The sequence below is a fragment of the Danio rerio genome, chromosome 24 (assembly GCF_049306965.1).
Source record: "Danio rerio strain Tuebingen ecotype United States chromosome 24, GRCz12tu, whole genome shotgun sequence".
Taxonomy (NCBI): domain Eukaryota; kingdom Metazoa; phylum Chordata; class Actinopteri; order Cypriniformes; family Danionidae; genus Danio; species Danio rerio.
The window spans coordinates 34952615-35024703 of record NC_133199.1 but is presented as its reverse complement, the minus strand read 5'-3'; the positions used below and the strand labels follow the sequence as shown (position 1 = coordinate 35024703).

General features: G+C 34.9%; 1 protein-coding gene and 1 long non-coding RNA gene across 12 annotated transcripts; both read left to right on the top strand.

Annotated features, from left to right (window-relative positions):
* Positions 1-1565: 1565 nt before the first annotated feature.
* On the top strand, positions 1566-4788 carry LOC141380739 (uncharacterized). Its single transcript, XR_012399475.1, has 3 exons — positions 1566-3730; positions 3857-4048; positions 4373-4788. It is a non-coding gene; the product is annotated as an uncharacterized lncRNA (long non-coding RNA).
* Positions 4789-12825: 8037 nt separating this feature from the next.
* Positions 12826-45906, top strand: ptbp2a (polypyrimidine tract binding protein 2a). 11 transcript variants are annotated; one of them, XM_073940358.1, is made up of 15 exons: positions 12826-12891; positions 17585-17627; positions 19107-19134; positions 22119-22188; positions 24399-24583; positions 24702-24842; positions 27088-27210; positions 27354-27464; positions 27593-27797; positions 34156-34271; positions 36815-36848; positions 39927-40019; positions 42241-42457; positions 42541-42618; positions 43772-45906. In XM_073940358.1, exons 4-15 carry the CDS (start codon positions 22149-22151, stop codon positions 43899-43901), a joined length of 1473 nt encoding a protein of 490 aa, XP_073796459.1. In that variant the 5' UTR covers positions 12826-12891; positions 17585-17627; positions 19107-19134; positions 22119-22148; the 3' UTR covers positions 43902-45906. The 11 variants fall into 11 exon arrangements, 8 of the variants coding, with proteins under 8 accessions (XP_073796459.1, XP_073796464.1, XP_073796460.1 ...); XM_073940363.1 differs by having other exon boundaries at positions 27320-27464; XM_073940359.1 differs by having other exon boundaries at positions 12826-12933.
* The last annotated feature ends 26183 nt before the right edge of the window (positions 45907-72089 follow it).

Genomic DNA, 72089 nt, shown 5'->3' with positions numbered 1-72089 from the left:
TGTCTGTCACTGTGTTGTTTATCTGACGCAGCCGAGGCAGTGATTGAGGCACACTCTGACAAGCATGTGAGAACGGTGCGCTGGGAGAACTAGCATTAAAGGCAACAAAAACAGCTACAGTGTGTTTAAAGCAGAAAATCCAAATATTCTTAAATGTATAATAAAAAATCTGATGAGTGTTTTGAGCTGAAACTTTACAGACACATTCTGGAGACAAAGGCATCTCTTAAGTCTTGAAAAAAGGGGTAAAATAGTTGCCAGATAAATATTATTTAGTTTTTTTCTTTATGAATATTATAACCGGAAATATTGCATGTGATATTATTAGTCAATCTTTGCTTGTAGTAAGCCTCAATTTGTTATAAATTTCTACATAATTTAAATACAATTATAAATACAGATTTGAAATTATTTAATTGGTTTTATTACATACATTATTTAACAGCGACGCAGTGGGTAGGTAGTGCTCACGCCCCACAGCAAGGTCACTGGGTCACTGGTTCGAACCTTGGCTCAGTTGGTGTTTTTGTGTGCAGTCCCCCACAGTCCAAAGACATGCGGTACAGGTGAATTGGGTGGGCTAAATTATCTGTAATGTGTGTGTGTGTGTGTATGTATGTGAATGTTTCCCAGAGATGGGTTGCGGCTGGAAGGACATCCGCTGCGTAAAAACGTGCTGGACAAGTTGGTGGTTCATTCCGCTGTGGCAACCCCGGATTTATAAGCCGACAAGAAAATGAATGACATTATTTAACACTAGAACCACCGGAGTTATACCTAAAATCGCCACTTTTTGATCTATTTTTATCTAAACAATTTTTAATATCTAGGAATTGTAAACAAAGCAATTTTAAGAAAAGTCAATGACTGAGAGGCTTAAATGTTTTATTGAAGGTCTGTTGTGTACATTTGAATAACAGTGATGGGTAAAATTTAACCCATGGCGGTTCTAGTGTTAATGTACTATTCTGCATTTTAGAATATATATATTTTATTTTTTTTATAAAGTCTTAGTAAATAATAGTAAACAATATTTAAGTAAAAGTTGGCAGGTGTTTTTTCTTTATTTATACATGTTTTCAATTGACATTATAAGGATTTTAACATACTAAAAATGCAACCCAGGCTCATTCTGAAAATGTACCCCATGTACAATTTTGGAGAGCTCCAAATACGGGCCAGGAGGTAAATTTTTTTGCAGTTTTTGTTTTTGCGAATCCACCAGAGTCCACTGTGCATGCTTTTTGAGATCTCAAATTGCTCTCGAGTGCCATTCGCGCCTGCTGTTTGCGCATAAATTCACCAGAGGTCATTGTCAACTGACTGACTGACTAACTGACCGATGGACTGACCCACCCACTTCTTCCCTAAACCCAACCAATAGTGTTTTCAAAAGCACCGATTGACCAGCGCCCACTCACTTTCCTAAACCCAGCCAAGAGTTTAAAAAGCAATCCAGTACAAGAAAAGCCCTCGCCTGGTTTTTACCACGTTTTCAGATTTTACCACATTCTTACCCTGTTATTTACTTGTTTGTTTTATTTTTTGCCTTCTGTTTTTTTTTTCTTACCTGTTGTCTGGAACTGTTCTTCGCCGGACTTGAACTCTGTTGTTGTTCTCTCTGCATCGCAAGGCTGCCAACGTACATGGCGAGCTGCTGGTCAAGCTGGTAACAGCGGGAAAGCCATCCATATAGAGGTAAGCGGTCAGCTGGTAAGCACGAAAAGTCGCCCCATATTGTTCCTTTTAAAGATGAAATGCAGCCATATGTTCTTCTAGCTACATAATTTACGATCTCCAGAAATGTATATTAGGCTACATTTTCCGAATGAGCCATGTTGTAAAAATGTCAATAAGAGTCACTGCAGAGCAATTTTTTAAATATAAGAGAATCTCTGGTTCCCTCAATGCAATTCAAGAATCTAAAAAAAATAAAGAAAAAATAAAAACTTTTTAATCATCATCTCTACATTTTTATTGCAAGCAATTTGTAATTCTTTAATGTGTAATCCTTTCCCTTTTTCTGTCATTCAAACTCATCATGTGACCAAATCGGTTTAGGTCAGTTGGACTCCTTTTGTTAGAGTTAAAAAAAGATGTCAATTTATAAATTCAGATAAAATGCTGCAACCTGTTGGACTGAAATTAGTGCTGTGAAGGCTCCTGGTAACGGTGACGAGAGCTTTTGTAGCCCTGGTTCATCTTTGATTGCTGAGTTTAGTGAGGTCTTGACGGGTCACTGGCCTCATCTATCGTCCCCGTTGTTTGGATCCACTCGCTGGGTTTTCTGTCTCTCTGCTGGGCTTCGGCCGTACGTGCCTTGGATGCGTTTAATTTCCTGCCTGTGACATGTCAGCTTCACATGCGATGTGCTGCTACTGTGTTTTCCATCTGTTTCTATTCATCTAAATGGCAATATTGACTGGCACATGCAGCGCTGGAAGAACATTATGTTGATTTCACACTTTTAAGAGCCCTCTAAAACCAGCCAGGGCTGGTAAAACATCTAAAACAGTCTTTTGTATTTGTGTGTTTTTGGTTCTTCAGAATGGTACTGCATAATCATCGTTCAGCACTTGACTCGAATCGTTCATTAAAAGAATCATTTGTGAATCAGACTACATTGTTTACACCGATTTTTTTTATTACGGATGATGAGCAGCTCATAACAGTCATTTGTGTGTGAATTAGAATCCATTGGTTGTGGTGATCATTTTTATTAAATAAAAAAAAATTAAGGGGTGTTTATGATACCTTTATTATTAAGGAGGTTTTGTGTAGGCTATTTGACAAATGTAATTAATTCTGTTTGATCATTGTTATTTCAAATGCAAAGATTAAATCGTTTTGAGAACTTTTCTTCGTCACAAGAACTTACATTTACGTTTATATTCAGTTAGCAGAAGAGGTCTAAATTAATTATTCAAGAAGCATGAGATGCTTATAAGAAGGTGTCAGGTACATACGAAGAGAAAAAAAAGTGTGTCCTGCAGGTGGTTTGTCAAGCCCACTCACTTGAAGTACACTCAGAATTGAACAATGTTTTCCAAAAATCATGAGATGCTTATAAGACGGTGTCTGGTGCATATGTAGAGGAAAAGAGGGTATCCTACAAGGAGGTTGTCAAACCCACTCACCTGTGTGAAGCACACTCAGAATTGCACAATGTTTTCCAAGAAACAATGAGAGCTTATAAGAAGGTGTCTGGTGCATAAAGAGAGGTAAAGAGTGTGTCCTACAGGTGGTTTGTCAGGCCCACTCACCTGTATGAAGCACACTCAGAATTGCACAATGTTTCCCAAAAAGCATAGGGTGCTTATAAGAAGGTGTCTGGTGCATATGAAAAGGAAAATAGTGTATCCTACAGGTGGTTTGTCAAGCCCACTCACTTGAAGTACACCGAATTGAACAATGTTTTCTAAAAAGCATGAGGTGCTTATAAGAAGGTGTCTGGTGCATACAAAGAGGAAAAGAGTGTGTGCTACAGGTGGTTTGTCAAGCCCACTCACCTACACACAGAATTGAACAATGTTTTCCAAGAAAAATGGAAAGCTTATAACAAAGTGGCTGGTGCACATGGAGAGAGAAAGAGTTTGTCCTACAGCACATGTGGTTTGTCAAGCCAACTGTGTGAAGCACTCTCAGAAATGTACAATGCTTTCAAAGGAACATTGAGAGCTTATAAGAAGCTGTCTGGTGCATATGGAGAGGAAAAGAGTGTGTCCTACAGGTGGAATGTCAAGCTTAGTCACATTTGTGAAGCACACTCAGAATTTCACAATATTTTCCAAGAAGCATGGGCTGCTTATAAGAAGGTGTCTGGTGTATATGGAGAGGAAAACAGTGTATTCAACAGGTGGTTTGTCAAGCTCACTCACCTGTGTGAAGCACACTCAGAATTGCACTCTTTTTCCAAGACAATTTGCATCGGCTGTGTAAATATGCTGGAATAGTTGTTGGTTCATTTGTTTTGGCAATCCCTGATAAACCAGGGACTAAGCCGAAGGAAAATAAATTAATGAATGAATAAGCTCAATAAGTATTTTTGGTAACACTTTACAATAAGGTTCATTAGTTAATGCATTTACTAACATGAACTAATAATGAACAACACATGTACAGAATTTATTAATTATAATTGAACATTTACTAATTCATTATTAACATCCAAGTCCGTGCTTGTTAACATTAGTTGCACCATGAATTAACATGAACTAACAATGAACAACTGTATTTTCATTAACTAAGGTTAACTAACATGAACAACTACAGTAGTAGATGTATTGTTCATTGTTTGTTCATGTTAGTAAATGCATTAACTAACATTAACTAATGAACCTTATTGTAAAGTGTGACCATATTATTTATGCAGAAGTCATGAACATTTTAAGTAAATCTTAAACAGTTTATAAAAGCTTTCCGTACTATATGTGAATCAAACCAAATTGATTGTACGGTATGCTATTGTAATTTTACTGATTGGTTAATAAGAATCAAATAATAAGAATAATTTATCCAGCAATCAGACCCAATTCTGCGGTATGTGTCTTATTTGTTGAAATAAATCAGCTCATAAGAGTCGGTTTGTTTTTGCAATCAGCCTGTGAGGAAAAAACCCAACGGAAAGATGCATTTTCTTGCTGTTATTTCATTATAAACATTCATTTTAATTTCATGGCACTCAAATTGGACTGTAAACTTAAGTAAAAGGTTTTTTTTTCTTTGCTGCAGGGGATGCAAATAAAAAAATGTGCTCTAGAAAACATTTGTGATTTAAAGAATCACTATTGCAATATTTTCCATGTGGATTTATGTTAACATGTATGTACAATGTGTTTTATTTATTTATTTTATATTATAATATTCAGAGTTGGGTTGCGTCTGAAAGGGCATCTGCTGGGTAAAAACATGCTGGATAAGTTGGCGGTTCATTCCGCTGTGGCAACCCCGGATTAATAAAGGGACTAAGCCGACAAGAAAATGAATGAATGAATGAATAAATGAATATTATAAAATTAATTTTATTATTTATTTAATATTATATTTATTTTACAGGGTAATTTGACAGGGACAAGGCCAATTAATAATACAGAAATGTACTATGAGTCAGAATTAACCATATAATAGTCTATCTAAAAAAAATAATATAAAAGTAATCTATAAATAAATGTTAATGTAATAAATACACGTTTCAAAATAAATATAAAATTTACTACATTTCTAAGTAAATCAGACCTGTCCGCTAAGAAATTATTCTATTAAGCTAAAAGAACACCACACACATCTCATTCAAACACATACACAACTGTTAAGAAAAAATTACTAATAAATATCAACATCCAGGCAAAGTCTATATAAGGAGAGAAGTAACAGTGGCATGAATCAAAAACATGTCTGTTTTACACAATTACCGTATGAAATGTTCAAAATAAAACATCCACAGAATGTGGATATAAATGTAATTATATATATATATATATATATATATATATATATATATATATATATATATATATATATATATATATATATATATATATATATATATATATATATATATATATATAAATTATTTGTATGTTTGCAGTTTGGGCTATAACTACCAGCCACACCAGCTCTGAACCACGCCGGATCACCGACTAGATCTGTTTATTACCCCTCTAACCCAAACCCATCAACACTCTGCTCTGTTAGCCGTCAAAAGGCAAAGCGTGAGTTAACAGCGGCAACTTGTTCATCTCATCGCAAGACTCATCATCTGTGAAATCCACACATGCTGTTCTACTCACTGGGCTTTTCACCACAGGCAAATGGCTTATGAAGACAATAAAAGGCAACATGGAGGGTAAGGTAATGGTTGAGAACAATAACACTAGGAAGCACGGGGCCGGATTTAGTGTCTGGTGCCGGTCTCCGCCATGAAGGTGATAGAGCGCGAGAGACACGAGGCAGCTTGCTGTTTTCAGATTCATCCCATTTTCATAATCATAAGGCATCCTAGAGCTACAGCTGCGCCAATATTATGCGGCCCACATTGGGAGAAAACATGATTATATTACAGAGGAAGTGTCCAGGTCTGGGCTCCGCATGGCACTGAATGAGCGTCTAAAAGGGAGACTTGAGGATCGTCGAAATTGGATCAAATTTAGAAAAATGGGCTCAATTCTATTTCCCTCCACCATTCTAACTTTCCCTTGTCTGAGATTCAGGGTAATAAAAAAGGGGAAGGTACACACTTTGCAACAGTCAACCACTTTAAAGTCTCTGTGAAACCAGAATAAAGGTTTTAGTAAAAAAATAAAAATGTTTGAGCATGTTCGTTTAAAATATCTGTTTAATATCTGTGGACATTTTTTCTTATTAATAAATTAATTTAAAAAGTCTTACTTACTTACTTACTTATTATTAATTATATGATTTGCATTAGTCTTTCCATCCCGAAATATAATATCTTCAAATAAAGATGAAAATGTTTTACTTTTATTATTATTGTTATTATTATTATTATTTTATAAATATACAGTTGAAATCAGAACTATTATCCCCCCCCCCCTTAATTATTACCAGCCGTGTTTAATTTTTTCCCCAATTTCTGTTTAACAGAAAGCAGATTTTTTTCATCACATTTCAAATCATAATAGTTAAGAACTCATTTCCAATAACTTTATTATTTTTTATTTTAATAAAAATATTAAATATTTTTATTTTTTATATTTTTATTATTATTTTTATTTTATCTTTGCCATGATGATCGTAAATAATATTTTACTAGATATTTTTTAAGACACTTCTATACAGCTTAAAGTAACATTTAACGGCTTAACTAGGTTAATTAGGTTAACTAGGCTGGTTAGGATAATTAGGTAATTAGGATAATAAGTCATTGTATAACAATGTTTTGTTCTATAGACTGTACATCTGTAGACACAAATGTAGCTTAAAGGGGCTAATAATTTTGACCTTAAATTTGTGCTTAAAAAACTAAAAACTGCTTTTATTCTAGCCTATATATATATATATATATATATATATATATATATATATATATATATATATATATATATATATATATATATATATATATATATATATATTAGTCCCCCATCAACCCCCCTTAATATATATCATCAAATAAAGAGGAAAATATTGTGTTAGATGTTACTAGTCTATTTACTCTACCGGTCAAAGGTTTGGGGTCAGTTTTTTTTTTTTTTTTTAAGAAAATTATTCATTAAACTGTTCATCAAGGCAGCATTTATTAAATGTAAATAAAAATATTTATTAACATTTTAAATAACTGCTTTTTTATTTTTATTTTTATTTTTTATTCTTATTGTAGTTTTAAATGAAATAATTAATTAATAATTACTCCAATGATTACTGCTCTTACTACTACTACTATTATTATCATTATTAATAATTTGATTATTTCTGAAGGATCATGTGACTCTGAAGACTGGAGCAATGATGCAAAAAAATTCATCTTTAATGATACAAATAAATCATTTAATTGAATTAAAAACTACGTTTAAACATTTATTTTATCTTGCAATGACATTTCACAATTTTACAAAGTGTATTGTATTTTTGATTAAATAAATGTAGCCTTGGTGAGCAGAAGCTTATTTAAAACATTTTAGAAAATGTACTTACCCCAAACTTTTGATCGGTAGTGTGTTTATATTAGATTTCGAGAGTAATGTAGCTAAAAACCTAATAAAAACTATTTAAGGAATAACTTTTTATTTAAGCTTTTACAATGCAAATCCAATTAGAATCACTTGTTTGGTAAACAAAGCAAGTCTCTAAAATATCTAAAAAACATAAAATAGTACTTTACAAGCTATATTGTACATAAACCATATAAACATGCATATTATTCAATAATATTACTGAAATTATTATAAAAGCTGGACAAATGTATATTCACACATATTTACATAAGTAAGTAGACTCAGTGATGGGCTAAATAATCTGTGGATTTCTGCGAAAGGATGGCTCATAACTCATCCTGCACTACACTGATTTATATCCAATCAGATACTCTCTAGAATGATAATGCTCCTCCCCTTCTTTCCACTCACAATCAATTGCAGATTCATATAGAAAAGAAACAAGGTGGCATTGTGGCTTTATAAGCAATGTTTTTTATTTGCAGATCTGAGCAAAAACACATAATAATATATTATAGAATATTAACTTCTTTTATGAACAGTTCTTTAAAATCAGTCATATCTCAACTCATGCTATTCAGGACAAAAGAGCCTTTGTGTAAAAATAAAATCACTGATTGTGCAATATCTCTGAACTATATCATATAAGATAAAAATGTGTGAGAATACCAATATCTTGTATTTTAGTGGCTTATAACCGCATTTTACAAGCTCCATCACAAAGTGAGTTGTTTTCGTGCATCATATTTGTCACCAAAGAAAAAGTAAGATGGCTTGCATAGATCTGGGGGCAGAATGAGTGGTTTACTGTGCTAAAATGAAAGTATATTTTTCCCCTTAACTAATGAATTAAATCAACAACCATAATAAACATACAGTTATGGCACTGCCGTCAGTTAAATCTGTTTTGTCGCTAAAACATAAATGAGATCAGTGAGACCAAAGATTGCTCTTAGACAAACACAAAGCAATATAATAATAAAAATATAACAAGACAATAAGGTATAAATTCAGATAATCAGGGTAATTGTTAATTACTAATGTTTTTGCCATCTCTCTGATGGGTTTGTTTTGTTTTTTTAGCCTAATGATGGCTTGCTTGACTGATAGTGACAGCTCTTTGGATCTCATCTTGAGAATTGACAGTAGAAGCTGGCCATGGAACAGCTTAGAAGCCAATTGTCCAATTACTTTTAGACCCTTAACAAGTGGGAGGCACATATGCAAACTGTTGTAAAGCTGGGGTCACACTGGACTTTTCTCCCCATAGACTTCCATTCATACGCAAACGAATGTGTCAGAAAATGGAAGCTCATGCGACATGTTTCACAGTTTGCTGCTTTGCAAAGTTCAAGCTTGGTGAACCTGCAAAATCACATCACTTGACTGCGTGAGACCAATCAAGGATCAAAACATGACTTCTCTGGACAGAAATTTAAAATATGGACCAAAACTCGCTTTTTTTAAATGTGAAATCATCTAGTTTAACCCCGCCCCGTTTCACAGCGCCGTACTACAGAAATTTTGCATACTCAGACTCGAATGTGACTGCAGTTTAGTTCCTACAACGTTTACCTGATTTAGATGTAAATACCCTCAAGTTAAAGCTGACAGTGTGCAGTTAAGGCACATCTTGTTCGTTTCATTTCAAATCAATTGTGTTGGTGTAAAGAGCCAAAAATGTTATAATTATGTCAATGTTCAAATATTTATGGACCTAACAGTATTTTTGTTATTCAGATATTTTACAATTTTCAGCTATGGAAGATTTTTTTGTGCACATGCTAAAGAAACAATTAAATATGTTATAATGTTTGTTTATGGTGTCATCGATTATCAAACCGTTGTGCTTTCATACATAGATTGAAACAAAAGTGAAAGTTATTGTTTCATTCAAATTTAAAGAAGTAAAAGTTTAATTTCTTTTTTGCATTGAGGTTGATATGGGATTTTAGTACTCAGTCAGGTAATTAAATTACTTTTTGAGTACCTAAGTTGCTTTTTTTTAACTAACTTATCAAACACTGCCATAAGCCAGCAGTAGATTCCATAATAAGTTTCTGAGGTAAGATTGTTCGCTATAGAATATGTGTACACTGATTTTAATACTTTAAAATATGCTCTAACGTTATAAATAAATCACATACTTGATGTTTAAATAAATCTTAAATATATTTTGTGACACAACAACAGTCATATTATAAATTTGCTCTCCTGTTGTGACACTCGACATGAAAAATGCTACAAACTGAGAATCTGTTCCTGTGATAAAGCTGTTTAGAATAACATCTCAACCAGTCACATTAGAGGGCCTGTTGTTATTTGCAAATATTAATTGATCAGCGAGGTTTAAAAACCTTCAAGCCAACACAAAAGTCTTATTCTGGAACACTGGCGCATCAATACTTAATCATAAAGACCTTGTGATCAAATCTGACTATTTATTTCTCTTCAGCGAATGTTAAATTCCCTCTGATAAGCTCGCCACTCCTGAAATAATGGAATAGTTTAGGAAATATGTTGTGTTGGATCTTTAATGCTGTTTGTTTTCCTCTATGCAACATTTCTGTTTACTCAATTTATGTTCAGACATGCTGCTGCTTTTATTACAAAGCAGCATCTTGGCTAAAAGAGGAAGGTATTTATATAAGGTCATTTCATCAATATTGCAAAGCCGCAGTAAACATTATGATGAAAGCGTGCATATTTTTGGACTCTGATTATGGATTATGAATTGGACCATCAGCTAGCTCGCTATACGTTCTGTTTTTGTGGATATCAACATGCATGTTGCTTAATAGCCCATGTTAGCCGTGCTGTGCGTCTCCCACACAGCTTGAAAACTGGCGAGATTAAATTCAGCAAACAGCAAGGCTGCCAGGTCTCTCTGACTGAACTGACTCAACAGTCAATAATTAAATGGCTCTGAAAGTCTTTGAGCAAAACATGTTGTGTTTTGTCGCACATATTTTCATGGCTGTGTTCATGCAGAACATTTTTCACTTTTGATTTTGTGCTAAAATCTGCTTGTTTTGTTTGATTATTCATATGACCTTTTAAAAATGTCCCCTGTAAAATACTAGTCTGAATGGAGTGCATTTTTATAACTGATACAAACACAGACAAAAAAAAATTTATTCAGCATTATATTATATTATATTATATTATATTATATTATATTATATTATATTATATTATATTATATTATATTATATTATATTATATATTATATTATATTATTCATTTTCTTGTCAGCTTAGTCCCTTTATTAATCCGGGGTCGCCACAGCGGAATGAACCGCCAACTTATCCAGCACGTTTTTACGCACCGGATGCCCTTACAGCCTCAACCCCTCTATGGGAAACATCCACACACACACACACACAAACTACGGACAATTTCGTCAACCCAGTTCACCTGTACCGCATGTCTTTGGACTGTGGGATATTATATTATATTATATGGATTGCCACAGCAGAATGAACTGCGAACTCATCTAGCATATGTTTTACACAGCTGATGCCCTTCCAGCCGCAAGCCAATAGTGGGAAACGCATACAGCCTTACATTCACACATGTACACTACGGCCAATTTAGCTTATTAAATTCACCTATAGCGCATGTCTCTGGACTGTGGGAAAAACCGGAGCATCTGGAGGAAACCCATGCGAACGCCAGAGAACATACAGATCAGTTTTTTAGTAAATGGTTTAAATATATATATATATAAATATTTAAATTGTGTGCTTTTATTTATTTATTTTTTATATTCTTTTTTGTAAGTTTGTTGTTTCATATTATTGTTATAATTTTTATTTATTTTGAAAGATTTAAAATAATTTTTAAAGTTGTTGTTTTAGCTAATACCCATAATAGTTTTAGTTATTTAAAACACGTATTTAATGAAAAGACAGGTGTACAAATAGACTAAATCAGGTTTTCTCTGACTAAAACTAGTTGAAATTTGGTTCTCTTTGTCTAAAACTAGACTAAATTAAGTAATTTAGTTTAATTTAGTTTAATTCTTTATTAAAAACACTTTAAAATTTACAAACCCAGTCATTGTCTTTGTCAGCCCAATTGAACCTGTTTGAAATAGTTTTGATATGCTTAAAAGTGTTATTTAGAGACAAAAAAAAAAAAAAAAAACTTTAAAAATTGCAAGTTTAAGGTGTTCTCATTCACATCAATTGATTAAATACATGATAGGTAATGAGTAAATTCTACAAATGTGTAATACAAATTAATCATCCTCATGTTTCGGTCAGTCCTGTCACATTTGCATTAAATTTCGCATAAAATGCGTGCAATACACGTTTAAGGTTATGACTTGGAAGTGACATCATTTGACAGAGAAGAAGCTGAATTGTATGATTTGATGCTCAGGTCCTGTGTAGTCAGGCGCATTTTGAAAGTGAAAGTGAAATTGTACATTTCTGGTTGAATACTTTATGCCACATAAATTATGCTTCATAATGAATTATATATATATATACACACACACACACACACACACACTTACACTTATATATATATATACACACACACACACACACACACACACTTACACACACACACACACACTTACACACACACACACACACACACACACATAATTCATTATGCAACACAATGTATGTACCAACATTATTTTAATTATTTAAAGTAATGAAATATTAAACAATATAACAAATAAGCAATAAAAAAATTATAGAAACTAAAGTCCTCACAATTTCTTTTTTCACTTATTTTGATTTATTAAAATGTCTTTAAGGTTTACTATTTTCAAAATTAAAATCTTTATAAACATCTAATTAAACTTAGTCTATGAATATCAAACCCAAATTTTAAAAACATGACACATTCTACATTTTTCTAACACAAACACTCCATCAGTACGTACGTACACACACACACACACGCACACAAACACACACACACACAATAGAAAATCGATGGAAAATACCGGTCTCAAGTATTGGTAGACTACTGCATGATGTTCAGCTTCATAATGCACTCAAAACCGTTTTCATCAGAGAAACACACAATGTGATTGAACACACAAACAGAGTGGGGAAGTATTTGGCCTTTCCAAAAGACGGCTCTGAGATTTCCAATAGTTTTCTAAATTGGAACTTTAGCAGGTTTCTGAAGCCATCGAGACATTGATTGATTGGACACAGCTGGACCAAAATGGCGGAACTGCGAGCTGAAGCAGGTGAGACGCAAAAACACGCATGTAGAAAAATGGAAATCAATGGTAGGTTTTAATATTGCAGAAGCGGTGCTGCTTTGGTAATTAAAGAAAATGGCAGGCAACACGCTGCTATTAATGCCCAGCGCTAGTCATGTGGAGAAAAGTCGAAAAGATCTATTAAATCTATGAACCTGTCAGTTATTATGTTCTATAGGTTGCTCATGATTGACGGTTCATACTTATGCTTGTTGATCTAACTATTGCTTTCGGAACACCGTATGAAGTCGGTTTATAGTACATTATTAAGGCACTTCAACATTTTTTCCACGGTTTTTACTGCAAAAAAAAAAAAAAACATTAGTAACATTCGTAATAGGAGCTATTTTGTTTTGTCTGGATATTTTAGTTTTCACTTTGTACCCACGTTAAAAATACTGTAGAAGTTTATAGTAAATCCTATAGTGTTTTTGAACCAGTAAAGAGTATTGTACATTGCGCAGCACAATTGAGTAGGCTACACCTCATTTTGCAAATTAATCTTTTATTCATTTTTCAATTAATATAGGCAATGTATTTTGATGCATTTACACAAAACTGATTTATTAAACAGATCTATTTATTAAAATAATATGTTTAGTCACTAAACATATTTAAAATTTGAAAGATAATACAATTAAATTTAAGCTAAATATTGCAAAAACAAAAAAATGTAACTCAATTTTTCATTTTTTTTATTTCTCTTGATTTTTCCTCTTTTTTTTTTTTTTTTTAATTATTCAATATTTTTTCAATTACATATAACTTTGGGTGTACAGTTTTTAGACCATTATTGTAAGTTATTTTGTTAGATAAGCTCCAGTACATACAATTCAACATCCAGATTTATTTTTTTTTTGACTAACTGCATCTCTGATTAATAGTTTATCATTTTTCTTTTTTCCATATTTATTTTGTGTTGTCACTTGTTACTTTATGTACACTGGAAGCTTCTGTAGCCAAAACAAATTCCTTGTGTGTGTGAAGCACACTTGGCAATAAAACTGATTCTGATTCTAATTTGGCTTCTGATTTGACTAATCTAATGTGTATGCACATATTTATTCATTCATTCATTTTTTTGTCGGCTTAGTCCTTTTTACTAATCTGGGGTCGCCACAGCGGAATGTACCGCCAACTTATCCAGCAAGTTTTTACGCAGTGGATTCCCTTACAGCCGCAACCCATCTCTGGGAAACATACACACACTCATACACTACGGACAATTTAGCCTACCCAATTCACCTGTAGCGCATGTCTTTGGACTTGTGGGGGAAACCGGAGCACCCAGAGGAAACCCACGCGAACGCAAGGAGAACATGCAAACTCCACACAGAAACGCCAACTGAGCCGAGGATCGACCCAGCGACCTTCTTGCTGTGAGGTGAAAGTGCTACCCACTGCGCCACTGCGTCGCCCTGCACAAATTTAATAGCTTATAGTATTAAGTTAACTTAAATTAACTGCAGTAGTAGGCAGGCTATACTTTTGTTTTTACTACAGCAAACAGTGGTGTATTGTTTGAATTCACAGTACAGTTAATCTAGTATGACCAAATTATTATTAGTTTATTGTAGTATATTATAATTAGTATAGGTCATAAAACTATGCTTTTTTTTTTAATTTTACACATGACAGTGGAACTTTTCATCCATATTAATTAGTTTGAAACATTAAAGTAGACACTTCACTTTCAAATACATCTTTGGATTAAAAAAAGTATAGTATATAAGTAGATAAATGTTAAAATTACTCTGATAACTAAAAAAAGTGAACTGAGATTACTGTACCCTGCTGAAAAAACAAGCTTTAACAAGCCTAAGCTGGTTAGCTGGTTTTAGCTGGTCAACCAGCCTGGTTTTAGAGGGGTTTTATCCTTTTTTTAGGCTGGTTTCAGCCATTTCCAGCCACATCCTAGCTGGTTAAGCTGGGAGATGACCAGCTAAAACCAGCTTCATCTACCTAGTCAGGCAGTGGAGCTCAGTCAAAACCTATGTCCATCTTAAACCAGCCTAGTCAAGCTGGTTTTAGCTGGTCATTGTCCAGCCTGGCCAGTTAAGACAAGGCTAGAAATGGCCAAAACCCCTCTAAAACCAGACTGATAGACTTGCTCAAACCAGTCAACCAACTTAGTTTAAGCTAGATTTTTCAGCTGGGTAACCTATTTATTAAAATAGAAATAATGTATCCTAAAACAAGCATAACATATATGAAATACAATATAAGAGCCAGTATTATAATCCACGTTGAGTAAGCGCAAATGTAATTTTTATGACTTTGTTATTATTTATTGTCATACTGTTGTTGTCATCAAACAACATTAAGCTTAAAATCTAGAAAGAATTACTGAGCTTAATTAAAGCGATCAAGCGTAACGCTATTAACATTCAACAAGTCAGTCAAAACCCACTGTAGCAGGCTGGTTAGATATCATTGACTGTGACAAGACTTACATAATGGTATTTTGGCTCTATGCTTGATGCCACAGGTGAAATTAAAGTCTAACGGCTTATCTTAAAGAACCTGGGATTTAATTAAAAATGACATTTCCCCAAACACTTGGGTCTGGTTTTGCTTCTGAGGCTGCCATGTTGGAATTAGATTCCAGGATCCCTCTGAGCAAAGGGGAAATAAGAAAACTGTCAGCTGATCACCAAATCTCAAACGTTTATCATTTGTTCTTGGCGCACAACTGCCAGACGCTTTTTGACACCAAATCCCAGCTGCCATAAAACAAGAAACATTCCTTTTAGCGGAATCAATATGGGACATTACTCCCAGCACATTGATACGTGTCGGAAACTTTAAAGTGCTTGGTAGTAATTTAGATGAATGCATAAGAAAAAGCACATGCTACATTTTAGATGCTGAAACATTCTATTGTTTTTATTTATTTACATATATTGTATTTACAATGTACTTTACCATGTGAAACTTTACTTGCGTGATGTGACAAATAATTGTTTTTATACTGTGCAAATTAAATATATAGTTAAATAATAACATAAACTATTGCTCTCACTTGGTAACCATTCAAAACAGAATATCTGCAATTACTTGTGATTTCAACATGAATTCTTGCATTTCTCGCTAGGTTTGTCTAGAAAACAGCATACGATTTTCTAAATTGTGTAGCAGAATATGATTATATACAGCATGTTTTATTTTGTTTCTTAAAATAGGAGCAATTACACATGAAGAAAAGCTTCATCAATCCTAAGATTTATGAAAACTAATGATCAAAACAAACTCAAAAATCGCACAATTTTTATTTTTTATTATTATTATTATTATTATTTGTATGGTCAGTCCATGGTAACCACAAATTAACTGGTTTTAATCACTCCTTGCTGAAAGCCTAGGCTGGTTGGCTGGTTTTAGCTGGTCAACCAGCCTGGTTTTAGAGGGATTTTGGCCATTTCCAAGCTGGTTTCAGACATTTTTAGCCTGGTCTTAGCTGGCAGGGAGGGAGATGTCCCGCTAAAATCAGCTTGACTAGACTTTCCAGACTGTAAGCCCAGCCAAGACAAGATAGAGGTAAAGTTGGTTTTATATTCACATATTCATTCGTTCAGTGACAACTTGTGACACGGTCCTTACATTGTTTTTCCATGGTACTTTGAATATTCAGCCTAAAATATTAACACTGTTTATTTGACTGTGAACAATGTTGTACTTTTATAGTCATTGGCTGCTAATATGATTTCACTATTTAGAGTTTGATAATAATACTTTAATGAAATCATATTATTAAGGGGAAAGTGTGGATGTGCGAATATAAAACCAACTTTACTTCTATCAAAACCAGCTATGTCCAGCTTAAACCATGCTGGTCAAGCTGTTTTAGCTAATCATTTCCCAGCCTGGAAATGACTAAAACCAGGGACAAAACCAAGTTGGTTTTATATTTACACATTCTGACTTTCTCCTTAATAATATAATTTCATAAAAATATTCTTAGCAAATTCTGAATAGTGAAATCATATTAAGAGATGATGACTATCAAAGCACAACATTGTTCAGTCAATTAAATAGTGCTATTGTTGTTTTGAAGTCATACTTGCACACCATTTCAGACCCAATATCCAAATTGGTAAACAATATACAGACCATTAAAATAAAAAAATGTGCAAATATAAACCAACTTTACCTCAATAAGTCAGTCAACCAATGCTGGATTAAGCAGTTTTTTTTCTTCAGCAGAAATAACTATAGATTTTGTACTAATCCAGTTTTTGTATGCAAAACTTAAAGGCAATTATTGTAATCAGACATATGCTAATAATAATAGTAATAACTATAAATTACATTACATCATTTAAAATAATAAGACACCAAAAATAAAATATGGTTAGGCCTACTACTGTTACATTTTTATGAACAAATACTCTAAAGACAATGTATTTTGAATTTGAACTAGTTATATAATAAATAAATAAATAAATAATAGCACAGAAAAATTGACAAGACTTTGCCTTTACAAATATCCACGTTAACACAAGTATTAAGAGATTCTTTTAGAGATATCTCACAAATGTTTTAATTTTTTAATACTAATCTGCAATTAAATGAAAATGATTTCAGTATGAACTGTTTCTGACCAGATTTATACGGGAACAATATCCAAATTTTGCATAAACTGTAACTGTTATCTAACTGAACATTTTCTCATTCTTAGAATGTATTTGGGAGGAATGCTCCAAGAAATAATTGAGGAAAAGGTACACTGAAGTCTTTTTAATTAATTATCCTGAGATTTTAGTAGGTCTTATTTCTTTTCCTTTTTTATTATTATTATTTTTTTTTTCCATTTTTGCCTATGTTCTAGTGTGATAGTGTTTATTCTGAATGTTGTATTGACTACAGGCTTGCAGTAAATATTCTTTGAGTTTACAGTTGGCGTGTGTATGTGAGTTTCACAGGTATAGTCAGTGTGTTTACAGTAGGTGTGTTTTATGCTTCAGTTTCCGCCTCCATTTTATCACTGATGTGTGTGTGCGCGTGTTTGTATGTGTTTCTGAGCTAAAGACAGTGAGGAGGAATAACACACACATTTACTCATCGGCGGGTTTATTTTTTTAAAACACAGATCACCAGTAATGGACGGGTGAGCATTTAAAACACTCTTCGTTTACATGAATATAAATGAATAATTTCACCGTGTGTTAGAAGAGTTTATGCACACTTGTCGAAATGCTAATGTTGCTAACATGCTAGCGTTATGCTTACCTTCCGAAACCACTTGAGGTTCATGTTATCGCTTTTATTGTTGTATTGTCTTAAATAACATGCCAACTGACGAAAGCACAGGAACTGAAATTAGTAAACAAAAGAAAAATCAGCCAAAACAACAACAGACATGCGTTAGCAGGTTAGCCTCACTAACGTTAGCTGTTTGTTTCCTCACGTTGTCCACACACAATTCAACAGGGTTTTAAATAACAAGCGTTTTGTTTTACTACGTTTGATTTAGGTATAATTTGAGGTGCTACACTGAGGTGTGTTCATTAAAGGTTTATTCATGTGTTTCTTTTGTTAGCCTATTGCTAGCCTTTATAACTGCAAACAGTACTTCTGTATACTGAAAAACGAATAAGTCTCTTAGGTAACGTTAGTTATTACATTTCTTTAGTTGGATGTAGAGAGAAAGAGTGGAAAAAACAGACATTTTATCTATAAAGAAGACCAGTTATGGTTAACCAATTGTGCTCTGAGGCTGTCAAATCTTATTAGTGAGCTGGCTTGTTACCTAGGTAGCATTCTAAACAGTATAGTCCCAAACCTAGTACGTTAACCTGCCTATCTAGACTGCGATTTGAAGATCATACTAGCATTTAGCTATCTCTTTATGCATTTTGAGCATCAAATGTCCTGCTAATATTGAATGTATTTTATCTTAAAATCAACAATGCTTTATCAAAACAGCCCTTTTCATACCCGAGACTTAAAGGGCAGACACTGTGAGCATTATATGTGAATTTATTTATTACCTGTTGGTAAATGAGGGGAATAAAGCGGTGATGAAATGGTGAAATATTCATCAGCTTAATTTGTTGTCTCATTGAATAATGGAAGGGATTTGAAAAGATTCAGATTAAGGGATTTCCAGCCCTCCCTTTCTATTTTTATGCCTTAACTTGCATTCAAATTCCTGGTATTTGGAATCTGCCTGATCAAATCTCACTTTTTGTGTTCAACAGCATTGGTGACGTCGCAGTTGGTGTAAAGGTAAATACGTTTTTTCAATTTCCTTTGTTTATTCTCATGCATAATGCTGCAGTGCAGTGGCTACCTGTCAAACACAATACAGTGTGAATGATCATGAATGATTAAAATGTTGTCTGAACATCGCTTTTAATAGACATCTGTTTGTTACAGTGTTGAGAAACCACAACAGAAATTTGACCCCATAGATACCTGAAGAGTGCTTGGGCCCTATCATACACCCGGCGCAATGCAATTGTTTTTTGCTAGTTTCAGCTTGGCGCAAGAGTTGTTTTGACGTTTTGCGCCACACTGTTTAAATAGCAAATACATTTGTGCTCATATGTGCGCCCATAGAAGTTCTGGTCTAAAAAAGAAGATGTATTGAGGTGCATTGCTGGCGCATTGCTATTTGGAGGAACTTAAATAGAAGGTTCAAATAAATCAGATCAAAGCTGGTCTACTGTCCAGTGCAGAGCGCGTTAGTTGTGCGCCTGGCTTACACTTTGCTTAATACAGACAGGGTGTACAGCAAAACGCAAATATCTTTACAAATGAAAAATAATTCAAATATTAAGGATATATATAGGATATAATAAGGATATATAGCCCATAGGATATAAATATAAAAGATTAAAATATTATAAAACATATTATTTTCTAGCCTACATAAATATAAAAAACAAACTTTCCTGCCTTCTTCATCTCGGGGGTGGGGGGCTTTTTCAATTTATTCATAACAATTTGCTTTTGTATAATGTTGTTATGTATATTTGTTTTATTAAAAACAAGCTTAGATTTGCCCACCTGTCAGGTTGTAGACCATGTGGGGCACAGCATGTGTATTTGGATATAACTCAGTTGTTTGATCACAATTCGTTATTATTGTTCTTTTTTTTTTTTGCTGGAAATTAGAAATTAATTTAGATATAGTTTTGAAACAAATCTTTGTACAATCTCTTTACAAACTAAATGAATTATTTATAGGCTAATTGATGTCTGTGCATACAAAGTTTTCCTATCCATGAGAGCGAAAGTGAAAGTAGATAATGAGAAGGCCTTATCTCTCATTCTCGCGCTGCAGATGCTCTGTTTAACTGTTTTCTTGCTAGTGAAGTGCTTAGTTTTTCCACTTACAAAGTCCGTCGTGTAAATAGCAAATGCGCTATGGTAACGCAACTGTCTCTTAAAGGGGATGGGAGATGAGACTCTGTTTACTCTCAAAACACACCTATAACTCATTGAGAAAATAAGCTCAACCCTTTTAGACCATGCGCCGCGGCGCAAAACGGATTTTTCCATCCTTAAATTAGCAAAAGTGGATTCCGACACGCCCTAATTGCTTTTGCGCTTTGCACTTTGCTCATGGATCATCAAAATAGAGCCCCTAGGGTTTCCTGTTCTGCTGGCACATGGGCATTTTTTAAATAGTAAAACGATTAATAATTGCTCTGAGATTGGACTGTCCTGATTGTGGAACTGTCATGCAATTAGTTATCGCTGATTTAAAATTATGAATACAATGAGGAACGCTATTATGATGAATAAATATTGGATAAACAATACATATGTCATTTTTTTAGTAGATTAAATAAAAAGCATAGATTCTGTTACAAACACAAGACAATTAAATAATCACACCAGCATTATCATGACAGCATAGTTTTGCTTTTGCTAGCAGCAGGAGCAAGTACAAAAATATTTTCTCTGTTGGCTTAAAAACAAAAATAACATTTCGGCCAATAATTTTAGACAGCCAAAATGTGGTGCATCTCTTATGTTAGTGTTATGATTTATGCACGTTTACCTTTAATTGTTGCCATCCTGTCTGACTTGCCTACCAATTCCACCATCACCTCATTCAAAAAGGTAATGCAAGCTTTTTTATTATTGCTGTCAGGAACATAATTTGTCTTCATGGGACTTAGCATTTATTTCCCTTCTATTTTTTTATTATTTTTACTTATTTGTGTATTGTGTGGCGTCAAACCCAAAATAGAAAAAGAGACAAAGAAGCCTAGGGTGATGCAAACGTAATTTGTTTTTGAATGGACAAAGAATTGCCAAGCCATTTAAGTGCATTATTGGATATTACGTGTCTGATTCTGTCGCTAAAAGAAAAGTGTTGTGCGGAAATGTAGAATTGTCCCTTATATATTAGATACAGGCCTGTTACAGGTCTCCATCTCTGCTTTTCATACAATTAGGCTGGCTGTAATTGAATGGGGGCAGTTTGTGTCCAAGATTGTTAGAGAAGAACTTGTTCTTTTTCCGAGATGCCTTCTGAACACAGACCTTTTAACTCGGTTTCTTTACCAACAACAGAATTTTCCTCTTCGGAAAACAATGTTAAGCGGTCTTTCTGGGAAAGCAGGTAGAAAAAGAAGCTTTGATCTTATTGCTTTAAAGTTATATTTTTTTTCCGTTCCTTCCGTTCTAATCAGTTTTGATGCTGAAGCTCGCCTGTTAAGACCTTGCCATCCCTTAATGCATTCTTCTGCTTTCAGTCATTTCGATGTGAAATTTCACCATTCCCTTGATTGTTTGTAGTGTCGATGCCTAGAAGGCAGGCTCGGCGGCGAGTTTATTAGGGGCCGTAAAAAGCCACGTCCATAAAGAACAATTCAGTGGAACTTTTTGGAACGCAACACAAACCTGAGATGATCCTATTAGGAAGTTTGGTTTGCGCCGGTTCACCGTTTGCCAGCCGTCCCATCAGTCACTTTTAGCTGCACTTCAGACGGGCGACCCGATCGTGCCGAGGCCCTTCGGGAACGTGGGCAGCTCAGGATGAGATGACAGCGTCTGACATCTTAGACTCAACAAGATTAAAGCAACAATCCAGAAAAATAAGGCAGGAGCTCGTGGACGTGTGTTTTATGTGCCGTGATTCTTTAAGCTGTCCGCAGAGAGCTGTATTTCATTGTTTGGTTGAGGGGATTGTGAAGGGAGAATGTCTTTATTGGAAAGCTGGATTTTTATCTTTCTCTTTGTTTGTGTCTCCGCAGAGAGGATCAGATGAGCTGCTGTCCGGCGGCATGTATAACAGCCCTAGTTCTGGGTTGAGCAGTATCAGTGGTAAGTGTCCCTGAAATGTGCCGTTTTCTTGACCGTGAATGACATTAAAACAATCAGATTATAACAGATGTTTCAGTGGGATAGCTGATCTGAGAAGATCCTATCTGGGAATAACCTAAGGCTCTCCTGTAGGTGGACACCCACGCTTTTGAGCATGCAACTGGAATTGTGATTGTGCTCTCTGCATCTTATTAGAGAAGCAAAAGTTTTCTATATTTACTGGGTAGAAAAGAGACTTTACTTAATTAAGTGAATATTCGTTTCTCGGGTTTCTTCTGCGGCGGATTGATGTTGTATGAAATGTAATAGAAGAGAAATTTAAATACAGTTTAGACATATTAATGTTCGGTTCTAATAGAGGTTGAGTGTTTAATCAGCATTTTACTGTTTTATCCTGATGTTGGCTTTATGGTTGGAAGCGTTAGTTCATCACAAAATTAAATGGCATCATTATTTAATCGTCCTTGTGTCTTTCTAGGCCATTAAGAGTTTTTTTTTTCCTTGGAACACAAATGAAGACGCATTTAATCAGATCTCAGAGATTTATGTCCTATAATTAAAAGTCTGGTCACTCAAAACTAAAACATCAAAATGTTGGTAAATAGTAAATCATTCAATGATGCATTTAAACATACTTGGTTTTTAACTATTTATGTTGGCAAAATGAGGTGAAAATATCAACATTGTCTGTCTTGTATGTAATGTCATTTTGTTTTTTAAAAACAAATCTGTTGTGATGTTTTTGCAGACATAAATGTTAACTTAGTGTTAGTTGATATCAGAACTGCTACGTATACAGTAGGACTTCTGGTATCCTATTATTGATAATACAGACCCCAGAGTTTTTCGTAATTCAGTGTTCGTTTAATCCAACGCAAAATTACCAAAAAGTCGCAAATTTTCTTAATTAAAACAAAATAATCACAAAAAAATTATTATTTTCATAAAACACCAAATTCCAAACCATAAAATCAAATTACATTTGTTACAGTTTGCAATGAATTGTTTTACATAACTTGAGTGTCTCTTGAAAAACGACATCTCATCTGCGCCCTCACAATCATTACATTACATGGAATGGGGGGCAAGGGAGTTTTTAGCTTGTGCACTGAGCAGACGCAGATGAAGGGCGAGTGATTTGCATGTGAAGTCAGCATAGATGAGATATAGACATCTTGTGGTGCGTTTTGTGCTTTTGACACGCTTCAGGCTGCAAAAGAAAGTTGGAGGAATGGAACAGACAGGTGGAGATGAGATTGGTTCAAGGGTGACGGGCACTAGACGTGACCGAATTAAAGGACATTATTATATGCTTTTCATGTATGGCTGGTATTATGATGTGCGTCAAATCAATAAATTATTTCATTTCCTGCGGTTAACGAGAGAAAACGCTTGCCATTGACAAGTTTTATGGCAGTCCGTTTCATATCTTGCCTCGACAAGAGACCAAAATAAAGAACTCCACACAGAAACTCCAACTGACCCAGCCCTATAAAATCTTTCAGATGGGGAACCAAAAAGCCACTTTGGCGACCTTCTTGCTTTGCTCCTGATTTGCACGTGCAAGCCATGCACCTTGATTGGAAAAACCCTAAGCTTACTGGCATTCCTTAAAAGGCGCTTACTTAGGAGACACATTTTAATAAATCTATTGTGCTTCATACAGAATTTTTTTAAAAAAAATTTTTCTAACCGTTATTGACCATGGTGGTCAGTCAATAAATACTAATACCGTTTTATCGGCCCAGCCCTATGTTCAGCTGTTGAGCATGTGAATACAATGGCCAATTCGCATTGTTTAGGAACGTGCTCAGAATGCATTTAAATATTAGCGGGAAATGGATGTTTTAAAAATATCAGTAAATATTGGTACCTAATTCGATACTTTTGAAGCCGTATTAAACATCAATAAACCATGCTAGATTTAATTTAGGTTTTATTCACATATAAACATTGATTTAGTGAAATGAACAGAAGTTCCACCATACCATCTTTACATATACCAACAAACCTCTTTAATTCATGTGAAAGATCAAAATTTACACATGCATGAAGTTTGAATAGCGGGTGAATGGCCTTTCAGTGGAGAAACAGAAATATTACATCGTTTTATTTGTGTTCTAGATGTAATGTTTTCTTTTTTCCCTGTATAGCGATAAATGTTCTCTCTATTCCCTGTATAATGTCCTCTTTCTGACCACTTTTGACAGATACAACATCCAATGGCAGTGACAGCAAAAAACTCAGAGTTGAAGAGAGAGTCGGCGACGCCCCGCCATCCCGTGTTCTCCACATCAGAAAGTTACCTAACGATGTGTCTGAAGCAGAGATCATTGCTCTGGGGCTTCCTTTCGGAAAGGTCACCAATATTCTCACACTGAAAGGCAAAAACCAGGTGCGTGGGCCAGCTGAAACCTTTTTGCTTTTACTTTAGTGAGAGATGATGAGTCTTTAGAAGGAGATGCTATTTCTGGATGGACTAACAGCTTTGAGTTGATCGTCTTTGTCTTCAGGCGTTTCTGGAGCTCAGCACGGAGGAAGCTGCTATGACAATGGTCAATTATTACTCCGCTGTGACGCCTCATGTCCGTAGTGTGCCTGTCTACATACAGTATTCCAATCACAAAGAACTCAAGACTGACAATTCAAGCCAGGTAACAAATGACCTAATTGGTCCAGTTTAAAACATGTTTGATTTTTCAAATCTGACTGTGATTTTTAGACCAGTGAAATTTTGCTGTAGCCAGACTTGTCAATAGTCATTTTCCGCTATTTATTGTGTGCCCGGAGACTATTGCTCTGCTGTTGAATTTTACAAGACTCGTCAAATGTTTATTATAGTTAAGAGGTTTTTGAAGGAATCTTTTAATCTCTATTTATTTGAATTTGTATAAAATACTGTCAAATAAGAAATCTGCTTTCTATTTAAACATTTTTAAATGTTATTTATTCTTGCCAAAATTGGTCGTCAGCCATTTCTGTAGTCAGCAGTGTTGTGATCATTCAAAAAAAATTCTAATATGTAGGGATGCATGATATATCAAATGCCATATTATTATTGGCTGATCAATGCTATTTTTGATGTTATCATTATCGGTTCGATGTGAAAATTAGGCTAATATCTTTAAGCCGATAGATTATGTTATAATACAGAACTGCCTGCCCTCTGCTTGCAAGGGTTGAACTTGTTCAGACTTGTCCAGTGCAATATGCCTCACATTGTTTCTTTCTTCAAAGTCTTTTCTTTTTGTGGTATTGCTGTACGTTAATAAATCAGTAAGAAACAATTTTTTTTTATCATTGTAGGTATGTTTGATAGTGTCATTGTGTATTTTGGTTTAAATCACCTAAGGAAAAATATTACATGTGTATACATATAGCAGCGATGCACACATGCATAATTTATAATGATTATATATATGAGTACATAGCCCTCAGAGCCTTCACCTCAGGATCATTTTTTTCCGCAATTGACAGCAGGTACGCACATAAAGCGTTGTCTGATTGACAAGCAGCAGCTACGTGTGTTCAAAAGAATCTAGAGTAAAGCATACTATCTGTATTTAGCTTTTCTCTTGTACGGTGGCTCTGAACTGTGAAATCATCTTTTAAAGCACTTTTTCGGACATTACATATTTCTACATTTGTACATTACTGTAACGTCATTATACTTCAAATGTTTTTTTTTAACTTGTTTAATTTTATGTCAATTTGCTATGCGAAAAAAGGTTTTTTTTTTGCCAGTCTAATTTATGGAAAATCGTAAATATATTTATATAATCACCTTGCAATTTTGAAATTATTTTTTGCTTTGAATAGGCTATTCAGTTCATAAGATCAGTTCAAACTTTCATGAAGTTTAAAAAAAAAATCAGTTGTTCACTGTAAAAAAAGAAAACATTTTAAAATATTTTTATTTATCGGCCTCTAAATCTTAAGAGTTTACAGTTATCGATATCGGCCTAAAAATCCATATGGGTGCATCCCATAGTATAGTAGTATGATATGTGTTTCTCAATATTTCATGATAATATCAATATCGAAAACATTTGTTAGGAGCTGTTTATACAGAATGTGTTTTTCCTCTCCAATGTGCTACTTATCTATTGTTTTTGGACAAAAGTAGTGGGAAGAGCTCAGAAGCGGGGCAATCATTGTGAGCTACTGATTACAGCAGAAAGTTGGCTTGACAACTGTTTCATTTAAAGTTATATCGTGACAGATGAGGCGCTCATTGTGCCTTTGTCCAGAATATTCTGACTTATATGATGTATCTTCATGTGTTTATCATAACATTGTTTTTCTATTTCTAACGGGTCCGTTAATGTCGTGATTACTTCATATTCATCATATTGCATTATATGGACTGCACTTTTTTTTTTTAAAACCCATTCCTAAGCAGCGCATCATGTTTTTAGAAGCAAAGGTGCATTCGGTGTGAATGAGCACCTATAGCTAACACAGTATGTTCAAAGTTTAGTGTGTCGAACATATGCTACAGTAACATCACAAGTGCATTCTGTGGTAAAATTTGGTTCATCCTTTTCACCGTCGATCAGAATACTGATGGTTTCTATATATGTTTTGTTTCTAAAGTATTAAATAAGTTTGAAACAAGTTATTTCAGATGGAACATTATAAATAACTTTTGCTATTGCATTTAATCGACAGTTTGATTGCTTTTTTCCAGCATCCATGATGAATAAAATTATTAGTTTCTTTAAAAAAAAATCTTTTGAACATTAATGTTTTTTGTTGTTTTTGGGTGCTTTACATTCCATTTAGTGAGTTTCTTCTTGCCTAAATGAACATTTTGTGGCCAGAATGAGCTGCTGTGAGGCCCAAACACTGTGTTTACTTGGTCTGCATGGTTAAATTATGTTCATGTCTGATTTCCAGTCAGGTGGGACTTCCACATCAGGGTCCAACTCTAGTGACGGTAGCGGTTCGGCCTCCAGTCCAGTGCTAAGGATAATCATAGATAACATGTTTTACCCTGTCACCCTGGATGTGCTGCAGCAGGTAGGGCACGTGTTCAGCCTCTTACTGACCGTTTATATTAATGACAATGTTGATGCCCTGTGTGTTAATCTTGTTTTTTTGTAATGTTTTTTTCCCCCTCTGTTGATAGCTCCCCCTCAATGCTCTGCTTTCTCTGTCAATAGATTTTCTCAAAGTTTGGCACCGTCATGAAAATCATCACATTCACCAAGAACAATCAGTTTCAAGCCCTGTTGCAGTACAACGATCCAGCTTGTGCGCAGCAAGCTAAAGTGGTGGGTTTGCTCTCAGCGGAAGCTCATGTGAAAGCACGTTTATAGTGCCCTGCGAAGACGACGCATTTTTTTTTCTCTCTGTCTCTCCTCCTTGCTCTTTTTTTCTATCTTTTTCTCTTTTGTTCTAGGCTCTAGATGGTCAGAACATTTACAACGCCTGCTGTACTCTTCGTATAGACTACTCAAAGCTTGTCAATCTGAATGTGAAATACAATAACGATAAGAGCAGGGATTATACCAGACCGGAGCTTCCAGCTGGAGATGGGCAGCCCGCTTTGGATGTTGCTGCTGCCTTGAGTAAAGACTCCAGTTCCCTGCTTGGGAAGATCCCTGGTAAGTCTGTTTTTATTTTTTATCAATATTATTTGCTGTTTTTTTTGGTGCCAGTGTCTTATTGTTCCTGTTTACTTTTTTATTAAAGGGATAGTTTACTCGGAATTGAATATTTCCTTAATATTTATATTTAATTTCAGATGACTTCAAACTTTTACGAATTTCTTTCTTCTGTTGAACCCAAAACTAAGTATTCTGAAGAATATTGAGGGGGGAAAAGCAGCCATTGACATTCATAGTAGAAACAAAAAATAACATGGAAGTCTGTTTTTTTTTCCTGCATTTTTCTGTGATTCTGATTTGCTTTGTGTTCAACAGAAGAAATAAACTAAAACAAGTGCAGGATGAGTAAATTCTGATAATTTTACATTTTGGGTGATAATGACCAATGGCATCCTTTTGATGGGTGTGCTGTATGACAGAAAGTTTCAGTCGATGTCATTCTCGCTTGAGGAAATGTCAAAGTAAAGCTGTACAGGTTGTTCACATATCATATGAGAAGAACTTCTCATGAAGCAGATGCTTTATACACAAATACTTGTGTATAAATGTTCAATACAAATTTTTCTATGAACATAATTTGATTATAACTGCAGATCAATGATTGTGCAAAATAGCCGACTGTAACGTCTGCAATTATATAAGATAAATAAATAAATGCAATATACATGAACACATACAGACCCTTAAAGTCTCCGATAAGTTACCGATACAGAAAAACTACAAACAGCATACATTTAGTCTTAATTTGGGTTCAAAAATAAGTCAGTGCAAACCTCTCATCTGTATCTTACATTTTCACCAGCACATGTAACCTCTTGTTAAAGAGTCATGCCGAGTTCATAATAGTCCAAAGGTGATGATAATAGTTAAACATGGCAGTTTGTTTGTTTAAAGTTGCTGAAAGAATCTTTTACTCCTTTGTTTTTTTCTGACCTTACCTTTTTTTTTTGCGCTTCACTTTCGCGTTTGTCCGTTTCTGAAAGGATTGGATTTCAGAGCGCTTCAATGATCACGCGCACATTATTATCATCAGCTCAAGAAGTTTGTTATTTCAAATATAGACGTGCAGCGAGCTCTCTGGAGAAAGTAAAACCGCTCGCACTTTTAGACGGCCTCGTAAAACAACAACAGGACATGGCAGGTTTTGTTGGCTTTGTGGCTGTTCATCAAAACACAACAAGGATTGTTTGAGCTCGGGTCGACCATGGCCCATTATTATATGTATTTATTATTACGGTGGGGCAACACGGTGGCTCATATTCTGGATAAGCTGATAGTTCATTCCGCTGTGGCGACCTCAGATTAATAAAAGGAATAAGCCGAAGAGAATTCGCTGTATTAAAAAAAGGTGCTTGAGGAATTGACAAAAAAAAAACATGAATTTGTGCATAATCAATATCGATATTCAAATTGACAAGCAAATATCACAGATATAATAGAAAGTTAGTACACCCACTTCAAAACACATCAGAGTGCTAACACTTTGTGTATGTGTTCATGAACCTAAATGAGAAAGTGACAAAAGTTAAAAAACAAAGTTTTGTTTTTCTGGCCATATAAAATGGGTCAAATTGACCCATAACACAATGCAAAGGTTACTAACAACATCAATTATTTAAATATAATTTTTTTTTTTTTTTTTTTTGGAATTTGGCCAATCAGATCTCAGTTAGATAAGGAAACATGTTCCTGTTTACAATTGGTGATTTAATTCATTTTTTCCACCTTTGACCATACAATCATCTTATTTTGTTGGTTGTTCATTCAAGTTGTCTTGAGAGCAGCCTTTTTCTTAGCTTGATGTGGCATCTTAAATATGGTGTGAGATGCTTAAATACAGTGAGTCTGGATTCAACAGCCAAAAGTGTTTATCCATTTCATACTCGAGTAAAAGAAAAGACAACTGCTTGTTTAATTCTAATCATCGCATGTCATCAAAACCATCATCCCGTTCACGATGAGATTGATTTTGAACGCCTCTGAATGGGGACAGTATTTCAATCAGCATCATTGATTTAATGGCGTCTGTCTGAATGCTGTGAAAATGAAAATAGAAAGCTGTGTTTATGAAAGACAGAATGTAATTGGAATGTGCTCTTAAGTACTGTAAAATGTCACGTAGGCCTGTGTCTCCGAGTGCCTTGACTGACCTTTTTCCCGAGATCTGCTCATAAGGCCTCTTAATTTAAAATGCAATTTGACATTTCCCCTGCCACGTAATCAAGCAGGTATTTTATTGATATTAGGCTTAAAATTATTAGGTTTTAAAACCCCACGTGGTTTTAACCTGGTCCCTCTCTCATCAGGATAAAGAACTAATATGTTTTATCTGTGTGTAATTCAGCTTTTATTGGCTGTCACAGCGAAAACTGACATGGGATATGACTGGGCCACTTAGTTGAAGGCTTCTTTGATTATAAATTCAGGTTTTCGACTTAAGTTAGTGTGAGTATCTGCACCGCTTTTTTGGTTGATTCAATCATCTTTTACATAATGCATTTAGGGTGCTTTCACATTTGGTTTGATGCCCGGTTAGTTTTTTTAAAAATCCAACCCTTGGTAGAAAAAACATCAAACTATTGTTAACTTAATACATGAGGTTATTTATTCAAGATACCATATTATACACTCAGGCAATGTCTGCACGACCACGGGTATTTTTACATTTCCTTTACTTTCGATTGAAAAAAGAAGGAAAAAAAATCTGTTCTCACGAAATTACAAAAACGCACTGTAATGCATGTTAAGGTCATGCTGAATCAATAGGCATTGATAAAAGCTGTTTATGCTGGGTTCACACCAAAAGCAGAATTAAAGATCTGTGCAATGGTTATAATAGTTTTGGATTTTTCATTAGTTTTAGTTTTCATTTCGTTTTGACTTTTTCTATCAAAATTGTTTTGCTTCTTAAATCTGATCTCTGTGTACTGTTCTAATAACTGAATAACTTGTATATATTGGTTTATTTCTAGTCAGGGGTATCAGGCATGTTAAAAAACAAGTTATTTGTGGATTAGGGGTTATTGGAGATGTGAATCATTTAAAATCATTCAGTTCGATTTAGTAAACTAGTTGAACCAGTTCATTTAGAAGATCCAATTAAAAAGAACGATTTGTTCGCGATCAGAATCACTTATACCCAAGTTTGTGCACAAATGTGTTAAATCAATACTTTTAAATGTCTGCTCGAGTCGTATTTAATGCTGTCACCGTGTTGCTGTCATGTCCACTCGTTGTTTTTGTCACGAGAGCAGCGAGGATGATTGGAGGAGGATCGACTAGATCTGGCGTCAGAATTACAGACTCTGGGGTGTCGTACGGTTCAAACACACCTGGCAGCATGAAGTAAATAGATTTACTTCTAAAAGTTTTACAGTAGGATTATGTATTATATACATTTATAAAGACGAAAACAATAGACGTTTTTGTTACAATTTTAGTTTGTTTTGTATATACAAAATACAGTTTCCGTTAGTTTTAGTGTTTTAAACTCTTTAAAACTCGTATTTCAATTAACGAAAATGTTCTAATCGTTCTTTTCATTAACTATAATAACCTTGTTATATGCAAGTAAATTGCAACATATCAATGCAAACATTTTTATTGTAGCGATATAAAAATGTGATGATTTTTTCACAAATGTGTGGAATTTGCCTCAATCACATCTTCTACGTTTAGTGAACCCAGCCTTGTTGGCCAATCGGAAAATGAGAAAACAGTTCTGCCTTCAGTCACCTGATACTGCGTTTTTGTCTACACAAGCAAGGGGGTTATAAATACCTGTGTTTGTGTGGACCTGGCCATACTCAAGTTCCTTAAAAATGTCAATATTGCAATAGCAAACAAACTGTTAAACATACTTTTGGAATGGTCTCTTTTTAAAATGTCATCAACAACAATTTTTATCTGGAAAGGCTTTAAAGAGCCCATATTATACATGAAATAGGGTCATATCCTGGTTGTAAGGGTCTCCAACAACAGTCTAATATGCATGCAAGGTCAAAAAACACTTTCATGGTCTTATAATCTGCATTTATTTTTAGCTAATTATCCCAGCGACTCCTGTATGAATCGTCCAGTGATTCATTTGTTCCCAAACCCCTCCTTAGCGCGGAGCTAATCTGCGCTGATTGGACCGATGACAGTCTGTCGTGATTGGTCGACTGCCTTCAGTCAGAGAGGGAAATGGCCAATAGCTAATCAGCAATTTAAAAAGTAATCACAGTTCATACACGCTCGATAGTGTAGGCGTGGAGTTTAGCTGCCACACTATGGCGAGTGGATAGTGCCACGGATAACCGAACGAAGGAGACAGTCGTGTACTCGCCATACCACACACACACAAAAACACACACACACCTCCGGATGACAACGCTCCCGCTTCCGCCCGCACCCGCCCGCACCCGCCAGGTTTTAGCCTGAGAACCCGCTCCGTTTTCTGCCCGCCGCGCCCGGTCCCGCTAGAGCGGAGAACACAACCAAAAATCACCCAGTATACAGTCCAGACAGCCAAGTATAAACACACACACACAGCACAAAGCTCGTTCGTTCGTTCGTTCGCTCTCTCTCTCTCTCTCTCTCTCTCTCTCTCTCTCTCTCTCTCTCTCTCTCTCTCTCTCTCTCTCTCTCTCTCTCGCTCTCTCTCATACGCGCGCGTGCGCACTAACACACACACAAGCACCACGCAGACTCTCTTTCTAATTCGCATAGCAATATCCGTGATATTGCTAGACAGCCCGCTCCCGTCCCAAATTAAACCCGTTACCGACCGCTCCCGCGATTTATTCGGAAATTTATTCCCGCGGCTGTCCCCGCGCCAGATTTCTGCGGCGCGGGAATAAATTTCCGAATAAATCGCGGGAGTAGAACTCTAGCACGGAGCTCCATAAACAAACAGCACGCGTCGCGTTTTTAACGTGACTTTGCACGCGATAAGATAATATATCCAGTTAACCTGATACAGTACACGCGGTTACAAGTAACAAATCACAACTAAATACATTTGCAAGCTAGAGTAAACGAGGCAACAACTTTAACCGCACGTACTTACACTTGAGAAATGGAAGAAACCCATCCTGACGTCCATCAGTTACTCTTTACTGATCCTTCCTTTAACAAACTCAGATGAAGTATTCTTTGTAGCATGTAGTTTCCAGAAGTTTCCAACTGCTTGGCTATAATGCTGATGTTTCATCTTTGGGTAGAGACTCAATATAATGTCCATCTGCAGTGTTACTTCAATCGACCGGCATGTTTGTGTGCGTGTGTTTGTGGGTGTGCGTGTGTTTGTGGGTGTGTGTGTGTGTCTGGGTTTCTGCGTCAGAGGGCGGGGCCTCAGGTTTGAAATCTCCCGGGTTTGCGCGTGCACGTGAATAACTTGGTTTCGTTCGTACGTCATGGCGAAACACCTAATGAGTCGGTATCAAGGCGACTCGTTCGAAGCACTATGAGTCGACTCTTTTATAGATGAATCAACCGTTTTAAACACTGTATTCTTACAGATTTAAGCCTTAGCTGGATACTTCACTTCACTTAGAGCTGTGTTACACACTACATGGAGGGGAATTTTCAAAAACCCATAATATGGGCTCTTTAAAGGACATATTCAAAGTAACGACAGTGCAAGAGTAAACATAAATCAGCCGGATGGTGCTGCTTGGGTGCCTCAGGTTTGAAATTTAGAAATTTGAAGTTTCATTTTTAAAGGGCCAACGCTGAGCAGCAAACGCATCTAATTATCATGAACGCAATACAAGTAACCTATGGAATTATTTTGGTTTTCTAAGTAGCGAGTGAAGTAACATATTGCTTAAATTTAGTAAAAAGTTTTGGGGTAAAACATTTTTTTAAAAAATGTAATGCTTTTAAAAACAAATTCCTGAATTAAAATGAACTTAGTCAAAAAAAACCTTTAAGTTCTCAAAGGTAATGTAACGCATTACCTTCCATAAAATGTAACTAAGTAGCACAATGCTTAATGCATTACTTTCAAAAGTAACTTTCCCCAACACTAGTCATGAATGTAAAGTAACATTTCAAATGAACAAGTAGTCATTTTCTGTTTAAGTAGAGGAGAAATAGATCTCTGCTTGCTGCTTGTCACTTATGCGTGTCAAAAAAGTGAATGAAGAAATGTGTAAATCTAGCTAATAGGAAATTATTCACAAAAACAAGCCTACCCCTACTTAATATTTTGTTTCAGTTGGAAGTACATCAACACACTAATCACTCAAGCTTTTAAAATGAGTTTATTGACTAGTTCTTAAGTTTATCCACGCAGTTTATCAAATTTTGCATATCTGTACATGCTTTTAATGTAATGTCTGGATTGGAATTGTTGTTGTGTGTGATTCAGGTGCTCTGAGCCCGTTGAGTGCGGCTGCTGCTGCCGCTGCGGCTGCTGGAAGAGTGGCTCTGTCCGGGCACTCTAGCTCTGGTGGTGTGCTGCTCGTTAGCAATCTAAACGAAGAGGTCAGTGTACTTTCACATCTCAACCACTCCCCTGCATTTACCATTTTCTGTTTGTCATGCCATGTTATTTTTTTAAGACTTTTCTCATGACTTACATTTTAAATACAACTAAAACAAATTATTGTGTCATGATAATCATATTAGTTTTTTTATTTAAATAATAATTTTATAACTCTTATGTTACAAATATAAATATGTAATTGCCATCATATGGAAAATACAAGTTTCTATCTTGACTTTTGTTTCAATAAATATGGGACATGCAAAAAAAATGGAAAATTACAGCCCAAAACAAAGTCTTAGTTTTCCTTAACATAGCCTTAATGGAACATTTTGCCCAAAAATGAAAATGTACTCACAATTTGCTCTCTGTTAGTTGGTTTCAAACCCGTTATAAGTTTATTTGGTCTGTTAAACACAAAAGAAAATATTTTGAAAAAAGAAACCTGTAACCATTGACTTTCATAGTAGGAAAAAAAATACCATGGAAGTCAATGGTTACAGGTTTTCAATATTTTTATGAGTTAAGTTAAACTGAAAAAAAAAGAAACTCCAATAGGTGTGACAAATGATTGGTCAGTAAATTAAGTAACTGTCACATATAATAGATCTTACAAATATGTTAAATGTGACTCTTTGAGCTCTTTAGGTCTTTGAGATCTTGTTTATTATAATAACAAAACAAAAGTATAATTCTTTTCAGTTAAATAAATATTTTAAACAAAATTAAAGGGATAGTTCACCCAAAACTAAAAGTCATCCTTTACAGAATGAATGAATGAATGAATGAATGAATTTATTTATTTATTTATTTATTTATTTATTTATTTATTTATTTAACAGGGACATGCACAAAATTACATTAACCTCAAAAAGGAAAGATTCATTGTGCCAGGTTATAGCAGGATTGCTATTTTCCACCTGCAGTCCCTAGACAGGTACAAATTTAAACAATAATAATCAATTAATTAAAAAGTCAGTTTAAAACATACAAGCATCATCACATACAAACTAAAACACTGACAAATCAAAAACATCTCACTCAGTGTGTACACATTTAATTAGACAAATACCACCTCCCTGTCAGGTGTGAAAATGTACATGTGACTATTTCTGTTGGGAGAGAATACTACAAATTTGTGGATTTAAAAATAAAAGAAGATTGACCAAAAGAGGTCCCGTGACTAGGGACAATACGTTACTTCCTTACCAAAGAACATGTCATTCGTGATGTTTTCTTTAATCTGAAATTAGTCTTTTATTTATTTTTTTAATTGAATAACTTTCTAAACAAAACAAATATTGTAGTATTTTATAGTGTTATCAAAACTTAAGACACTGTTTTTTAAGATATTACAGCGATGGTACAACCGAGGCTTTTTATCATGAATTTTAAGTGCTCTCTTACATAATGACTCTCTCTTTACTTGTTCCAAACCAGTTTGTCTTTCTTCACTTTAATGCGAATTAACGTATTTAAAAGAACGCCGAAAACCGGTAACCACTGACTTTCATAGTTTGTTTTTCTTTACTATAGAAGTCAATGGTTACTGGTTTTCTGCTTTGTTCTTATAATGTGTTCAACAAAATTATTGCAATTCACAAAAGGTTTAAACCACTTGAGGGTGAATAAATAGTGAGTCAATTTTCATTTTTGTGTCGCTTTAAGTTCATTCATCTAAATTTCTTAGTGGTATTTGTTAATGATATTCATTATATGGTATGACAAACATTACTTCCATAGTCTCATTCTCAATTTCTTTCTCTCTCTTTGTGAGAACTAATGAACTATATGTAACATTTCCCTTCTTCTCATCCGATTAACAAATTTTGAGTGTTCTTTAAACGTTAGTCCTCATGTATTGCTCTGGGAGTCAGCGTGACTTTGTCTGTTCACACCATAACTTTAAGGTGGTTTTCATGTCCACACAAGCATGGCGATCACAAAGACACGAGTAAAACTCTGTGGACCGAATGCTTGAAACTACAATGCTTTCGCCTTTTTCTTGATCTCCTGCATGCACTACTCTCTTATTCAGATCATTGTTGTCATTTATCAGATGCTCCTTTTTCTTTTGATATGAATGTATCCTTACCCTGGTACCTGGGTAACTACATTTGGCACAATTATTTGCTCGTATAATGTAGAAATACATAAAGCAGCCATTCTCCTGCATTTCCTGTGTACTGACCTGTTTTATATATTTTTTGTTCCCCCTTTTTGCTTATACTCCATTTGCTTCTCCATTTTTGATTTTGTCCCACTCTGTCTCTCTTTATAATTTTTTTTTACCCTCATTTATATGGTTTTGTTGTTTCTCACCACACTTTTATCACACCTCGCTGTTCATGCTCTTGTTTTTTATTTTTGTTCTTATTTTTTTGCTTGACCAAAACTTCGGACCCCCAATTAACCGCCCCGAACCATGATCCATGACCACTTCACCATTCTGCGGGAAACCACCCTCCGTTATGGATGATCTGTTCATCTCTGCTCTTCCTCGACTCTTCTCTCTGTCCGCTTGCTCCTCTCTCCTCTAAAGATGGTTACGCCCCACAGTCTGTTTACCCTCTTCGGTATGTTCTCGTTAGCTCTACCTTTTTTTCATTTGGTTTCTCTTATTGTTCTCTTTATTATTATTATTATTATTCATGTACTTTTGGTTTCTTTATCCAAAGTCAGCATGAAATGGACATTTCAGATATTGGCCAGTAGATTTACTTAATGTCCATTGAAAATAATTGACTACTTGTGTGTCTCTGATTTAAATTTTTGTTAACGTTTTTGCTTGTAAACTTCTAGAGTCGCATGTACTCGACTGCTAATTCATTTAAACGACATAGTTCACCCCTAAAAATTGACAATTACCTCATTATTTACTTTTTCTCATGTGGTTATAAATCATAAGAGTTTCTTCTTTTAAATACAAAAGAAGATATTTTGAAGAATGTAGGTTGCACACATTGACTTGTAATATGACAACAATTAATATGGAAGTTAATGAGTGCCAGCATTTTTCAAAATATCTTCTTTTGTGTTTAACAGAAGAAATAAAAACTCAAATAGGTTTTGAAGCAGACCATAGTGAGTACATTTATATTTTTGGGTGAACTATCCCTTTAACCAGTTTTATTGGAGATATTCACATGTATAATTTTTTTACTCTATTAGTTAATGTTTTGGTCACACTTTATTTTGTTAAATTTAAGTTACATTGCATCTACATGCCAACTAATTCTCATTAGATTATAAGTAGGCTGTTAGGTTGGGGTTAGGGTTAGAATAAGTTGACATGTACTTACAAAGTTTCTTATAGTCAGTTAAATGTCTGTTGATGGAGCATATTATCAGATATTAAGCAGACAGTCTACTCATATTAAAATGGACCATCAAAAAAGTGTTACCAATCTTTTATTTGGCAAAAAAGACAAATCAATTTAAACATGATAGAATATAATGCTATAAACACATCTTATTGTCTTATATATTGTCTTATTAATTTATATGCATAGACCAATCAGTATTGATTTAGGGCAATATACATCATTTGTGACATTTCTGTATGGGTAAGCTTTTTTATTAAAGCTCTAGGGTCTCATTTATTAATGTGGCTATGCACAAAAGGGGGTTGGGCATTAGCATGGGCCAGTATAAGATTCTGACGGTATGATAACCTTAGATAAAAATATCACAGTTTCACGATATCATGGTATTGTGATTACTGCTCTAAAAATATTATTTTTAAATGTCTGGGTAAAAAACAACACATTTTGTCACACTTTGAAAACAATATATTTTATTTTTTGAAAGATGTAAAAGTATTTTGGAGCAGTGAACATGTCAGGCCAAATGATGAAAATTAATCATTGAATTCTGCTGTCTTTATTAGTTTCAAAAACACAGATTTCTTTACTTTTTAAATTGCCATCTTTGGATATCTTATCTGCTGGAGATACTGTTGTCCTAAAAAAAGTAACAAAAAAAACTTGCACATACCCTGGGAATGGCGGTCTTAAAATCTTCACTTTTCCAAACTGTGGTACACCTTTAAACGGTTATCGTCCCATGCCTAGTTGGAAATAGAGCTGCATGATATTGGAAAAAACTGACATTGCTACATTTTGTTTTTCTATGAAATGACTATAGTTTCACAAAATTACTATTTGGAAAGAATTCCGAATTTTATAACAATGGTTATGATTTGTAGGGGAGTGCATCTGCATATAATATACTAAATAATTAAATGAAAGCACTGATGAAAACAACAGAACAAAAAGAAAAAAAAAATAGACAACGATTTAAAGTATTTGAAGCAGTTGAACAGTATTGCAGTACAGAAATTCAGTATGTAAAATAACACTGCATGTAGTCTTTATTGTATCAAATAATTAAACATAATATTCGTTAAAGTGGCGTACTTTACAACTTCCTGTGCCCAGATGGTTTAAATTAACTTAAAATCCTACTGTCACAGGCCTTAAAAACACATCCAAAAGTCTTTAATCTAATAATATGAGTGAAAAATTATCATGTTTTGAACTGCATTTTTCTGGTAAATTATTATCCCAACTTGAAATTGCGATATCGATGATTAAACTATTTATTGGACATTGGAGTAGATGGTGTGCGAATGCCGCTTCCCATTCAAACTTGATGGTATAATGTGAGCACATGTACATAAACTGTTAAATAAACCTAAAATCAAACAGAAAGTGCTCAGGGGTAGCTTAATTAATGTGTCGGTGCTCTTTGAGTAAGGGATTCATCTGATTAAACAGCAAAAGTAAGTACAAAGCACTTGAAAAATAAGTAAAAAATATTAACAAGCCTTTATAAGGGAACCACTCTGATAAAGGCAAGTGTTTGCCGAAGTGCGTATGCACTGTTTTAAAGAATAGCCATGTCAATAAAGGCTTTTTAATATTTTTTACATATTTTTCGAGTGCCTTGGACTTACTTTTAAACATATTTAATGTACATGTTGTTGTGTAATGTAAAAATATGTCATATGAGGCATAATCTCCAATAAAAAAAAACTACAATTAAATTTTGTCAATTGTTCACTTTTAGAAAGGTTTCTATAGTTAAATAATTTAGACCCCTGGTTGTTTGGCAAAAAAAGTATAATTTTTTGTTAAAAAAATATCAATCAAAACCATTTATTAGTTTAATCTGTCGAATTAATATTAATGAAAAATAAGCAAATAGCTTTTTAGCATTTTTAAATGGATAAAGTACATCTGTAGTAATTATAATTCTTAATATTTCTTCTTTTGTAATGAAGGTAAATCAATTTTGGATGCCATTTCATGTTGACTTTCAGCCATTGTCATTAACTGGCTTTAAGAGTAAAAGTATTTTGCTTTTCGTTCTGCCTTTTGAGCTATTTGTTCGAATGCATGTTTGTCTTTGGTTCAGTTTGCACAGTCTTAGCTTCCATCTTAGCTTTTAATTTCTCTTGCATTTGAGGGTGTGTGTGTGTGTGTATATATATCTATACATATCTGAGTCTTCTGTCAGGTTGTGATTAGTTTTCTCCATCTCGATAGACATTCTGTGAGTCTATCAGTCCATCTTTCCACTCTCTGAGTCTCACTCCTCACTCTTTCCTCCGTCTCTGGCTTTCTCTCCGGCTGCTGCTGCTCTGTTCACAGGAGTTTATGGAGACGTGCAGCGCGTGAAGATCCTTTTTAATAAGAAAGACAGCGCACTGATACAGATGGCCGATATGAACCAGGCTCAGCTTGGTAAGAAGCATACCGAAACATTCTTAACAGTTATTGTCACGGCAACTTTACATGCCAGTCAAGCTCAATTTGCAGTCGCATTCAGACTTTAAAGACGTTGTGAAATCGCAGAAGATTCATTCAGTATCGATGTCCTTGGTTTCATTGTACTCAATTTAATTGCAAATAAAAATGTGTTCATTAAAACTGAACAGCTTTGCTTCATAAAAAAACAGCTCTCATGGCACCCACATTATTTCCTGATGAAAATTTAAGAAGTTTGCAGGTTGTGAATGCCTTCTGAATATGTAGTAGAGATAGAAAAGACAAAAAACTAAGGATACGATACTGAGTATTTGCATTTATGGGGTCGATAACTAATATACAGGACTAATATTTATGTTTATGTAATTTTTATTATTATTATTAATATTATTATCACATTAGCTGCCACTACTTCCTTCCTTCTTCTTATCAACATTATTATTGTTGTTATTATTATTGCTTGACTTACCACATATCACATAAGCTATGTTTCCATCCATCTTTTTTATTTAAATTTTGGATATGTGCATAAACAACGAATGATGGAAACGCCAAGATGTGCATCAATTTTGAAAATAGCTGAATAGGATAAACTTTTTATTTGATAAGAAAAATGTGCATGAACTGCGATGAAAACACTTTTACTGAACAAATTCCAGCATGCGCATTAAAAAAGTCATGCAATTTTCTTATAAGATCAGGTGATGATAAAAATGTGTGCGATTGGACAAACCAGCAGGCTGAGCATACTGTAAAACATCTGAAATGTTGTTTTGGTCAATCTAAAACGCCTTAACCATTTCAGTGTTAGTGTTATATTAATAATAACCTCCAGAATTGTTTAGAGCGTCTGTGCTCTGCATCTCATGGCTTCAAACTGTCACGCACTTGTTGCATGTCGGCATTGTTTAGGTGCAAATAATTTATTAAATAAGGAAATGATTTGAGCAACTTCTCTTATCGTAGCAAATTCCATTTTTATTGTTGATATTTGGTGCCAGTTAATCAGGAAGTGATGATTTTGTTTGTCTTTGCCTGGATGGAAACGCTGCTTTATTCGCACATCTTTTATGCGATATTCCTGTTCCAGCACATAAATTCAATTCACATCTTTGGATGGAAACATAGCAATTGACATGTGCTCATCTTTTTAGTATATTTTTTATAACTATTATCAATATTTTTATGGTATTATTCCTCTCTTTCTTTGTTTTTTTATTGTATATGCGTATCTGATTGTTACCTATTATAGTTCATGTTAATCTTTAAGCAGATTTTTTTTTTTTTTTTTTGCATAATCATTTTTATTTTTTATTTTCCATTTTTTAATACATTTATGATTGCAAAATTAAACTGAGCACACTGGATTATTTATCACTTTTGTCAAATGTGAAGACCTTTATAGAATCAAAGTAATATTCAAATTTTACTCAAATCCATAGCTAATAAATCCAGAATCAAAGGATTTTCTTAGTTTCTCTTTTTCTTCTGTAGCTGTATGCATGTTAATACTTTGTGTTATTAAAAAATCTCCACAATTTAAATGTTTGGGGCCAGAATTAATTTTTTTTTTTTAGCAATTACTATTTTTCAAAAACATTATTTAATATATTAATTTAATAATAATTTTCAAAAAGTATTAAAAGTGTTTACTTTGTAAATTGTTTTCTGTTAAATAAATTAAATCCTAAAAATAATCCTAAAAAAGGAAATACTTGTTTTTATCATTGGTAATAGAATGCAATATTTTTGAGCACTAAATCAGCCTAATAATGATTTTTGAAAGATGAAACCTGGAGTAATGATGCAGAAAATGCAGCGTTCTCAAATTAATTTCAGAGTAAAAGTGTTATATTTTAAGTTCTGTTTTTAACAACTTTATAATTAAATAAATACACTTTTGGATTGTATAATAGTCTGAATGTCAATTTCGGTTAATCGCCCAGTTCTAGCTGGACATAGAGTAGCTTCTCCCCTTTTTAAAAGCAGTCAAAAGCGTTTTGTTTTATCACAGCTCTGCCAGCGTTACATGTTTATATCAGTGTTATTTCTTCAGAACACAAATTTAGTCACTGATTTGTACTACACTAGCTTATGGATATTCTTAAAGACTAAAATACTGATGCTAACATCTAAAAAAACATTGCATTTCATCAAATCTTTCTTGTTTTTCTTCTACGATGTGGCTGTACCTCAGCGATGAGCCATCTAAACGGTCAGAAGATGTTTTCAAAGATCATCAGAGTCACAATGTCCAAGCACCAGACCGTTCAGCTGCCGAGAGACGGTTTAGATGACCAGGGTCTCACCAAAGACTTCACCAACTCGCCGCTACATCGCTTCAAAAAGCCTGGCTCCAAGAACTTCCAGAACATCTTCCCTCCTTCTGCCACGCTGCATCTGTCAAACATCCCGTGAGTAAAAGCTGCATTCGCCATTTGTCAGTCTGTGTGTCAGTCGTCGGTGAGCCGCCTCATTTTTCTGTCATGTTTTGAAGGCAAGACGTTACTGAAGAAGACCTCAGAGTCCTGTTCTCCAACTCCGGCGGCACTGTGAAAGCTTTCAAGTTTTTCCAGTAAGTCTGTCGCCGTTTAACGCTTCATCAAAACGATGCTTCTGCTTTCATTTGTGCGACCGGTCCTTTTCTCTGCAGAGATCATGTAATGGCTTAGAGTTTTTATGCTGAACAAGAACCTCTGATATGAAAAAAGCAAGTGTTAGAACAAGCATTGAAAAGACTTATTTACCTTTAGATGATTTTTCCTGCTCAGAATTTTCCCCAAGTAATCCCATCATGTAACTGGCAATAATGCAATAATTATTGAATAGTAAATGTAAAATGCATATAAAAATATATATTAAATAAATGTAACTTACAATGTTTTAAGTCATGGCTATGCCCACACGAAATCTGCGCATACAGAAATCCACAGATTTTTAGCCCATTATTTAGTCTATGTATTTATTTGTGTAAGTGTGTGTAAATTTATATTTATTCAGTTTTCAAATTAATTTCACTGATATCGTTATGATATAATAAAAGTAATATTAAAATTTTCATATGATTTAATTACAATACAGTTTGTAAAGTAATATTTTCTGTCTTTTAGTAGATATATGATATAAAAACCTGACTTTGTTTACCAAACTAGTGGATCTAATTGGATTTGCATTGTAAACATTAAATTTAAGTTAAAAATGTATTATTATTTTCTTATATTAAGTTTTAGTTATGATACTCCTAAAATAATTACGCATAAAAGGCAGATTTTTTTTTAACAAAATTTCTCTTTAGAAATAGTACAAAAATGTCAACCGATTCTGTCTGTCATGGCTTTACTGAAAGAATCTTTCTTATATTATTAAAAACAGGGTTCTCACAGTTAAAAGAACTTGGATTTCAGACATTTGGATTAGGCCTGTGGACCATTCCTCGTACATAGTTTACTTAATTAGCTGGATTTGGTTATTGAAAATTTGACACAATACAGGATTGTTTCGTTCTTCAGATTCTGACATGTGGCACAATTATATATTGTGAATAATATTAACCTTAATTATTTTATGAAAAAAAAAAGCTTTTATTCCAGCCAAACTAAAAAAATGAGACATTCTCAGAAGAAAAATGTATAGAAGAAAAATTCCACATTTTAACACCTCATCAAAAGAAGCCCCCCCCCCCCCCCCCCCCCCCCTCTTTCATGCGTGACCATTTCTTTTCTCTGCAGAGATCATAAAATGGCCCTGATTCAGATGTCGACCATCGAAGAAGCCATTCAATGCCTGATCGACCTCCACAATTACAACATGGGTAATAACCACCACCTGAAGGTCTCCTTTTCCAAATCCACCATCTGAAACGTAACCCGAGAGGTCTCGATCTCAACCTTTTTTTCTATCGTCGCCTGTTGACTGTTTCAATACACTGGGGACCATGCGTTTCTTTTTCCAAGATTCATTCCTAAAGAAGATGTCTAAAGAAAGAAATATTGTGACTGATTTTCCAAGGACCTTTTTTTTTTTTAACACCGTTTCCCTATCGTGGGCACTCTGATGTGCTAGAAAGCTGTTGTGGTGTAAAGTCCTGATCCCCTTATAATAAAAAAAGCAGAAAAGAATGTGCCTTACAAAACTTTTCAGAATTATTGTTTTTCTCAAACCCATGCTTTTGTTTGAGGGTAATATTACACTAAGTGTCATGTTTTTATTTTCTTCTCCTCGTGTTGAGTCTGTATAGTGTATAAAATCCATCAATCTTTTTATCGCGTCTTTCGTTTGTTTTATTCTTAATGCCCATGCCGTTTTCATTGAAGAATTGTAAATAAATGCGACTCTCCAGTGGTCGTTATGGACCCATTTTTAACCCACCAATCTAGCCAAAACTCTTGTAATTTGGAGAAGAAGCCCGTTGTAATTGCTCATTTTCTTTCCTCCAGTTTTCTTTTATATACCTGTTGTTGTCTTTATCCTAAGTGGAAGGTAATTGTGACATGCTTTTCTCTGACGCTGGTGCATCATTATTCTTGGGTTGGAAATCACTTCGTGTGAATTGGAAAGACAACTACAGTACAAGGGACCAAAGTTTGTGCCTATAGTCTTAATTTACTCCCATATAGTAAGCGTTTTAAAGGGATATTTCACACTGAAATGGAAATTTGCAGTTTGTTTAGTTACCTCCAGATCATCTGAGATGTTGGTGGCCTCTTTCTTTTGAGAAATATTGAAGATTTTTACCTGAAAGTGAGGACGTTGGTGATTTCATAAAATGTAAGTCAGTGGCTTGATGACTTTTAGAGTAAAAAAAAAAAAAAGTGTGTATGTATGTATGTGTGTAAATATATATATATATATATATATATATATATATATATATATATACAGGCAAAATAAAATGACTCCTGATTAGAGCTGAGCGATATGGCAAAAATGTCAATAAAAAAAATCTCTAATTATTTTCCATATGGAATGCCAACGATATATATTTCGATATACGTTGTTATTGCTTCCAAATTTAAAATTGTAACCCAACAATGACTAAAGCCACAAAAAATAGAAGGTCCAATAAATCACGCAACATTTTTAGCTGATTAATTTGTCGGTGGCCAAAAATTCAGTACATCTCTAATATCAACACACTTTTAGATTCCCATTGTTGGACATTTCTGCTGTGTGATCCTGGATCAATATAGAGTAAAACAAGTCCAGAGTTTATCATGTTATTGAAGTAAATTTTTAGCGTGATTCAATATAATATCGTCTATCGGCCCAGCCCTACTACCGACGACACATGAATCACCAACCACATGTCTGCTGTGATTGACTCTTAGATCAATAAAGAGTAAAAAAAAAAGTCCAGAGCTTATTGTTATTGATGTAAATTTTCATCACAATTTGATATATCGTTTATCGACCCAGCCTTACTACCGATGATACATTCATCAACTTGCATCATTTTATGAATCACTAAGGACCACGGTTTCTAGTGCAAATCTTTCATGTTATGCTGAAAACAAATGTTACCTACATGTTGGATACCTTGAGGAAGAGTAAACAGCAAATTTTTATAATTTTTTTTTGACTGAACTGCTTCATTTTTTTAGAAGAGACGACACGGGCAGGTTTTGGAGAGAATACATGATGTTAATTGTAAAGTCCACATTTTCTTTTCTTAGAGGGGCAAGTCTTATGTTTTGTTTTATGTCTGTAGGACTGTATGATCCAAATTTGGATGTGGCACAATTAAAAGATTTTTTTTTTTTTAACAAAAGCTGGAAGCCTTGACTTTGGATATGTGTTTTGATTTCTTCCTCTTTCTGTTTAATTTTCTGTGGCATGATTAATAAACACTTGTGTAGTTCTGCATTCTCTCTTTCTGCCGCTCTTCTTCCCCTCACTCTTATTCTTTCACTTTGTTTTGAGAGTTCTGACATCTTGTAATTCAGGGTGGGAATATATATATATATATATATATATATATATATATATATATATATATATATATATATATATATATATATATATATATATTTTTTTTTTTTTTTTTTTTTTTTTTTAATGGTTTTGGCAACTTTTTTCCTGTAAATTCTTTTTTTTTTTTTTTTTTTGTGTTGGATATGAAATATATACACCGTAAAACCCAAAATGTTAAGGTAACTCAAACCATTTGAGAAAATCAATTGCAGCAGACTATTTCAGTTCAAAATGAGAACTGTGAACTTCATTAAAGCTAAAGAAATTGGATATTTAGTTTAACTCATTACCTTCAACACTCATTGAGTACAAAATTCTTTTCAAATGAGTAGAACTAACTTTCAGTCATTTTTGAGTTTACAACACTCATTTCATTTGATAAAGTTGACTGTTGGGTTTTAACGGTGTTTATTTTAGTTGACGTATTTCAGAACAATCCTGTTTTTCATTAAATGCACTGAATTTGGCATATTTTTTGTAACCGATAACTTTGTATCCATCTTTACATGAGCATTGTTTTCATTTTTGCCAGTCGGTTTGTTTTTAAATGGTTTTATAAATCAGAAAACCACATCATTTGTGATTACTTATGTTGTGGTACAACAAGAGTTCAAACGATATATATACAGTTGAAGTCAGAATTATTGGCCCGTCTTTGAATTTTTATTTTTTTTATTTTTCCCTAATGATGTTTAACAGAGCAAGGACATTTCACAGTATGTCTGATAATGTTTTTTCCTCTGGAGAAAGTCTTATTTGTTTTATTTTGGCTAGAATAAAAGCAGTTCTTAATATTTTAAACACCATTTTAGGGACAAAATGATTAGCCCCTTTAAGCATTTTTTTTTCTGACTGTCTACAGAACAAATTATCATTATACAATAACTTGCCTAATTACCCTAAACTGCCCAGTTAACCTAATTACTGTAAGTCTTTTAAAGTCACTTTAAGCTGTATAGAAGTGTCTTGAAAGATATCTAGTCAAATATTATTCACTGTCATAATGGCAAATATAAAAATTAATTAGATATTACAAATGAGTTCTTAAAACTATTATGTTTAGAAATGTTGAAAAAAGTCTCTCAGTTAAATAGAAATTAAGGAAAAAATAAACGGGGTCTAATAATTTTGACTTCAACTGTATATATATATATTTCCTTTTTTTTTTTCCTCCGTCAGTTGATCAGAAGTTATTTAAACGAACTATATTTCGATAAAGAGCAACTTAACCGTGTAGAAAAAAGGTCAAAATGTGAAACTTACTTCTTATAAAATTAAAACTTATTTGAATTTCTTTTCAGTGCTGTTGTGAATACTTTGGATGAAATGATAAGAGCATAAAATGGGAGAAATACAGTAAGAACTCTTTTACAATAAATGGAATTCCATTACTTTTCTCTAAATCTGAATTAATAATTACTGCTTAAAAAGTTTAGAAACTAAATTAATTTGACTTGCATGAACTTTTAGATGAAAGAAGTGAATAATGTTTCGTTCTGCAGTGGTTCATCAGTAGCTCAACATATTCATTTCTATCAACAACATTATCCAAAAAAGAAATTGGACACGGGATAAATATATTTGACAAGTTTTTTTTTTTTTTTACAAATTATTTTATTATTAAGTATTTCTGACACAAATTTTAAGGTCCAAAATTGACAAATGTGTGTTTTTTATGATTATACCTGAAAAACAAAAAGTTCAAGTTGATGACAAAGTGTCAAACCATTGCAGTTTCATTCTCTATTTAAATGCTTAGATAGCAAAATGGACATACATATGCAGAGGAAACATTTCAATATTAACGTTTAATTGACTTAAATTAATTGACCCCAATGTTAGATGTCAATTTGATGTTATTTTGCCATCAATGTAGTTCAGATGCATTGCAGGGATACAAAGTCTGTAATTTGGAGAAGCTTTCATGTGAATAAAACTCATAATTCTGTGTCGTTATTTTTATGGGTAAAAGGGCGTCAGTGTGTGTGGACGTCAAACCGATGTCAAATTTCTGATGGTTTTTATGTCGTTTTGACTAATTTTGTCTGCTGTGTTGTCTTTTCCACATGAACAGCAGTGCTGGAAAGAGTTCTGAAAAAAATCATACTCAAGTAAACAAGTGGAGTAGAAGTATCAGTTGTAATATTAGCTTAGGTTTAGGTTGTGATGTCAGGTGACCAAAATACAATGTCTAGCCAGCGTCTAAGAACAACATTATTTTGACGTTTAATAATGGTGTCAAATGACGTTGAAAATTGGTCGATTTTAGGTTATTAGAACTTGTTAGAAAGTGACAAAAATCCATCGTTGAGCCAACATCTTAAACCAACTCCATATTGACGTCAAATGGCAATCAAAGTCCAACATCTGATAGACGTCATAGTGGTAACATCCACGCGTCAAGCTGTAACATAACTAGACGTTGATATTTGGTTGATTTTTAAGTTGGACATTGACGTCAGCCTGACTATATTCTTACGTCAACCTGATTTTTATTTCCAAACAAAATGTAACATCCCCATGACAACGGGTACAACGTCAATCTGACGTCATGTTGACGTCTTGTGCCTGCTGGGTGTTTAAGGCCATTTCGGTCATCATGCTGTAACAGGGTGTCCGCAGGGTCTTAAAAAGTTTTAAAAAGTAATAAATCACTTTTGAGAAAATGAAGGCCTTTAAAAAGTATTAAAAAGTCTTAATTGTGTTTTTACCATGTTTAAGTCTTGTCCAAAGTGTTTGACTCCAAAAAAGCATAAATATATTTATTTTCCTCAAAGTATGTGGTTGTTAATATTAGATCCATGCGATTGGTTCAGGCCGGGGAGCGTCCAGCCAAGCTCTTGAAGGTGATGTGACGCCCTCCACATGTAGTGAAACCATAGAGCGAAACAGACGGCAAAATAGAAAAATGTAAGTTTGCGTACTTGTGGTTGGAGAAAGACGAGTTTAAACAGTGGCTAAAGCCTGTCGCTGAAAACAACCGTGTAATTTAATCTTTCAAGCTTTATTTCTTCCGAGCTTATCTGAGTTTTGTTGCACGGTTGTGCGGTATAGAGTTAACTGTTTATACTTGCTATTAAGTTAAAGGTTTGATACTGATTAGAACTTTCTTGGATAAAATTTTCTTGGAATATTTCTTAAAAAATATCTTAAAGTCTTAAAAAGGTGTTGAAATTATCTTTAGGAATCCTGCATATACCCTGAGCAAACATCCGTCACCTTCTCATCAGTGACATGCATCTGAACAGCCTCTGGGTCAATGCATGTAAAGATCTTGGAAACTTAATGCTTCCAAACATTCATTCATTCATTTTCTTGTCGGCTTAGTCCCTTTATTAATCTGGGGTCGCCACAGCGGAATGAATCGACAACTTATTCAGCACCTTTTTACTCAGCGGATGCCCTTCTAGCTGCAACCCCTTTTTTGGGAAACATCCACACAGTCATTCACACTCATACACTACAGACAATTTAGCCTACCCAATTCACCTGTACCGCATGTCTTACTGTGGGGGTAACCGGAGCACCCACGCGAACGCAGGGAGAACATGCAAACTCCACACAGAACGCCAACTGAACCAGCCGAGGCTCGCACCAGCGACCTTCTTGCTGTGAGGCGACAGCACTACCTACTGCGCCACTGTGTCGCCCTGCTTCCAAACAGTTTGCTGCAATTATAAAGCGCCCATGTCTTGAGGTTGTTCATTATGATGCAATTTACTTTCTACAGTATGTGCGATGTGAATTGCAGGACTGATTTTTCTAATCCCCATAGACAGGAAAAAAATATAGTGGATTAAAAGTACTAAAAATGTACTCAAGGGAAAGTAAAAGTCCACATTTTTAAAACTGCTTAGTAAATTAACAATTACCGAGAAAAAAACTACTCAACTAATTTGAGTATTTGTAGTTACTTTACACCAATGATGAACAGTTGTATGTTTCAATAATGATAAAAGGTCAACATCATATGCAATCAAACCTCCATTTGAAGACCTACATTCTCATCGTCTTTCAGGTCTGAAGGCCATACATATCACCATTCAGAAGTTTTTTCGTCATCTAAACACAAAGGTTTTCAACCCCCCCTCCAGCATTCCTTCATTTCAGCGCTTTTTGTGGTGTTATTGAGTCTCTGTGTTGGATGGTCGTCGTGTGATGGACGTCCTGTCTTGCCTTGTCTGATGAAGACAATCCTCTCGCCGGCTTCAAACTTGGGTTCCGGATGCTGCAATTCATCACAGGCCAGACGGCAGCGTTGCTCCACGCTGCTTTTATTTTGCACACTTAAATCGAAACACTCGTGTTCTCGATCTACCTTTATAAACAAAAATGACACAATAAATCAGAGCAGGGACCCAGACCAAATCAATAGCTCGTCTGGAGCGTGAATCATGTGCTCCAGACATCTGTATCCAGCCAGCCAGTCAGCCGTCTGCCATTACACTGGGGGAGGGAGCTGCTCTTCTCCGGGCTTCTGTTCTCCATATAAACCCTTCCCGCCTGAAGGAAAAGCTTCGGAGAGGAGATTTACACCTCATGTCTTAATGCAGAGCTAAGCTGGGTTTCAGTTAAACTGTTACTAATATTGATTCCAAAATATTGTTTATCCAGTGAAGCATTTGTGTTTCCTAAAGAATATTTCAGTGAACTGTGTTTAAAAACAAACAAACATTGGTAACAATTCAGTTTAGTTCACAATTCATGCTATTAAACTGGCTGACTACCTGCTTATTATTAAGCTATTAACTGTTGATAAGTAGTTATAGCCTAAGGCAGGGGTGGCCAACCCTGCTCCTGGAGAGCCACCTTCCTGCAGATTTCAGTTGCAACCCATATCAAACACACCTGCCTGTAATTATCATGTGGTGTTCAGGTCCTAATTGGTTCAGGTGTGTTTGATATGGGAAGCAACTGAAATCTGCAGGATGGTGGCTCTCCAGGAACAGGGTTGGCCACCCCTGGCCTAAGGTATGATCTTATTCCTAATCCCTAATCCTACCCAAAACCCAACCTAACTAAACCCAAGTTATTTAATAGAAATTTGTCTTGTTTCCTGTACAAATTGCTACAGATTCGTAAATCAAGAAGCATTTTCTAGACAGGTACACCCTGCTGAAAAATGGTTTTAGCTGGTCGACCAGGCTGGTTTTAGAGGGGTTTTGGCCATTTCCAAGCCTGGTTTTAGCTGGTCTGGCTGGAAAATGACCAGCTAAATCCAGCTAAAACCAGCTTGACCAGCCTAGTTTAAGCTGGTAATAGCTGGTTTTGGCTGGACTCCAGAGTGGCTAGGCTGGTCAAGCTGGTTTTAGCTGGTCATCTCCCAGCCTGTCCAGCTAAGACCAGGCTGGAAACCAGCCTGGAAGTGGCCAAAACCCCTCTAAAACCAGCCTAGGCTGGTTTAAGCTGTTTTTTTCAGTAGGGCAAATATTTTGCGGTGACGCAATAACAATCAAATAATGCTGTTATCATGTAAAACAGGATAATGAAAGGAATATTCAAAAAAGCAACTCATGTAAAGGCCTTAAAGGTCTTAATTAGATTAGGCAAATAATTTGATTACTGATGTCCATGTAAACATGGTCAGTGTCTCAATCGTCTTTTCAGGGGGCTGTGTTCAAACATTTGCATACACTGTAAAAAATGATATGATCAATTAGTTCTGACAGCATATGTTTTTAGCTCATTGTAACCTATTGAACTAAACTATCATGTTCTAACTTACTTTTATAAGTTACATGAGCTATTTTAAGTCAGTTTAACATTATAAAAGTTTAATTACTCAAGGTTAATTTGATTCAGCTTAAAACTTTAGGGCAACCATAACTTTTTTTTACAGTGTAGAGACAAAAATTGCTAGCGACGACCCTGACTATAGTATTACTATATATAAATATTTTTTTTCATGTGGGACCTAAATGTCCAAAATTCTAAATGTGAGATAAACAGAATGAGCAACATGCTAATTCATGCTAGAAACATGCTAACAACATATTAGTTCATATGAGAAACATGCTACTTGTTGTTAGACACAAGCTAACAATATGTTAATTCTTGCTGAAAGGGACTTTGATAAATATCAATCCAATGTTTGTTAGTAAATTCGTAAACATACTCATGCTAGCTTGCAGCAATCATCCAAGCAAGCTGTCAAATCACATAGATATACACACTACATATTACATACAGACTCTGAGCATGCGTCAATAGCGGTGCCACATTTGTACAGTGCTCCCAGGACAAATGTCATTCAACTGCAGTATTCAAGACAGCCAATTTGAAGATGGACTTTAGCGATGTGTACGGGTGTATTAATGAGCAAACAAAAAAAAAATAAAACACAAAAGGCAGAACATTTCATAACCAAGATTTTCTGCCCTGACCATAAGGCGAAGTAGCACCAACTCGCATCAAATACTTGGCGTATGCTAGTTTTGTTGAATAAAACAAGCAAACAATGTAAATGAAGTATGACAACAAAATGCTGCGGTGCCAGAAACTTGTATTATTGTCGGCTAAGTGAAGGAGTAATTTATAACAGAGATTCATTCACAAACGAATCGCTCCCTCCGTTAGAATTAGAAGTGAAAGCAAGAGAGGGGGTGTTACGTGTTTATGATGTTAAAGTGGGATGCTGTAATATTTAAGCTAGACAGGTGTAATGTCTGCAACAGATCGAGAATGAGGCAAGGATCAATTACTCTTATTTAAGCTTTTTACTCAATAATTGAAACATGTAACAATAATAAATGGGGTGGGGGGGTGGGGGGATAAACATTTATAATTATTATCTTTAAACAAAAACAACAAGTGTAAGCCAAATCAAAGAAATTAACAAAACAAAACAATCCTTAAATCTAAAGTCTAAACTAGGTGTCAAAAAGAAACACAAAATAAAAACCGAGATCTTCAGTGTATACGACACCCGAACTAAACTAAACAAACTACAAAACTCAAAATACACGGGTGGCAAAACACTCAAACTAATCTAACAAAACATCAATCTAAACTAAACAAAACAAACCGGATAAGTCTGTCAAAGCTTAGTTTAGAATTACACAACAACCATCATATTATGTTACTTAAAGCCAACAAAGTTCAACAAGCAAACTCGAATTATCACAGTAACTGAGAAAAATCACTAAATAGACGAAGCATTTTCTCAAACAAATTGCATGGAGCACAAAGGGTATGCCGAGGCAGAGGGCACACCACACTGGTCTGACAGGGCTTTAAATCCTTGCGGCTCGTCCTGGGATTGGTGGAACCGGAGAGCGCCATAATGATGATGGACAGAATAATAAACTAATAAGAAACCTAGGGGTTGAGCAAACGGAGAGGAGGGTGAAAAAAAAGACAGAAAAAAACATAAATTATAACAGGGGGGTTTCAGGACATGGATTAGATCAGATTTAACAGAGAGGGAGGATAATACATTTCCATGCACACAAACACGCACTCTTTGTTAGCAATGTCCCTGCGGACACTGATCCATCCATGTAGAAAAGTGATGTAAATTTATAATTTTTGTAACTTAAAAAATTGCATACTGACCAACGAGAAAACTCCCGATTGTAGATATATGTATATGGGCCATTCTTCAACTATGGGCACTTTTAGCCTTGTGTAGATGAGTAAAAGGAACTTGTTTAAAATTAACCTAACAGTCTCATAAATTTAAACAATTTGTCTAGTTTTAGGTTTGTAAGGGGACAAAGTTAGATAAGAAGGGAACATTTTTTTCCATGGTGAACTGAACAAATGTCAATTCCACCACATCTCAATGTACAGCTTATTTCAGAATCAGAATCAGTTTTATTGCCAAGTGTGCTTCACACACACAAGGAATTTGTTTTGGCTACAGAAGCTTCCAGTGTACATAAAGTGACAAGTGACAACAAAATAAATATGAGGGAAAAAAAAAAAACAGATGATAAACATTAAACAGAGATGAAGTTAGTCAAGACAAGAAATCTGGATGTTGATTTGTATGTACAGATTTGTTATAAATATACAGATTATAAAGTGCTGTGCACAAATGCGGATGTAGAAAGTATTGCATTGTTTATTGAAATAAGGTGCTGTGTACAAGTGCGTATCAGAAAATATTGCACAGTTGGGGGATTTTTAACTTTTCATGAGGTAGATGGCCTGAAGAAAAAAAACTTCTCCTGTGTCTGGCTGTTTTTGTGCTTGGTGCTCTGAAGTGCCGACCAGACGGTAACCGTTCGAACTGGTAGTGTGCTGGGTGCGATTCGTCCAGAGTGATTTTGCGAGCCCTTTTACTCACTCTGGAAGAGTACAGTTTTGAAGAGTAGTAAGGGTAGTGTCAGTGATTCGTTCAGCAGTCCGGAATATTCACTGTAGTCTAGAGGTCGGTTTTGGAAGCTGAGCCGAACCAGACGGTGATTGAAGTGCAGAGGATTGGATGACAGCTGAGTAGAACTGCACGAGCAGCTTCTGTGGCAGGTTAAACTTCCTCAGCTGACAAAGGAAGTACAGTCTCTGCAGGGCTTTCTTCACGATAGAGTATGTGAATGTCCCACTTCAGATCCCGAGAGATGGTGGTGCACTGGAACCTGAGTGACTCTTCTGCAGCCACAGTGTTGTTCATTTTCTTTTCCTCTGTCTACTGAAGATCTGACGCACATTATACTCACTGATCTGAAGTGCAGGGTCAACACAATCTCACGGCAATTCGTAACTTTTTAATTTAGTGGCTAATTCGTACAAATTTGTACGATCTAATTTATACATTTTAGTACGATTTGCTCATCCCCCAAAGATGGTTGGGTTTAGGGGTGGGGTCAGGTGCCACGCCTCCTTTTTAAAATCGTACAATTTCTTACGACTGAACTCGTACGAATTCGTACAAATTAGCCACTAAACTGCCAAAACGTAAAATACTTATGTTTTCTCGTGAGATCAGGCTGGCAGGGGGGAGAGGAAGATGGCTGGAGGTGTTGATGGCATGGAGGTGTTGATAGCAATTCATTTTAAAATGAAATAAATGATGGCAGTCAACCATTGTCTAAGATCATTTTTTTATCTAGTTTAACCAATCTTTACACAATATATATAATAATTATACATTTGTCAATGAAATAAATTAGTTGTATGCTGAATTGAACATCTGCCACACTCTAAAAGCTTATATTAATTATCTTAAGAACTAATTAGAAAATAAATAAAATGAATTAGTATATTAAATAGAGCATGAACTCATACATTGTGTATACACTTTTAATGTGTGATGAGAACTTTTTAAATATGAATTGAAATGACAGTGGTGGAAATGACATTTCAACAGTTTATTGTAAAAAAAATGACAAGTAGCTTCACCAATTAGCTTTGAATAGATACTAGCCTTTTATGTATACAAAACACTCTTATTTACCTTCATTTTGTTTGGTTTTTAAAAACATCTTTAAAGGTACATTATGTTTAGAAATGGCGTAGAATAAAAATGTATTTCCTCATCAAGCAATATTTAACCAGATTTTTTTCTAATGTGTTATTGATCATTTAAATGCTCTCCATCTTGAACTCAGATGGCACTATTCATTTACATAGAAACCACCTAAATAATCTTTCACACACACTTTTTTAAAGCGACATTACAGTGTTGTGGTGGAAATGACACTGATACTGTGTGACAGCTATATTTTGTATAAAAAATAATATTGATAGTAGTCTCACATTAACATCTATAACATGTAAATTATTTCACTAGTTCTTAATTAGGATACATTAATAGATACCAGATAAATAATATCTTTAATTGTTATTTTCATTGTTGAAGTTTAAAAGTCTGGGTGTGCCACAAGCTGAAAAATTTGATTTTGACACCAAAAAGGTTGAATAATATGAAAAAAATATAATAGAAAGGTAGTAAATTTTTTTCCAAGTAGGTTTTATTGTTAGTTTGACAAAGGAAGAGGAATTTAAACAAAATTATATATATTTTTGGATATATGATTAAAGGGCACCTAGGTTACCCCTTTTTTTCAGATTTAATATAAGTCTTTTGCGTCTCTAGAATGTGTATATAAATTTTCAGCTCAAATCACCCATCAGATTTTTCATTATACCTTTTACAAGATGCTGTTTTATACTGATTTCCAGCAGGGGGTGGTTTTGTCGTACTGCGCCTTTAAGGCGAGTTCTGCCCGCCTACTGTTTCTACGTGCCTTCCTGCGCGCTTTAATCTCCTCCCTCGGCTGCGTCAGACAACAGACAGACTTAAAGGAAGAAGGTCTCACGTAGCAATTGTGAGAAATACTACAGTAAGAACTAATCTTTACTAATCAGTATTGTGAAGATTAGTCACACACAATATTGTTACAAAGTTCACACCCGCACACACACACACACACACACACAGATACACACGTACACCGCAGCTGACACACACACAGGCAGGCAGACAGACAGAGCGCGCTTAGCTTAGCACTGTTTTTGCACTCATATGTGACAGGATACAGGCTAACCTCCAGTGCTGTGTGGATATCTGTTATGCTAATGTACAATATAATCCTGATCTAACATCTACAAACCGGGATTGAAGCGTCTTCCTTTATAATTGTCTTCCTTTATAATTGACACACGGCTGTGCTGATGAAGTAAAGCTGCAGTAAATCGCTGTAATTAATTACACACGTGCACTGTTTTAAAACACTTTAAACATGTAAAACTTGCTCTTAATCACATTTGATGATGATTGCTGATCCTAGCGAACAGAACAGACCTTTTATTCCCGGTTGCTTTGCATATGTCTGCCTGGTCTTGTTGACATATACACGTGACTACCGGAACATGTTAATGCGCGCAGCTGTCAATCAATTCGGTGGGCGGGGGGAATCGCACTCCTACGTAAAGTTGCGGTCGGTCTAAAAAAACCGCTGGGTGTGTTTATATCACCCCAATATGATGGTCTATACACTATATATACACATATGTTTGTCCAAATAGCTTGAAAAGTAGATTTTTCACCATAGGTGCCCTTTAAAGGACATAAAAGAGCCCGTAGTTGAAGAATTACCCATATATTTATATATATTTTTAGCTCTAGATGGCCAGTACTCCACTGCACCATGATCCTACATCATTCTAAAGGAGCGTTACCCTGTACTAAAATGCCGGCTCTATTGACACATTCCTTTTAATAGACAACAAGAGCATAGGTGACATCTGATTTAACCATCTATGGTCAAATCATGCTAAAACCATACTAATTCTTGCAGCTCTGTCAAACGAATGTCATATTTAGTCATTAAAATCCTCCCATCTAGTTTCCTATATAAAATGCTACTTTTTATCCTTCAGTTTCTTGCCATCTTAGCCGTCTGTCACTCTTTAGGTTGAACTGATTGACACAGTGATTTCTCGATGTGGTGTAAATGCATTGTGCTTCTCATCATACTTGCAGCAGAGCTCAGTTTGCCTTCTTTTTAATGGAGATACAGTCGGTCGCCTGCTGCTGCGATATTGTATTCCATTTACTAAGTTCACTGCTTGATCATCTGTGCGAGTCTAACTGCTAATCTATAATGGCCGCAGTCAGGCAAGTGTGCTCTGTTAAAGGGCCAGGCCGTCTCAATACATCACCTGCTCTCATAATCTAAGCGCGCGTCAACCCCGTTGCCCCTGGTGGTGTGACATCTAATTCAGCTCGGGTCCTCTGATAATGACAGTATTGATTCAGATTGTATGTGGCTTCTCTCTCTCTCTCTCTCTCTCTCTCTCTCTCTCTCTCTCTTCGCCAGACACGCTTGTCTTTTTATGCTAGGGTTACTTCAAGATGAGAGCTCACTTGGCCCCGGCGGGACTGTGGGATTGTCATGTGCCATCTTCATCTTGGAAGTATCTGGAAAATTACATCTTTTTAGCTCGAGAATTGGCCTAGAGACTGTTTTACAATACAAGACGGGGATTTAATATCCAATTACAATTGCTTACAGTAGTAAATGTATTGTTTAATACAGTAGTAGATGTATTGTTCATTGTTTGTTCATGTTAGTAAATGCATTAATTAACATTAACTAATGAACCTTATTGTAAAGTGTGACCCAAATATCCACTAAATTAAACTGCTGTAAAAATACATCAGATTAATATTTTTTTCAAAATTTGTTTGCATAAATCTGTTAATCAACCTCAGTCCTGATCTAAACTACTAAGTTTCTTAGAAAATGACAGGATTTTAACTCTTTAATTGGCAAATTCACAAATGATGTCAGTGATTTGGTGAAAAAGAAAAAACACAAAATGATGTATTTTCAATATAAAAAGTAATTGTAGACTCAATTTTTCCCCCTTTTTTTCACAGTCTTGGACATGTGAAAGATTAGTACCAAACTTGACTTTGATACATTGTTAGATTTTTTTTTTTCCCTAATGTACTGTTGTTGGCTGTTTTTGCCCCATTGAATTCCATTATAACCACAATTGATGGTGCATGATTACACTGTCTTTGTTTTTGTTTACTCCATGTAGTTCTGAGAGCTGATATTTTGATTTTCTCAGGTACAAGGTAATGGGCAAAGGTCACTCTCACACACTCACAGACACACAAACACATTTTAATTTGCTGTTATACTCCATTTAAAATCCAGAAACTAAGATTTTTGCACAGGCCTATCTAAAGGGTTAATGGTGCCAACTGACGATCAACAGTAAAAATAACAAATTTTACCTCTTCTCAACAGGGAAAACCAACAACAATGAAAAATGCATGATTATATGGTTTTATAATGAAAGAAATGTGGTTAAAATGTGGTAAATTAAAATTACCCTAACCTGCCCAGTTAACCCAATTAACCTAGTTAGGCTTTTAAATTTCACTATAAGATTCTAGAAGTTCATTCAAAGGGATAGTTCACCCCAAAATACAAATTTAATCACCATCATGTGGTTTTATACACAAAAAAAAAAAAAAGAAATTTTGAGAAATGCTAGTTGCTGGCATTCATTGACCTCTATAAAATCTCTATAAAATCCAAGCTTGATTGAGAGCCGTGGGCCAAAAATGCATATAGCAAACTGTAGGAAGTTGCCATGGGTAATTTCCTAATTCATTTCATAATAAGGTCACACTTTATTTTGATGATCCGTTTGTTGAATTTAGTTACATTGCATCTACATGGCAACTAATTCTCATTAGATTATAAGTAGGCTGTTAGGTTGGGGTTAGGGTTAGTGTAAGTTGACATGTATTTGCAAAGTTTCTTATAGTCAGTTAAATGTATGTTGAAGCAGCAGTATTAACATATTAACAGTCTACTAATACACAAATGGACTATCAAAATAAAGTGTTACCCATAATAACTATAAATAAATAGTAAAAGTTAAATCATTTTTTGAAAATGTATATCATTTTAATGTACTTATTACAATAAAAGCATTAAAAAGAAAATCCATTTAAAAAACGATGACGTTCAATGACGAATATACTAGTCATGCTGAACCTGCCTAAGCCTTGACTTGCAAGTTGATGTCTTCTGCGTTGTCCCCTATTCGTTTAGTGACAGTCTGTAGAATTTTTAAAAAATTGATTCATTTACAACATTTAATTGAAATATTTAATTTCAGTTTGCTTTTTATAGATCAACAATAAAACAAGCATAAGGTTAAATTAAAACAGAAATGAGAAGCTCTGTTAAAGGCATTCCCCAACCCTTCCCGATTATTTTCCATCTGGCGGGATAAATAAAAGGATAAAAAAAGACAACTTTGGCTCGCGAGCCCCAGTTTGGGCCTCTCTGCTTTAATGTAACAAAATGAAATAGTTGTAATCATTCAATTTCCTTCGGCTTAGTGCCTTATTTATCAGGGGTCACCACAGCGGAATGAACCACCAACTATTTCAGAATATGCTTTAAGCAACGGATGCTCTTCAGGAGCAACCCAGTACTGGGAAACACGCATACACTCACATTCTCACATACACTCATACACTACGGTCAATTTAGTTAATCCAATTCACTTATACCAAGTCTTTGGACTGTGGGGGTCACCGAAGCACCCAGAGGAAACCTACACCAACAACACCACACCGAAATTCCAACTGGCCCAACCGAGACACAAACCAGCAACCTTTTTATTGCGAGGTAACAGTGCTAACCACTGAGCCACTGTGCTAACCCCCTCAGTTGTAATCAAAGCAGCAAAAAAAAACATTTACATATAAATAATCTCATTGAGTACCACACGTATGAAACGGCTGTATTCAGTACAACAAAAACATCCATATAATAACACTTAATCTTATGTAAATTGTCCTGCACAAAAACCAGGCCAGTTTATTGAATTTGTAAGTCCAAGTCTATGCATGACCCTTTAATGAACTGAGACGTCTGCTCTCTCCATCAGTGTTGGACTCTCAGTACAGCTTGTCCTCGGAGACAGTTGTGATCGTCATCTGGAGCTCCTGACTCCAGGCCATGAAGTGTCTGAGCTAATGCGCGTATTTCCACAGCAAAAGGTGGAAATCTTGTAATCGCTCCCCTTAAGCCTGCAATTAGATCTCCACTTAGTCACAGACACTCTTATCGTTTGTCCTCCCGTTTCGGAGCGAGACACGCTGTGCCCTCTCGGTAAGCGCCGGTCCATCGGCTAATGTCTCCACATATAAAGGATGATTCTGTGGCACTGCGGGGTCTCGATCTCTTCAAGCTGCTACGCTACGGTGAGAAAGGGTGTTAATGTCGCGCATGCTAATGTTTCTAGGGGGTTAGTCTCCCTCTGTTAGGGTTCCATATTGCCATCCTTCCGTGTTGCCAGCTACTCCAATAGTGGTGGGGCAAAATTCGATACTATAAAATTGTACCGTTGTAATGTCACCATTATAGCGTATACCATAATAACGTACTCATAACATTTGAGCCAGCAATATAAATTTTAATATTCGCAACAAGAATAACATAAATCAAGCAAATAACCTCTCAAAAATAATTGTACTGAGTAGAACATTTTGCGAATTTGCGATCGCTGAATTTATCGCAATCACGCAAACTCCGAATTTTGCGGATCTTTCTTTTTTTTTTTTTATGCAATGGATTTCCTGCAAATTTGGGGTCTAGATGCTTTTTAGGATGTCATCACGACACAGATTCACCCAAAACAAACGCCATATGGACGCAAACCATAAACGCAAACAACCCTTGCTAAGCCACACTGTAAAAAACATAATCACCATTTGTTCAACACACTGTTCTTTTTCTGTCATATATGCTAAGAATTGTGAATAAAAATTGATTACACAAAAATATCTGTTATGTCAACAATATTCACTAAAATGTTATGTCTACATGTTTAACTGAGTTTTCTGGACAAACATTTTTTGTGTTGAATAGGAATGTTGATATTTGAATCATTTGGGCATGCGTGACGTGACGATCGCAAACTAAGCTTGTTTATCTGTTGCTTGAAAGAGGGGTGACACAGTGGCGCAATTGGTAGCACAGTCACCTGTGTCGAGTGTGAATGCGCGTTTGCCAGTACTGTGTTGCAGCTGGAAGGGCATCTGCTGTGTAAAACATATGCTGAATAAGTTGGCGGTTCATTCCACTGTGGTGACCCCCGATGAATAAAGGGACTAAGCCGAAGGAATGAATGGATAAAGTAATAAGTTTGTGTTCATTTTTAAGTAAAATGATTAAAAATAGGATGATATGCTAACAACGACTAATTACTTATTTTGCAAATTTGAAAAAAAATCATCCACTAAACAGAAAAAAAATTATTGATTCAATAGCAGTAACTGTTGCTTTAGTTGATGACGTGACAAGAATATCTTTGCTAGTAAAATGCAATAATCAACATTGCATGAATGAACAAAATTGTCAGCTGAACAAAATATTGTTACTGAGAAAAACTAAAAAATAGTGGTTGAGACAACTCAAAGTTCTTACTGCATCAAGTTGCCTTATTTTTTATGTTTTCTCAACAATTTATTTTTTACAGTGCATGATTTTACACAAATCAATAGCATAGTTGGCAGTATATACTTTTACGCTGGTCTGTAACTCTGCATTTTATCAGACAAAGAAGACAGCGCTAGTTAAATATGAGTAAACTTACAAAGTCACATTTAACTACAAATATTACTGCGAAACATGTGTAACATTACTGTAAATTTTAAGAAAAGCTGCAGAAAAATCAGACATTTTAGGCCGCAAACATCAGAAAAAAGTCCCGCAATATCCTGGACAGACTGGTAAAATCCTAAATTTCAGTTGCATAATTTAATAACAGGATTAATTCAAATAAAACTTGTACACATAATTTTCATTCTATTATTATCTATGTTATATTATATGTTGAATTAAAATGTGATTTAAAACAGTATATTTCAAATGGTCAATAGTCAAATTTCAAATGGCACTGACTGCGTCATTCGCTCTAGATTACTTATCGAATGTTTTCCGACAAATTTTCCACTCAGTTTGAATATTTTGAATGTGGCAAATGGATCCTGTATTCCACATTGTTCGCTGTGGAAATTTACCTCTAGCATTTGCATTGACTTTGCATTTAACGTTCTTGAGCGAAAACTTAAATTGCCATTTGGTGTAAGCCCAACATTAGTTTATATTTATAAACCTTTTTTTTTCACAATTTCAAATTTAAGTACTAAACTTGTGAGATATTGAATTAGTTTGAAGACTTGTAACCCTGAAACTGAATCTACAACTGTAGAAAATTTAAACTTGGATTTCTAGTGATGGCTGATTGCGAAACTTTGTTTCATGAAGCTTAAAATCCTTTATAAATCTTTAGTTTCAAATCAGTAATTTCACAACGTGTGTCAAATTGGCATGGTCATAAACTCTTAAACTAGACGTAAAGGTTATGCTATAAATGGTTTTGCCTGGCATCCACACTACTTCAACATGCTTTTGAAACACTGCTTCATGAAGCTTTGAAACCTTTATGAATCTTTAGTTTCAAATCAGTAGTTTCAGAACGTGTGTCAAATTAATTTCATTAAACGAGTTCTTTACGTCATTACTATTTCAAATAGTTCAGATCGTGCTCTAGTGTTTTCATAGTTTTTACCTTTTTTTATTTTACTGAAATTGTAAAATGAAACAATCATCCACTAGTAACGATCGCTCCCTCATTAGCATAGGACTTTAGTTTAGCTTTTGAATCTGCCACTATGCTGACATTGTAGCTCCACCTTCTTTTGAAAGGAGAGCTGGTGCACAATCTCATTTGCATTTAAAGCAACAGTCACTAAAACGGTACAATTAGGATTAACGCCCAATAGGAGCAGTTTGAATGAGTTGTAAATTGTTATTCGTGTGCTATTTTGAGGTGAAACTTCACATACACACTCCAGGGATGTCAGAGACCTATTTTACATCTTGTAAAAAGGGTGCACAATAGGTCCCCTTTAAAACAAAAACGCACTAGTGTAAATGTAGCCTTAATCAATGCATTATAAAAATAAACTAAACAAACCATAAATGGAAAGAAATAAAGTTGTCATATTTTTCGCGCAAACAAAACAAGCTGTTTTAAAACTCCCCAAATCCACAACCTCTAAAACAAAAAAAGCAAGCCCAAAGTAGCATATTATTAGAGGACCTGGCAACTCTGTCCATCTCCCGCCGTCCTCCTCCTCCTCCTCCTCGTGGTCAGAGAGGAAGCAGGTGGAAGGTCAGAACACTAATGAGATGCTCGGGGAGAGAACGACAGGAGTGTGCATGTGTAAATAATCTCTTAATTACAGGGAGATGCACACTGAATAGGAAACCCTCTGCTGTGATATCTTCATTTTGTTCCTTTAAAACCCCCACCCATCACAAAGAGCCGCTAATGCAGACATTAAAGCAAACTCGGCAAGATTGCTGTATAAAAAGGTAATTTGTGATATTAAACTAGCTTTTATCTATATGCAAATTCACCCTCCCTGACACACATTTAAATACTTAATGCGTAGAAGCAAAAAGGGTGTATGTCAGCTAGTGTGAGAGCATGTATCTCGGTTGTGCAGTGTACATTTAGTTGAAAGTGTATATAAAGAAGCATTATTACAATACGCTTTGTAGTTTAAATGTATCATTGCAGTTGAAAGGTTAATGTTTAAATGGCCTTTTCTTAAAGAGATAGTTTAGCAAAAAATTACAACTTTCTTCTGTTGAACACAAAAGAAGATATTGTGAAGAAAGCTGAAAACCACTGTCTTCCACAGCAGGAACAAAAATACTAAGGAAGTCAATGGTTACAGGATTTCGGCTTTTCAAAATATCTTATTTATGTTCAACAAATGAAAGAGATTCATAAAGCTTTAAAACAAGCAAAGGGAGAGTAAATGATGACAGAATATTTATTTGTGAGGGAACTGTTTCTTTAAGAAAAGTGAGTAAACCTGTTGCTTTAAAATTAAGTAAACAAACTATTTGCTTAAATATGAAAATTAAGTTTTCATATCTTGCCAGTATTACATACATTACCAGTATCTGTTTTTGTGAAATATACTAGCCATTCCTGAATTAAAATAATATATATTTATATATATTATATATATATTTATATATATATATTTATATATATATTTATTATATATTTAATAATATATATTTATCCTGAACGCATATTTCTAATCAAGCAATCACAAGGCAGCAACTCAATGCATTTAGGCATGTAAACAAAGTTAAGACTATACACTGCAGTATAAACAAAGCAGAATGGGGAAGAAAGGTTATTAAAGTGAAGAATGTGGCATGTTTGTTGGTGCCAGATAGCTGGTCTGAGTATTTCAAAAACTGCTGATCTACTGGTATTTTCAGGTACAACTATCTCTAGGCTTAAAAGAGAATGGTCCGAAAAGATAAAATATCCAGTGATCGGCAGTTCTGTGGGTGCAAATGCCTTGTTGATGTCAGATGTCAGAGGATAATGGCCAGACTGGTTCCAGCTGATAGAAAGGCAACAGTAACTCAAATAAACACTCGTTAGGTATGCAGAAGAGCATCTCTGAATGCACAACACTTCCAACCTTGAGGCAGATGGGCTACAGCAGCAGAAAACCACACAGGGTGCCGCTCCTGTCAGCTAAGAACAGGAAACTGAGGCTACAATTCACAAAGGCTCACCAAAATCGGACAATAGAAGATTGGAAAAGGGTTTCCTGGTCTGATGAGTCTCGATTTCTGCTGCAACATTCGGATAGTAGGGTCAGAATTTGGCATCAACAACATGAAAGCATGGATCCATCCTGCCTTGTATCAAGGATTCAGGCTGGTGGTGGTGTAATGGTGTGGGGGATATTTTCTTGGCACACTTTGGGCCCATTAGTACCAATTGAGCATCATGTCAACGCCACAGCCTACCTGAGTATTGTTGCTGAGCATGTCCATCCCTTTATGACCACAGTGTACCCATCTTCTGATGGCTACTTCCAGCAGGACAATGCGCCATGTCATATCATCTCAGACTGGTTTCTTGAACATGACAACGAGTTCACTGTACTCATTGCCTCCATAGTTACCAGGTCCCAATCCAATAAGAGCACCTTTGGCATGTGGTGCAACGGGAGATTCACATCATGGATGTGCATCTCCATGCAAGCTGAGCTCTAAGACCTAACATAGACTGTAAAAAAAAAATCACCTCAAGATTATCGCTGACTATTAACTTTTCACCCGATGGATTTTCCACCCAAGGGTTTTTCTTGGAATCATGTCCGTAACAGCTCATCTTTAAGGTCTCCCTGCAGTTTGAGATGATTTTCATGACATTGATAGTACTTTGCTCACATTGAGGAGTCCCAGCAGACATGATATCCACCCGCAGCATTAGCGGAGTCATTGTTGTCAAGAGCAATGTGAAAGATGAAGGGAAAATACAAATGGAAAAAAAAATCCCTTACAAACATCTGGGAAAAAAAAGACTTGCTTAGAAAAAGCCCTGAATTCACACAGATCTAATCAACACAGGCTCATTGAGAAAATGTGCCCAGGGATACATTTTCGAGAACACAGAAATATGTGCTTGTGGCTACGTATGGCACCCTCTAGTGGATTTGTGAAAACAAAAACTGCAAGAAAATGTAGCACACTGTACATATTTAAAATGAGCCTAGGTGGGAGCTTATCTTTGTCCGAAAATTTGGAAATATAAGCAAGAATTTGGTAGCCATATGCATGTGCAAAGACTTTAAGACAGTCAGAGATTAATTAGTTAATCTGCTGCTGTCTGGGCCTTTGCTGCCTTTCTACACATCTCTTTCTTCATGTGTTTATTTCAGTTAATGACATATTACTTAATTTTTAAACTAATTAGCTTTATTTGCCTATATGGATTTATTTGGTTGTTACCAGCATCTGGTAAAAATTTTGTTCAATACTTATTTTCCCCACTGTATTTTGTGTTTTGAGACACCACAAAATATAAATCATACAACCTTCTCTGCAGCTGAATCACAGGTCTGAAAATAAGCAAAGAGGAATCCTGTAGGTCTATAACCAAAACCCTTCCAGCAGTGCAATTTACGGAGGGTCAACAGGCTGAATTGTGAACAGAAAATTCGCAGCTTTGTCATCTGTTTGACTTCTGTTAATCCCGTCAGCAGAAAAGCAGAAGCTGCTCTTGTTTTTCAAGGTAAAAAAACGGCTGAGATGGACAGCGGTCTATTAGCACAGATGAGTAAAGCTTAATGTAGAGCGAACGTCGTGCCGTCTGCTTGCTTTTGGCAGGAGAGCAAGAGTTTGTTTTGTTATCTTCAGAATCACGTCTGTTAGATAATACATAACGTGGTCTGGAATATTGGGGTCGCTGATTCATATTTTATTCTTCATATTTTTGACAGCAGCATATAAACAAAAGTTGATGTCGTAAACAATGCTTGTCTTATAAAATACAATGATTTTAAGGTAAATCTAATGTTTTTGACACACACATACACACACACAAACCTAATAAAGGAAATAATAGATAGCACATTGAAAGAAAAATATTTACTGGATTCACAATTTTTTTAAGGTAACTGCTTGAAAACTATCTATTTGTGCTAAATTTAAATAAACATTTTATTTTTTTTACTTCAGGGCATATGAATTGTTTGGAATCTGTTACTTTACAAAAATTTTGTAAATTCAGTGTATAATTTTTTTGTGACATAAATAACACCTATATAAATCATATTATTAAAAATGTGAAACTTAAATATAAATGTCACAATCACTAGCAATCTAGCCTAGGCAGATCGCTGGTGAACTACAAATCTGTCACCAAACTAAACTTCAAATCCCATCATGCACATTACACACACACCACTTCTGTTCTAGTTCTATCCCTGATTGCACACATACAGCTAAAAACAAATCATAGATTTATTACATGGACTATATATTCACCTCTCTCACACACTTGGTTTATATTCTATATCATCACGAAGCGATATCTTGTCTAGTTTTCTGTGTTCGATTCTGGCCTTGTTTTTAGTGGTGGGCAAAGCGAGGCTTCATGTAACACTGAAACAGTAAAAGCAAATTTGTCGAAGCTTCGAAACATTTCGAAATCCGTTTCTACATCTAGTGGTCATTTTTATGTATTGCTCTGGAACGGCAGAGTTATGCACCTGTAGATGTTAGTTTTTAAATGCTCTGTTCTTGTAACATGTTTTTTTTTTTTAACATTGGTCTGACATCCCATCGAACAATTGCAAATAAATATGTCTTGTTTTGGTCATAAAACAGTAGCATTATTAAAACAAATTCAAATAAAGTCAAAGTTTTAGAGTATTTGTAAAAGTCTGAAATTCGAAACCAGGCAATCTGCAGCACAGGAACTTTGCGCACAGTCCACTAGGCAACACGGGACAGATATTTTTCTGACCCTTTCAGTCAAACGCAGATTCGTCAGCTCTCAAAACGCTTCTGAAATGACCAATGCTTTGAATCACTTAAGTCCACTTCCAGGTCATGCTTCGGTGCAGTGTTTCGAAACCATTGCACTTTGGGGTCTCGACACCGTCGAATTGTCAGTTTCACGTCAGTTTTCCCAACTCATTTTCTTGTTATTGATTCTATGCCACCTCTACTGACCATTTGCCTGTTAACTGACTTCGCCTTTTTGGGTTACCTGCATGTTCATGTTTGCTCCTGTTTGACCATTGCCTGACTGCCTACTTCTTAATAAAATTAGGGATCCTCAACTCTTGTCCAGCATCCACACAGTTATACTAAATATTGTGTTTTTATTACTTTTAAAAAAGTGTGTATATATATATATATATATATATATATATATATATATATATATATATATATATATATATATATATATATATATATATATATATATATATATAAATTTATATATATATATATATATTTAATATAGTAATTTTAAATTTCAAAACAACAACAAAAGACGCGAGAAACATTACACACTATTCGTTTAAATGATATAACTGTTTGTTGGAGCAATAGCCTAGTGATTTGAACGCTGACATATGGTGCGAAAGTGTTCCAGGCATCCCCAGTTTGAATCTCAAGGATCTTTCCTGATACTACCCTTTCTCTCTGTCATTTCACTTCCTGTCAAACTACTGTACTGAGAAATAAAGGACAGAAAATTGCCAAAAATAATAATTTTTTTTTTTTAAATGACACATTCAATAATTTTCCTTGGGCTTAAATCTGTGAACTGCCAACTATTCCAGCATATGTTTTACGCAGTATACCCTTCTAGCCACAATTTACACTCTTACACTATGGCCATTTTAGTTTATTCAATACACCTATAGCACATGTCTTTGAACTGTGGGGGAAACCAGAGCACCAAAACAAGCAAAATAAGCAAACTCCACACAGAAATGCCAACTGGTGCAGTCGGGACTCGAACCAGCGACCTTCTTGCTTTGAGGCGACAGTGCTAACCACTGAGCCAAAGCACCGCTTGTAATAATGATACTAAAAAAGTTTAACAATATTAATAAACAGAACACCCTAACAAGCCAAACTAAGACCACAATCAACATAAAAAGGAGAGGAAAGCAGACATACAGCACAGCTGAATCCTGGAGAAGTATTGATTGTTTCCAGAAAAGCTGGAGTGGAACTTGCACATACTCGGTTTGCTCCAGAGAGATCTATGGGATTCTGGGAGCCCTGCTGAGTGACTCTGGGCTCAGGGTTGTTTGCACACTAGGTAGGAAGTTTAATCCTGTGGGTATTTTCCCACCTCCTATAGGTTCAGGATGCAGTCAGGATCAGTAGATTCAGTACGTGTTTTGAGTTTCTCTGGCTGAGGGTCATTGAATGCACAGTGGAGAGCGTCTCCATCCATCAACACAACACTGCGTTCCTCCCTGAGATCTGTGAGGCCACACATCCCATTTGTCTTTTACTCTGACTGTGTAGTAAGAACGGTATGCTTGCATGGACAACAATACTTCGATTTGAACACGATTTAGACAATACTTTGATTAAAGGGTTAGGTCAATAAAAGATGAAAATGCTGTCATGATTTATTCACCCTTCCCTTGTTAAAAACCTATTTGAGTTCTTTCTTCTGACGATAGAAGAAGATACTTTGAAAAATGCTGGTTACTGGCTCTCACTGACTTCCATAGTATTTTTTTCCTTACTATGGATGTTGTTGGGTGCCAGAAACCTGCATTAATCAACAAAATAAAACAAATTAAATAAATAACACAAGAGAGAATAAATAATAGGGTCATTTGTAATTTTAAAAACAGTTTAGCAGCATGTTGTGAATGAATAATACGTAGGTCAGTCCATGCTTGATTCAGCCAGTTTCGATTTTGTCAGCATTGCATTTTTCAGGGTTCATACAGTCATGGAAAACCTGGAAAAGTCATGGCATTTTGACATGGCATTTTCCAGCCTTGGAAAAGTTTTGGAAATACAGGAAAACCCACATAGTTAGAAAAGTCATGGAAACTGGAAACAAATATCTGTATGCTTGAATTAGGGCTGCACGACATTGAAAAAATCTGACGCTACCATATCTGTGATGTATATTGAGATGTGAATTCAATTTCAACAGATGATTTAAAAGCTTTATTTGGACTGATAGGGGGGATTTTGTAGGGGAGTGAATCTCGAATAATATATAGTAAATAAATTACAAGTATAGATAAATAAAGTAAAGATAAAAGCGAATGATAGTTTTTAGGTATTCACTATTCAGGTACAGATATTGATCAACACGGCATAGTCTTCATTGTTGGAGATGTTTTAAACTCTGAAATATTGAAATGTTCACACAGTCACGGGCCTTAAAGGGACAGTTCACTCAAAGATTAACATGTACTCACTATTTACTCACCCTGCACTTGTTTCAATACTATAGAAGTTATTAAATTGAATTCTTTTTGTGTTCCTTTTAAAACAAAAGAAAACTCATAAATGTTTGAAACAAGTGAACGGTCTAAAATATTGTAATTTTTGGGCAAAAAAATTATAGTAAAGTAAAATATCTTTAAAAACACAAGCATGATACATTTTTTTTACTCTATTGTGATTAACTTTATATTAAACTATAATCCCAACATTGCATATTCTGTGATGTGACTATTGCGAATGCACACATTGCCTTATCGATGCTGAAACTATATATTTTGCAGCCCTAACTTGAATATAGGTAAGTTGTCTTTACTTATTTTTTGTCAAAAACCTGCTCTCACATTGTTAGTGCTGTGTAAGCATTACCAAAATCTATTTTACATAGATATAAAATCAAATTTAAACAAAATTGATTGTTGTTGTGTTCTATGATATGCTGTAATAAATTTGACCTTCATTGTTTTTCTTATTATTTACCATGTATATGTAGACATTACATGAATCAATAGGTCATGAAAATTTACTTGAAAGTTCTGGAAAAGTCATGAAATTTTAGTAGTAAAAATGTGTATGCGCCATCTTGTGACTGAATAATGCACAAGTTAGTGTATAATCAATCAGCTGTTTTCATTTCTGTCAGCTTTGCAGCTAATACAAGAAATTTAAAAAGTACTACAGCTCAGATCAATCTTTTGATGATTTTTATGTTTTGATCAAGTACATCTAGGATGGTTGTTTTCGCAGAATAAAGCCCTTTAATTCAACAGCGCTCGGGCTGCCAATAAGCCTGTCAGGATTAATTCTGCGATAACAACCTCCCGGATGTACTTTATCTCTAAATTAACTAACACATCTAATACATGTTTAACTGATGAGCAATTGCTCAAATAAACACATTGCCCAGATGTAAACACAACAAACAGACATCTCTATGATGTATGTGTGCTTTCAGAGTGTACATCTATCAGAATCTGTGTACATCTACCCATCTATCAGAATATTACTGTCATGCTAGAGATTTTGCCAAATTTGCGTCAAGATTTGGATAACATTTTAATGGTAAACAAAAGAGCATGGTTTTATTTGCAAAAGAATTTATCACTGTCATCCGTTTTCATGTATTGCATTAACTTTTTTTCAACTGCTTTCAAAAAATGTAAAGTGAAACACCCAGACCTGTTTATGTTACCATAATGGAGATGAACTTTATGTTGATATGTGAAATTCTGGCCTGATCTCACAAGAAAATGTAAGTATTTTACTCTTTGTCAGTTTAGTAGCTAATTTGTACTAATTCAGTTGTACGAAAATGAACAATTTTAAAAAGGAGGCGTGGCACCCAACCCCACCCCTAAACCCAATCATTGGGTGATGAGAAAATCGTACTAAATTGTACAAATCAGATCGTACAAATTCATACGAATTAGCCACTAAATCAAAAAATTACAAATTGCCGTGAGATTGCGTTGGAAATTCTAAAGGAGCTGTGCAATGGCATCATGGTGATGTTATTATCAAATGATCTATGCAGATATTATAACATGCAACATGGGGACATGAAGTTAATATACTAAAAGAGACTCAAACATCTTAATCATAATAGTGTCTTATTGAGAGAAAGGTAAATAATTATATTATTGATGTCCACATATACCTGGTTTCTCTCAAGGTTTTTTTTTTTCCTTCACTTTCGTTAATTGGTGAAGTTTGTTCCTTACTGTTGTCGCCACTGGCTTGCATGGTTTGGGACTTG

Bases quoted from the DNA above. Each gene is read 5' to 3' on its own strand.
- ptbp2a (NM_001328429.1), top strand. The intron at 24,843-27,087 runs GTAACAAATGAC...TCTGATTTCCAG, and splicing joins AGACTGACAATTCAAGCCAG to TCAGGTGGGACTTCCACATC. The intron at 27,211-27,353 runs GTAGGGCACGTG...CTCTGTCAATAG, and splicing joins CCCTGGATGTGCTGCAGCAG to ATTTTCTCAAAGTTTGGCAC.